We start from the raw sequence: 68,318 nt of genomic DNA, 5'->3' as shown, positions 1-68,318 counted from the left end.
GTCTGCGTGGAAGGGGCAACAGAGAGCAGATTCCAGGTGAGGTGTCCAATGCCCACCTTCCCCCTCGCCAGGATGAGAGCCAGCACCCCTGGATTTCAAACAGTGATTCTGTCTACTTCAAATAGCTCTCTATCCTCGGCGCCACTCAAAGACTCCACTTGTCACTGCTGGAAATCGGCTTGCCTCTTCAATTTTCTCCAGTTGCCATCTTTGCATCCGAGAAACACAAGCTAGAAGCTGATCATCTGCCTGCCTGGCCCTGCAGTCCCTTGGATCTGGCTGCCTTCTTACAGTCTGGTCCAGATTCATTCCACCTGGAGAGTGGGACACCCCCTATCTCCGGGTCCCAGTCCATACCACGCTGTTCCCTAGCTATTTCTGCTGACTCGGACCTGCTGAATTCAGAGACCCTTCTGGCCCCTTCTGCCCCCTCATTCCTGGGCTCTCCGGATTTCCCTTTGGCTTCCTCCTCCCCTCTCTGATCGTCTGACCAGGCAAGGACCCTTCTACCCGCACCACTGCCCTCTCCACCCCACTCACCCAGAACGGCCTTAAGCTTGAACTTCACCCGTGCGTTCAAGGTACAATGAACTCTCTTCCTATACGCCCTGAGTCTAAAAGCTTCACTTTCTCCACAGCAAAACGCACAGATTCACATCTTTACCACGGATGCCATGGAGACCACCAATAGGTCTGCAAGGACTGCCGTGGGTACCATCACAGACGGACCTGTGTGGTGCGCAGGGTCCCCGGTAGGCGTCAGCAACTTCAACAGGGAGCCCATAGCCATGTGACTGAGGGCGCAATTTTTTTAAATTAATTAATTAATTTTGCTACAGCTAGGCAAAGAGAAATTCTTGCTCTGGCACTACCCTGGAAGACACAGCTATGGGGAACTTAAGACCTGAACTGAGGGAGAAGCCCAGGCATTGCTATTGGGGATGGTCGGGGCACAGCCTGGGCTTGTGAGGAGACCTAGGGTGGAGCTTCCTAGGAGTTGGTATTATCCCGCGTGCAGAAAAAGGGTGTGTGGTGGGGAGGAGGGTTGGGGAAGGAGGTGGAAAGGAACTGAGAAGATGAGCAAGGGACGTACCCTGTGTCACTTAATCCACTCACTTTCTACTCGGTCAGTCCGGACTTGTGCAAACTCTGTCTCCATTCTTTAGAAAATGAATCCGGTTTCCATTCACGCCAGGTCCTTGCGTATCTGCAGCGCGACGTGGGCTCTGCCCTCCCTCCCCCCACCCCCACCCCCACCCCCGCCTCTGCCTAGGGTGCGAATCCGAAACTCATCTCCTACCTCCTGCCCTCAAGAACTTCCCCAAGGTCTCCCCCACCTGAGCTCCCTCTGCAGGGATAGGTGGGAAATTCTTGGATTTCTTCCTGCAGTTCCTACGATGTTAGGGTCTAAATGGAGTTTTGGTTCCAGTGGTGTGGGGGTGTGCGGTGCGTCCTTGCGCGTGCGTCCGTTCGCGCGCTGGCGCGCAACCCTACCTGGGTCTCTCCGGGAAGCGGGAGGGGCTTTCATTGCATCCCGCCAGTCCGCCTGTCCCTCCCGCACCCCCAGCACTCCCCGCCGGCAGTGCGCCCGAGACCGGCCGCCAAATCTGATCTAATTGTCTCTGTGCTCCGAAGAGGCTGGCCTGGCCTGAGAGGGTTGGAGCGTTTGCTGTGTGGGACCAGGATCCGGTCAGGGAACCGGCTGGGGGAGACGCAGGGGCCAGCACGGCCACAAGGGGGCGGCAGAGGAAGCCGGAGGTGAGGCAAAGGAGCAGAGAGAAGGGGTCAGGGGCGCTCCCCCCCTGCTGGACTGGGGGTACCCGAGGAGGAGGCAAACTCGCAGTCCCTGCAGGAAACAGTGTTTACAAGGTAACCATGCACTTTATTAATTTTCAAATCATAAATCCCCCCGCAATGTCCAGGTAAGCCATTAGCACTTGAACAATTGGAGTCAGGTCCCTGCCTCAAAATAATAGTATCAACTGATAACAAAGTCGGTCAACTGAGTCCTATAAATAGGGCGTATTTGAAAATACCTTCCAAAAAGTCAGGCAATAATCCAGCGCTAGAACTGAACCCACATAAATCTGTGCCTAAGCCCATGACGATTAAAATCAAAACACTTTGTAGGGAACCTTTGTAAAATTCTCATGAAGAAAGAAACGATAGACTTAGATTGGATTTTAATTTTTTTTAATTATTTCATTTACTTGGTTTTACACACAGGGTGAGGGAGGGAGAAGGAGCCAGAGGGATACATCCTTGTACAAGAGAAACACGGGTGGGCTGCCTCCTGTACGCCCCCACGTGGCCCTCGACCCAGGCATGGGCCCTGACTGCGAATCAAACGGGCCACCCATCAGTTCCCAGGCAGGCTCTCAATCCACTGAGCAACAACCAGCAAGAGCTGAGTGTGATACTTAGACTGTAAATCTCAGCAGCGGACCTCTAACTCCCAAAGTTAGAGAAATACAAGTGGATTCACGCTGCACCAGAGTAACCCACCACCAAGCCCCGCCAGCCCTGCTTCCCGCACCCGCCTGGGCCCACGGTGCTGGAACAGACACCCTGGTCGCCTCTGGTCCCACGGGGTCTGGAGGACTTCGCTGGGACAGATGCCCCGTTAGACCCAGGGACATCCTGGGGTCAGAGTCCTTCCCATCCACAGAGTCCATTCCTTGGTTCCCAGATGGAGGAGGCGAGGAGGAGGGTCCCTCTAACGGGTCTCACAGGGACAGCAGATCCAGGAGATCAATGTCTGGCCAGAGATCCCCGTCGTTTGAGTCCTCAAGACTGACTGGGACCTCGGCTGGAGCTGGAACCGGAGCTGGAGATGCAGCTGGAGCGGCTGCGCCGGGGACCGGATTCTGGGCGTCCTGGGCAGGAGCCCCCCAGGCCTGCAGGGGGCTGGAGGCACTGGATTCCGCTGCTGCAATGCCTCCCAAGGGGTTGTGGAAACCTGAGCCCCCAGGAAGCATAGAGCTGCCGGAGGACTCGGGATCCTCGGGAAACAATAGGTCCCAAAGGGACTCCAAGTCCTCAGTGAACCCAGGACCCGAGGGCAATACCGGGTCCTCGGCGAACCCAGGACCCAAGGACAATACCGGGTCCTCGACGAAACCAGGACCCGAGGGCTGTACTGGGTCCTCAGTGAACCAAGGTGGCGAGGGCAGTACCAGCTCATCTAGCAACCCAGGTCCCACTGCAGCAGGTGCGGCCCTGTGTTCTCCTGGGCTCAGGGACGAGGCACGGGCTTTCGAGCCAGGCTGCCTGGTTCTGGTTCCTCCCTGCAGCCTAGTCTGTTTGGCCCGGCGGTTCTTGAACCACACCTGGGGTGAGAGGGGACGGGAGCAAGTGTAAGAGGACAGGAGCTTGCAGCACCCACTTTTGCCCAGGGGTGAGGCGGCCCAGGTGAGGAGGGCCACGTGGCCTCACACATCTCCCTCCCCCCACAACCCAGCTTTTGGCTCCTGGGTTCAGTGGCCACAGGCGGGGACACCCAGGGGCCAGGACGCGGTCTGCCCCAGAGCACCCCGGGTTCAGAGAGGCCCTGAGGCCCAGGCATGGGGAGACTCCGGGGCATCGCTTTGGGGATAATTGCGTTGGCCGGTTTGCACCACACAGGGTGAGGTGGGCTCGGGGCTGGGCCCTGGGTCCACACGGGTGATCCCTTGCTATCGGGGTGACCCCGGGCAGCACTGGGCTCTCTGGCCCCTCATCCGCCCCACCTGCGGCCCAGAGGGAGGGCAGGCGGCCTGTGGTCTCCAAGCCGTGGGATTGGGTTGGGAGGTACCTGCACTTGCTGTTCCTGGAGGTTCAGCCTGGCCGCCAGGGTCTCGCGCTCTTCGTAGGACGGGTAATGGTTGTTCTGGAAGAACCTCTCCAGCTCATCCCGCTGTACCACGCTGTACACCGAGCGCTGCCGTCGCTGCCGCTTTGGGGGCCTTAGGGGCAGCGAGAAGCCTGGAGGAAGAGGAAAATGGTGTCAAAAGAGCCTCACAGACAGTCCCCAGGTAACCCCACCTGGGCCAGGCCCTTGACAGCAGGTGAGGATGGGAGTGGGGGCCGAGGCCAAGGTCGGGGCCGCGCTGTGGGTGCAGCCTGGCATCCAGACCAGCCGCCCAGACCCTCCACCTTCCTGACCCGGCCCCTCACCCGTCTACGCCTCAGTCTCCACATCTTCAAAATGGGCACAAGAACAGCGCCCGCAGCCCGCACAAGCATGCGGGGACCCAGGCTCACGCAGCCTGGCGCCAGGTGGTTCCCGCCTCACCTGCTTCACCACCCTCCACTCGCTGCAGGGAGCCACCCGCACTTGCAGGAGGCTGCGGGTGCCAGGCCCTATTCTCATCACGCTGCTCCCAAATATCCTTCCAGCCCCAAACTCACTAGGCCCTCCCAGACAAGGGGTCCTCTTCTGCACGCCCAAGAGCCCGCTGGCACAGCCTCGGCCCTCCGCCTCTTCTCCCTTCCTGCCTCGGTGGGTCCAGACTCACCCTCCCAAGACCTGGGTTCTTGCATCCTGGATGCTGCTGAGTCTGCCGTGTTTGATGCTCTGTCTTCCAGGTCTGGGCTTTAAATACCCCCGAGTGGGACCTCAGGGTCCTCGGAAACCACCTTCACCCTTGGCCACGCCCCCTCAGGAGACGCATTCCTGGACTAATCCTTTTATTGAGGACCTACTGTGTGTGGGGCCTATCTTGGGGAATGGAACCTGAGAGGCCAGATAGCCTGGGGCTGTAGCTCGGGAAGGGGGTGGAGTAAGGTAGGGTGGGGTCACGTGGGGTGAGGAGTCGCGGGGACTTAACCATTCCTTGGTGGGGGGTAGGCATTGCTGGAAACGTCCCTCCCCGGGTCCAGCCAGTGCCGCGGGCCCACCCTCTCCCTGGCCAGTCCTGGGCGTCCCACCTGCCCCACCACCCAGCAGCCTCCTCCCAGGTGCCCAGAGCCCACGGGCATTTCTCCACGCTGTTGTCCGGTGGTCCCCAGGCCCGGGAGACGGGCAGGGTTCAGACACACTGGCCCTGACCGTGGCGTGAATTCGTAGGGGCTGGTTTTCCTCCCCGGTGGTGGTGCGAGGGGGCCAGGTGGACAGTGAGCCGATGTCGGCCGTGAACGAATGAACCGGGTCTGCTCTGTGTGTCCCTGGTCACTGCATCCAGCCCTTGCGAGCGGTGCAGACCCGCGTGGAAACGTCAGGCCGGGCTCCTCTCCTGTCCAGGGTCTGCTGGGGACTCGGGTCAGGAGACAGTTCAACTCACAGCGCTCACCCCCTGGGGACTTTTACTATCCTCGGTGCGAGTGGCGGCTCACTAGGGCTCAAGTACCGAGAGAGACGCGGCGGAGCGATCTGGTGGCTGGGGTCACCTCCCGCGCCCAACCGCGGCTTCCCGGCTCAGGGCGGCTTTCCTAGGTCCTCCCACGGTTCTCCCGCTTCTCGGGAGCGCGCTGGTCGCCAGACCCGAGGCGGGCCCTGATGGCAACGCGGGAAAACCGAGCAATTTCCGTGGTCTGCAACGTGTGACGAGAGGCCCCCTCTCGCTGCTGTCGAAAGGAGATTAAGTGTAACGTTGTGCTGATTCGATGGGCAAAGATGAGGAGAGGGGTCCACCCTGGGCTTGGCGGCTGAGGGGGTGGGGAGGCGCCAGTAAACCTCCCTCTGTCATATTTGGAGGGTGGGTTGTTTCTGCGAGGGACTCGGTGGTATCTGTCCGCGTCCCTCCGCCAACGACTATCAGGAAGACAGCGGAGATGAATCTGTTCTGGCCAGACCCCTAGGCGACCTCATCTTGTGGCAGGACCCTGGTGGGGCCTAGGGGTCCTTTGTCAGGCTAAAGCCTGGCTCACAAGGCTCACCGTCGGCGAGCTACAAATTTCTCGGGAGATCAAATTCAAACTGAATAAACCATACAGACATGTTCATTGAGATTTCGCTCCTAATTTTGGCCCGCTACCTCACGCTCTATGCTGGCAAATGCCGCAAGCCATGGCCAGTGCTCGTCAAACAGGTTGACACGCCTATGACCCTGTAACCAGGCTGGGGCGGGGGGAGGGGCGGGAAAGCCCTCGGGGATTCGGGAGTGCAGCCCTGTAATCGGCCAGGAAAGGTGTGGGTGGATGGACAAGTTGACAGTTCACAATCGCCAGAAAAGCAAAGACAAACCCAAACCACTATCAACTGGGGAAGGGAGAAACCAAGCCTCGTGTATTCGTGCAACGGAATATTATTCAGCCACGAAAAGGAACGAAATGCTGACCGATGCCGCAACGCGGGGGAGCCTTCCAACAGGCCACAAAAGGGCGTATAGTGTCGGCCTCATTTAGCAAAAAATCCCGGGACAACTCCCTAGTGGCGGGGGCGGCTGGGGGGGGAGGGGTAGTCGGGAGTAACTGGAGACAGGTGTGGTTGGGTTGGGTTTCTACCTGGGGTGATGGAAATGTCCTCCGGTTGCTGGTGGTGGTGGTGGATGGGAGACTCTGCGGGTGAACTGAAAAACTCTGAATTGCCTGCTTTAAACGGGTGGCTTTTGCGGCAGGGGCATGTAGCAATACCGAGGAAAAGCAGACGTCACGCTCGTTTTCTTGTCCACTGGGCTGATCCGGGCGAAAGCAATGGGTTGCCTGCAGACCCGGTGGGGTGCGGGAGGAGGGAGTGGCCTTCGCTTCCCATCCATGGAGTGTAGGCTGGTGGAGGAATTTTTTCAGGGATGTGGGAGCCTGCGTCGGTAAGGTGGGTTGAGGGATCAGCCCTGGATAGTATCTTTGCCCCAACAGATTTATCGTCAAAAGAAAAAATTGCTCTGGGAGAATTCCTGTCCACTGGGAACAGGCACAAATATACATTTTTCGACATATCAGTGAACTGCGTTCATTGAATTAATTCATGTCCGGGAGCAAGAGAAAAATTAAATCATGCTTGGCAACGCCAGACTAATGAACGGTTAAAAGGCGTGAGAGGAGGGACTTTTAGCAACAACTGAAGATTTTCCGCGTGCTGTTCGGGCTGTGCGCCTGGCGGAGGAGGTCTGACTTCCTGTTTCCAGCGGGTTCTGGGTCCTTGGGAGACTTTTGCTCCCTAACTCCGTTGTTTAGAATGAGAAAAGCTCCAGGTGACCGCTAATGATGAGTTGTTGCCAGCGAGTAATGTCTCATTTCTGAGAAGGGACACATTTAATTAGCACATGCAAAAACAAAAAGAAAAGCAAAAACGCATGTATGCAGACACACCTAAGGTATTTGTGCGCACTCCTGGATTCTGCCCCACCCCCATGGTTGACCCACCTCTTGCCCCCAAGATGCAAACCTCCAGGAAAAGAGCTAAGGGCAACGGAGATAAGCAATCTATCAGATGCAGAGTTTGAAACGCTGTTTATAAAGATTCTCCAGGAACTCAGTGAGGACCCCAGCAGCATAAAAAAGACCTAGTCAGAACCCAAGGATACACTAATTGAACTAAAGGACCATTTACAGGGAAACAACAGTAGAGTGGATGAAGCCAAGTATCAAATCAATGATTTGGAACATAAGGAAGAAAAAAAATCAACCAATCAGAACAACAAGAAGAAAAAAAGAATCCAAAAAAAAAAAAATGAGGACAGTGTAAGCAGCCCCTGGGACACCTTTAAGAGGTCCAACATTTGCCTCATAGGAGTGCCAGAAAAGGAAGAGAAAGGGCAAGAAATTAGAAATCTCTCTGAAAAAAACAGTGAAAGAAAGCTTCCCTAAGTTGGTGAAGGGAATAGACATACAAGTCCAGGAAGCACAGAGAGTGCCAATTATGATGGATGCAAAGAGGCCCACTCCAAGACACATCATAGTTACAAAACCAAAGGTTAAAGAGAAAGAGGAACTCTTAAAAGCAGCAAGAGAAAAGAAGTTAGTTACTGGAAGGTTGCCAGCTGTGAGGTGAGAGGGGCAGAATGGGGGAAGAGGTGAGGAGATTAAGAACAGATAGGCAGTTACAGAAGAGCCAGTGGGAGTGTAAAGTGCAGTAGGAAATGGAGAAGCCAAAGAACTTCGATGCACGACCCAGGGACGTGAACAATGGTGGGGGGATTGCCTGAGGGAGTGGGAGGCACTGGGTAGAGGGAGGCAAGGAGGACAAGTCAGGACAACTTTAATGACATTATCAATAAAATATGAGATCTTTTAAAAAAGATCTCACAAACCTCCATTGGTATTCAAATGTTCCTTATGACGAACCATGTTCCTTGATGGGACATTCAGCATTTGAAATCAACCCTTTACGTCTTTGTCAAGTCCTCCCTAAACCTCCCCTCGCTTAACCCACCTCGTACTTGTCCAGACGACGTTCTAAAAGTCTCGTAAGAAAACCTACGCCGCCCTATATTTTACTGGCAAGGTGTCCCGAATTCAGTTACACTGGGAAATTCATGTGGACTCGGCCTTTTACATAGTTGTTCTCTTTCTGTTTCCCTTCTTCCCTTTCTCCCTCCTGGTCACGTCCAACTCCACACTTCTGTGCTCTCCCTCTCCTCCTCTCCCTCCTTCTGCTCCTCCTCCTGCCATTTCTCCTTCCCGTCTCCTTTCCTTCGCCCTTTCCCTTCCCTACCCTCTCTTTGGCATTTTCTTCTTCCAGGACACAAGAAGCACTCTACAGAACATCTGCCGATGCCTGGGCAAGACATTAGAACCAGAAGAAGTTAACTTAGTCCTCAAGAATAGCCCCTTCCTGGTCATGAAGGGAAAACAAGATATCCAGTTACTTTCTCCCGCCCAATTGGCTTTTAGATGGGAAGAAGGGATCACTTACTCGAAAGGGCCAATGAAAACGGCCCTCCTTCAGAAGGCAGCGGAGTACGCACAGGGCATTCTTGTGCTCAGAGTAGGGCACTAACAGTCGGGACCAGGGAGTGTTTGAACTTGTCAACTTTAACTGCTCATCCCCCCAGAGAATTCACGTGATTGTTTTAAAGATTGTATTATTCATTTATTTTTAGACAGAGAGGAAGGGGAGGGAGAGAAACATCAATGTGTGGTTGCCTCTCTCGTGAGCTCCCTGGAGACCCGGCCTGCAACCCATTTGCCCTGACTGGGGATCGAACCAGAAATTCTTTCCTTCTCAGGCCGGTGCTCAATCCACTGAGCTACGCCAGCCAGGGCTCTTCATATACTCTTATCAGGGGGTCTCTTTTCCAAGGACTGGTGTGACCTGCAGACACTTGGAGGGGGTTGATTAGACCTGGAGTGGTCACCTGACTTTGCAGGCCATTCAGATTCTGTCTCCTGTGATTCTGGCGTGGGGGTGTCCGCTGTACACAGTGTCCGGGTGAACTTGCCACACCTGCCGACTTGCCAGCTGGGATTGACCAGGGAGGCGAGGACAGGAGTGGGGATGGTCGTGTTGGTGCTGCCGCGTTGCTGAGTTAGCACAAAGTCCCAGCCTGCACAGGGACGTGTGTAAACAATGACTCAGCTGGACAAAGGAGAGAGGAGAGACCTTGCACGCAGCTGAGAGCCGGTGTTGCTGTCAGACACTGTGGTGAGCGATTACTCACATCCATGCCTCTGGGCTAAAGGTGAATGAAGAGTGTCCCCTGCACCGGATAGGAGGAGCCTGAAATTCCCAGAGCCCTGAAATTCAAGACCGTCCAGGATGACCCATGGAAGGAAGAATGTAAATGATTCAAGAGACCACAAATGGTGGGGGCTGCCCCTCAGGGCAGATGGGATGCGGGCCACCACCCCAGTGGGCCAGAAGGTCAGAGCAGCGGGACAAAAAGGCGAATTCCCGATCCTTAAAATCTAGAGGGAGCCCCAGCTGGTGTGGCTCGGTGGATTGAGTGCGGCCTGCAAACTGAAAGGTCGTCGGTTCGATTCCCAGTCAGGGCACACGCCTGGGTTGCAGGCCAGGTCAGGCCCCAGCTGGGGGCGTGTGAGAGGCAACTGCGGTATATCCAGTCCATCGACGTTTCTTTCCCTCTCCTCCCCCCTCCCTTCCCCTCCCTCCAAAAATACACAAACAACACCTTTAAGAGAAATCTAGAGGGTTACGGGACTTACCATGATCACTCCATAAGATATATAAATGTCTCACACCTGAAACAAATATAATATTACATGCTAACTACACTTTAATTTAAAAAATTTTTAATTTAATGGGCTATGACCTGCTAGATTGGATTGGCTTGGGACCCACGATGCCTTTCTTCTTTCTGATTTCTCCCTTTTGCAGTGGGACTGTCTACCCTGTGCCTTTCATACCATCGCATTTTGGAAGCAGACAACTTGTTGGATTTCTCAGGTTCGCCTGCCCAGAATCGTTCTCTCGGCTGATGTTTCCTCCGGGGCAGCCATACTGAATTTTCCGAGATTCTGGTACCTCAAGAGCTGCTTGTGGCTTACGACAAGTCGGGCGTGTTATGGAGGACACGTGAGCATAGGAAATCGATTCTAATAAGAATTGTTCCAGTAATGATGTTGATGAGCCCGAGAGTGGCAGCACATGCGTATAGGACAGCAATTATTTATCAGAGATTCTGCTCAATTATTTCTATGCACATAAGTGTATAATTTATATTCCTAATTTATATATAAGTATCTATCATTCTGTTGTATGTTAATTTAACTAACGTGTTAAATTAGTTACCATATTAATATAATGCCCAAGTATTCACTTATAGGACCTGCAAAATAATAATATGATCATAAATTAAGAGTACGGCTTCTGGTGTCAAATCTTTGGCTTCAAATCCACATCTCTATCGCTTTCTACCTGTGCAGCCTCTCACGGCCTCCGTCTCCTCACCTGTGTGTGCAACGGGGTAATAATAGAACATCCCCGATTCTGCCGTCACCCTGCCAACAAACATTGGAGTACACGCCGTGCGTCCGTGCCTCGGAACAGTAAGCCTTTGGCGATTCAGAAAGCAAAGTGTATGACTTCCTAAAACACACAGTGGAGATACGCGCCACCCACTGAGAAAACCGCAATGGAGCGAAGACTTGGAAGAAGCCAACGGGCACCACAGGGCTATTCCCGGACGAGCCGCACCCCAGGAAGAAGGATGGGAACTGCAAACCGTCTGAGAAGGGAGCGGTGCCTAGCAGGTTGGGGGCCAAATCAGAAGACTCAGCGTGAGGGAGTGGCGTGAGCAAGTGGACTGTCATAAGAGGCGGAGTCAGAGAAATGAGAGGGACCGAGTCACCTTAAGCCACCTGGAAGCCGTGGCACTTTCTCCGACTGACCCCAGAAGTCCTCGGAGAACCTGAGCAGGAAGTGACTTGTTGCTCTGGAGGAATCAGATGGCCACCATGCTGAGAACGACTTAGAAAGGAGAAAGATCCTAAACGGAGAGACTCATTACAAGTCTAACACCCTCCTAGTCCAGGTGAGAAATGGTGCTGGCGTGGGCCATGGTGGTGGTGGAAAGAGAGGTGGTGAGAAATGGCCAGATTCTAGATGCGTCTGAATGAGAGCTGCATTACTGTCGGTGAGTGGTGCGTGTGCAGGGTAGGCTGGGAGAGAGGAGAATGGAGGAGATCGTTTCCAGATGGAGGGAAGTGGGAATGCACCGCACAGGTGTGGCTGCAGGCAGGAAGAGGCCCACCAGTGGCCCACTGGTCATTCTGCGACATTAACTACCGAGCAGATGCGTTGGGGACTTGAGACCTGCCCCTATTCTGATCTGAGTCTTGTTTTACATTTTTCAGGCACTGCTGGGGACTGGAAAAGTCACTTCACGGTGACCCAAGCTGAAGTCTTTGAGAAAAGATTCCAGGAGAAGACGGCAGGTCTTCCTCGAGAGCTGTTCCCATGGGAATAATGTTGAAGGACTTCTACGTCTCATAAAAATAAATATTTGTTCTCCTGCTGTGAAAGGCTGGCCAAATCTGCGGGAAACCAATTATTTCATCCCGGAGGCTTCAATGATGAAATCTCTGGACTTTGACAACTTGATTGTTAAAAATTAACAGGCCACCTCTAGTTCACTGTGTGACATCCAAGCTCTTAAAAAACATGTAATACATTTAGAAGGATACAAAATAATATAAATATTACCAAAGCTATTCCCAAAATTATTTTATAAAAATGAGAAATAAAATTACAAAAGCAGCTAAGGCTCCTTTTCTCTCCATCGCCTGTATCTCCCCAGTTGTTCATTCCTGTGACCTTGCGGTCTGTAAGTCCCAGCCTCACATGATTGGACCGGAACCGATATATAGTATCAGTGGAAGCCTTGGAAACTTACATAAATGGCGTACCGTATGGTGCTGTCACCAACCGGCATTTTTACCCCGTATTTTATACGTGCTTTGCACCATGTTGACTACGTAACTAGTTCAGTATTTACTATGGAGACGCGTTTCAGTGACCCATGCTCCCGTGGGTGAATCTGGGCTCCTTCCCCACCAGCTTTTCCCTGTTTAAAACACGGCTTTGGCCAAAACGTGGGCTGTCCCGGAAAATGTTCGAGAGACGGGTGGATAAAGGCCATGCAATGTACACACAAATGGAGGATTAAGGAGCCTCAAAGGAGGAAATTGTGCCATTTGCGGCAACATGGATGAAACTGGTGGACGGTAGGCTAAGTGCCAGGAGCCAGAGAGAAGGACACGTAGTGCACAGCTTCCCCTGGGTGAGGAATCTAAAATAGGCCAGCTGCTGGACAGAGGGGACAGTGGGGGCTGCCCAGGGCTGCGGGTACCAAGTTCCGGTTACACCAGGTGCGTAAGGTCCAGAGACCGGCTATAGAGTTGTACCCACAGGTAACGATACCGTATTGTCCATCTACGATTCGTTAAGGTGGCGGATCTCACGTTAAGTGCTTGTGCTCACAAACAGTATGTTACGGAGCGACTGGAGCAAAATTTACTTCATTCGTTAGATGGTTGATGGGCGATTGGGAAGTTTCCAATTTGGACTATAATCCCTCACGCGCCTCGGAATGTGTGTCTCCGTGTGTCCCTCGGCGGACACCCCCATTGGGCAGACGCCCAGGGCTGGGACTGTGGATTCCAAAGGCGTGCGTGCAACAGGTGGTTCCAATTCAAATTCCCGGGTGACAGGGTTCCCAATCCTTGCCAAATTAGCATCCTCTGGCTCTTTTCGTTTTAGCTTCACATTAGACTCACAGAAACAAATAGAATCTTATCTGCGTGTCTTTTCTCCCACTTGAATGTGGAGCGTCTCTCCCATCCCACCCAAGGTCCCCGGCTCCGGAGCAGTGGTGTGGCGATGCCCCCTAGTGGTCCAGAAGCATTACCACAGGTATGGGGACACCCGGTATCTCCCGGCCCTGTGGGTTCCCCTGAATGAACCACATCTTCATCTGACCCAGCTGTATCTCTCGCAATGTGTTCACGGCAACAACAATTTTGAAATTCCACTACTTCAGGGTTATTTTCTATTAGGCATTTTATTTAGCAGAATTTCCAGTACAGAGTCAAACAACGGTTTAAATTTCTTTTTACAAGCAAAATTATGGGCACATAGTGTACTCATTTACTACAAAAACAACGATGGCCATTTTTAAACATTTTATTTATTTATTTTTAGAGAGAGGGGACGTGAGGGAGAAAGAGAGGGAAAGAAACCAATGCGTGGTTGCTTCTCCAAAATCCCCTACTGGGGACCAGGCCCACAACCCAGGCATGTGCCCTGATTAGGAATCGAAGGAGCAACACTTTGGTTTGCAGGCCGGGAGTCAACCCACTGAGCCACACCAGCTGGGACCCATTTTTTAAAATCTTTCTTTTTTGGCATTTAATTTGTGTGTGTGCCTCTCTCTCCCTTTTTTTAAATTTTTTTGTGGGGTGTGTGTGTGTGTGTGTGTGTGTGTGTGTGTGTGTGTGAATTCTGCACAAGGATAACCAGATACAGCAATTTTGAATTTTCTATTCACAAACTCCACTCTTGGTGTGGTCTTCATGCTGACAGCTCTGTGTCTACTGAGTCCATCTGCTCCTCAGCAGAGCAGTGACTGAGGTTTGCATGTAGGAATGAATCCCTTCATTCTCACTCCCAGAGACCCTGCTGCATAAAAATGTTAAAACGGCAGGAGACAAAGTTGAGGCCCACGGCATCTGAGACGAAGCAAATGGCTAAACGTGAAGGTCCCCCTGTGGGGTGCGCGTCCTCTAGGGAAGGGCCTGGCAGACTGGAGTTGGAGGTGCCAGGTAATACGTCTGCGTGGAAGGGGCAACAGAGAGCAGATTCCAGGTGAGGTGTCCAATGCCCACCTTCCCCCTCGCCAGGATGAGAGCCAGCACCCCTGGATTTCAAACAGTGATTCTGTCTACTTCAAATAGCTCTCTATCCTCGGCGCCACTCAAAGACTCCACTTGTCACTGCTGGAAATCGGCTTGCCTCTTCAATTTTCTCCAGTTGCCATCTTTGCATCCGAGAAACACAAGCTAGAAGCTGATCATCTGCCTGCCTGGCCCTGCAGTCCCTCGGATCTGGCTGCCTTCTTACAGTCTGGTCCAGATTCATTCCACCTGGAGAGTGGGACACCCCCTATCTCCGGGTCCCAGTCCATACCACGCTGTTCCCTAGCTATTTCTGCTGACTCGGACCTGCTGAATTCAGAGACCCTTCTGGCCCCTTCTGCCCCCTCATTCCTGGGCTCTCCGGATTTCCCTTTGGCTTCCTCCTCCCCTCTCTGATCGTCTGACCAGGCAAGGACCCTTCTACCCGCACCACTGCCCTCTCCACCCCACTCACCCAGAACGGCCTTAAGCTTGAACTTCACCCGTGCGTTCAAGGTACAATGAACTCTCTTCCTATACGCCCTGAGTCTAAAAGCTTCACTTTCTCCACAGCAAAACGCACAGATTCACATCTTTACCACGGATGCCATGGAGACCACCAATAGGTCTGCAAGGACTGCCGTGGGTACCATCACAGACGGACCTGTGTGGTGCGCAGGGTCCCCGGTAGGCGTCAGCAACTTCAACAGGGAGCCCATAGCCATGTGACTGAGGGCGCAATTTTTTTAAATTAATTAATTAATTTTGCAACAGCTAGGCAAAGAGAAATTCTTGCTCTGGCACTACCCTGGAAGACACAGCTATGGGGAACTTAAGACCTGAACTGAGGGAGAAGCCCAGGCATTGCTATTGGGGATGGTCGGGGCACAGCCTGGGCTTGTGAGGAGACCTAGGGTGGAGCTTCCTAGGAGTTGGTATTATCCCGCGTGCAGAAAAAGGGTGTGTGGTGGGGAGGAGGGTTGGGGAAGGAGGTGGAAAGGAACTGAGAAGATGAGCAAGGGACGTACCCTGTGTCACTTAATCCACTCACTTTCTACTCGGTCAGTCCGGACTTGTGCAAACTCTGTCTGCATTCTTTAGAAAATGAATCCGGTTTCCATTCACGCCAGGTCCTTGCGTATCTGCAGCGCGACGTGGGCTCTGCCCTCCCTCCCCCCACCCCCACCCCCACCCCCGCCTCTGCCTAGGGTGCGAATCCGAAACTCATCTCCTACCTCCTGCCCTCAAGAACTTCCCCAAGGTCTCCCCCACCTGAGCTCCCTCTGCAGGGATAGGTGGGAAATTCTTGGATTTCTTCCTGCAGTTCCTACGATGTTAGGGTCTAAATGGAGTTTTGGTTCCAGTGGTGTGGGGGTGTGCGGGTGCGTCCTTGCGCGTGCGTCCGTTCACGCGCTCGCGCGCAACCCTACCTGGGTCTCTCCGGGAAGCGGGAGGGGCTTTCATTGCATCCCGCCAGTCCGCCTGTCCCTCCCGCACCCCCAGCACTCCCCGCCGGCAGTGCGCCCGAGACCGGCCGCCAAATCTGATCTAATTGTCTCTGTGCTCCGACGAGGCTGGCCTGGCCTGAGAGGGTTGGAGCCTTTGCTGTGTGGGACCAGGATCCGGTCAGGGAACCGGCTGGGGGAGACGGAGGGGCCAGCACGGCCACAAGAGGCCGGCAGAGGAAGCGGGAGGTGGAGACAAAGGAGCAGAGAGAAGGGGTCAGGGGCGCTCCCCCCCTGCTGGACTGGGGGTACCCGAGGAGGAGGCAAACTCGCAGTCCCTGCAGGAAACAGTGTTTACAAGGTAACCATGCACTTTATTAATTTTCAAATCATAAATCCCCCCGCAATGTCCAGGTAAGCCATTAGCACTTGAACAATTGGAGTCAGGTCCCTGCCTCAAAATAATAGTATCAACTGATAACAAAGTCGGTCAACTGAGTCCTATAAATAGGGCGTATTTGAAAATACCTTCCAAAAAGTCAGGCAATAATCCAGCGCTAGAACTGAACCCACATAAATCTGTGCCTAAGCCCATGACGATTAAAATCAAAACACTTTGTAGGGAACCTTTGTAAAATTCTCATGAAGAAAGAAACGATAGACTTAGATTGGATTTTAATTTTTTTTAATTATTTCATTTACTTGGTTTTACACACAGGGTGAGGGAGGGAGAAGGAGCCAGAGGGATACATCCTTGTACAAGAGAAACACGGGTGGGCTGCCTCCTGTACGCCCCCACGTGGCCCTCGACCCAGGCATGGGCCCTGACTGCGAATCAAACGGGCCACCCATCAGTTCCCAGGCAGGCTCTCAATCCACTGAGCAACAACCAGCAAGAGCTGAGTGTGATACTTAGACTGTAAATCTCAGCAGCGGACCTCTAACTCCCAAAGTTAGAGAAATACAAGTGGATTCACGCTGCACCAGAGTAACCCACCACCAAGCCCCGCCAGCCCTGCTTCCCGCACCCGCCTGGGCCCACGGTGCTGGAACAGACACCCTGGTCGCCTCTGGTCCCACGGGGTCTGGAGGACTTCGCTGGGACAGATGCCCCGTTAGACCCAGGGACATCCTGGGGTCAGAGTCCTTCCCATCCACAGAGTCCATTCCTTGGTTCCCAGATGGAGGAGGCGAGGAGGAGGGTCCCTCTAACGGGTCTCACAGGGACAGCAGATCCAGGAGATCAATGTCTGGCCAGAGATCCCCGTCGTTTGAGTCCTCAAGACTGACTGGGACCTCGGCTGGAGCTGGAACTGGAGCTGGAGATGCAGCTGGAGCGGCTGCGCCGGGGACCGGATTCTGGGCGTCCTGGGCAGGAGCCCCCCAGGCCTGCAGGGGGCTGGAGGCACTGGATTCCGCTGCTGCAATGCCTCCCAAGGGGTTGTGGAAACCTGAGCCCCCAGGAAGCATAGAGCTGCCGGAGGACTCGGGATCCTCGGGAAACAATAGGTCCCAAAGGGACTCCAAGTCCTCAGTGAACCCAGGACCCGAGGGCAATACCGGGTCCTCGGCGAACCCAGGACCCAAGGACAATACCGGGTCCTCGACGAAACCAGGACCCGAGGGCTGTACTGGGTCCTCAGTGAACCAAGGTGGCGAGGGCAGTACCAGCTCATCTAGCAACCCAGGTCCCACTGCAGCAGGTGCGGCCCTGTGTTCTCCTGGGCTCAGGGACGAGGCACGGGCTTTCGAGCCAGGCTGCCTGGTTCTGGTTCCTCCCTGCAGCCTAGTCTGTTTGGCCCGGCGGTTCTTGAACCACACCTGGGGTGAGAGGGGACGGGAGCAAGTGTAAGAGGACAGGAGCTTGCAGCACCCACTTTTGCCCAGGGGTGAGGCGGCCCAGGTGAGGAGGGCCACGTGGCCTCACACATCTCCCTCCCCCCACAACCCAGCTTTTGGCTCCTGGGTTCAGTGGCCACAGGCGGGGACACCCAGGGGCCAGGACGCGGTCTGCCCCAGAGCACCCCGGGTTCAGAGAGGCCCTGAGGCCCAGGCATGGGGAGACTCCGGGGCATCGCTTTGGGGATAATTGCGTTGGCCGGTTTGCACCACACAGGGTGAGGTGGGCTCGGGGCTGGGCCCTGGGTCCACACGGGTGATCCCTTGCTATCGGGGTGACCCCGGGCAGCACTGGGCTCTCTGGCCCCTCATCCGCCCCACCTGCGGCCCAGAGGGAGGGCAGGCGGCCTGTGGTCTCCAAGCCGTGGGATTGGGTTGGGAGGTACCTGCACTTGCTGTTCCTGGAGGTTCAGCCTGGCCGCCAGGGTCTCGCGCTCTTCGTAGGACGGGTAATGGTTGTTCTGGAAGAACCTCTCCAGCTCATCCCGCTGTACCACGCTGTACACCGAGCGCTGCCGTCGCTGCCGCTTTGGGGGCCTTAGGGGCAGCGAGAAGCCTGGAGGAAGAGGAAAATGGTGTCAAAAGAGCCTCACAGACAGTCCCCAGGTAACCCCACCTGGGCCAGGCCCTTGACAGCAGGTGAGGATGGGAGTGGGGGCCGAGGCCAAGGTCGGGGCCGCGCTGTGGGTGCAGCCTGGCATCCAGACCAGCCGCCCAGACCCTCCACCTTCCTGACCCGGCCCCTCACCCGTCTACGCCTCAGTCTCCACATCTTCAAAATGGGCACAAGAACAGCGCCCGCAGCCCGCACAAGCATGCGGGGACCCAGGCTCACGCAGCCTGGCGCCAGGTGGTTCCCGCCTCACCTGCTTCACCACCCTCCACTCGCTGCAGGGAGCCACCCGCACTTGCAGGAGGCTGCGGGTGCCAGGCCCTATTCTCATCACGCTGCTCCCAAATATCCTTCCAGCCCCAAACTCACTAGGCCCTCCCAGACAAGGGGTCCTCTTCTGCACGCCCAAGAGCCCGCTGGCACAGCCTCGGCCCTCCGCCTCTTCTCCCTTCCTGCCTCGGTGGGTCCAGACTCACCCTCCCAAGACCTGGGTTCTTGCATCCTGGATGCTGCTGAGTCTGCCGTGTTTGATGCTCTGTCTTCCAGGTCTGGGCTTTAAATACCCCCGAGTGGGACCTCAGGGTCCTCGGAAACCACCTTCACCCTTGGCCACGCCCCCTCAGGAGACGCATTCCTGGACTAATCCTTTTATTGAGGACCTACTGTGTGTGGGGCCTATCTTGGGGAATGGAACCTGAGAGGCCAGAGAGCCTGGGGCTGTAGCTCGGGAAGGGGGTGGAGTAAGGTAGGGTGGGGTCACGTGGGGTGAGGAGTCGCGGGGACTTAACCATTCCTTGGTGGGGGGTAGGCATTGCTGGACACGTCCCTCCCCGGGTCCAGCCAGCGCCGCGGGCCCACCCTCTCCCTGGCCAGTCCTGGGCGTCCCACCTGCCCCACCACCCAGCAGCCTCCTCCCAGGTGCCCAGAGCCCACGGGCATTTCTCCACGCTGTTGTCCGGTGGTCCCCAGGCCCGGGAGACGGGCAGGGTTCAGACACACTGGCCCTGACCGTGGCGTGAATTCGTAGGGGCTGGTTTTCCTCCCCGGTGGTGGTGCGAGGGGGCCAGGTGGACAGTGAGCCGATGTCGGCCGTGAACGAATGAACCGGGTCTGCTCTGTGTGTCCCTGGTCACTGCGTCCAGCCCTTGCGAGCGGTGCAGACCCGCGTGGAAACGTCAGGCCGGGCTCCTCTCCTGTCCAGGGTCTGCTGGGGACTCGGGTCAGGAGACAGTTCAACTCACAGCGCTCACCCCCTGGGGACTTTTACTATCCTCGGTGCGAGTGGCGGCTCACTAGGGCTCAAGTACCGAGAGAGACGCGGCGGAGCGATCTGGTGGTTGGGGTCACCTCCCGCGCCCAACCGCGGCTTCCCGGCTCAGGGCGGCTTTCCTAGGTCCTCCCACGGTTCTCCCGCTTCTCGGGAGCGCGCTGGTCGCCAGACCCGAGGCGGGCCCTGATGGCAACGCGGGAAAACCGAGCAATTTCCGTGGTCTGCAACGTGTGACGAGAGGCCCCCTCTCGCTGCTGTCGAAAGGAGATTAAGTGTAACGTTGTGCTGATTCGATGGGCAAAGATGAGGAGAGGGGTCCACCCTGGGCTTGGCGGCTGAGGGGGTGGGGAGGCGCCAGTAAACCTCCCTCTGTCATATTTGGAGGGTGGGTTGTTTCTGCGAGGGACTCGGTGGTATCTGTCCGCGTCCCTCCGCCAACGACTATCAGGAAGACAGCGGAGATGAATCTGTTCTGGCCAGACCCCTAGGCGACCTCATCTTGTGGCAGGACCCTGGTGGGGCCTAGGGGTCCTTTGTCAGGCTAAAGCCTGGCTCACAAGGCTCACCGTCGGCGAGCTACAAATTTCTCGGGAGATCAAATTCAAACTGAATAAACCATACAGACATGTTCATTGAGATTTCGCTCCTAATTTTGGCCCGCTACCTCACGCTCTATGCTGGCAAATGCCGCAAGCCATGGCCAGTGCTCGTCAAACAGGTTGACACGCCTATGACCCTGTAACCAGGCTGGGGCGGGGGGAGGGGCGGGAAAGCCCTCGGGGATTCGGGAGTGCAGCCCTGTAATCGGCCAGGAAAGGTGTGGGTGGATGGACAAGTTGACAGTTCACAATCGCCAGAAAAGCAAAGACAAACCCAAACCACTATCAACTGGGGAAGGGAGAAACCAAGCCTCGTGTATTCGTGCAACGGAATATTATTCAGCCACGAAAAGGAACGAAATGCTGACCGATGCCGCAACGCGGGGGAGCCTTCCAACAGGCCACAAAAGGGCGTATAGTGTCGGCCTCATTTAGCAAAAAATCCCGGGACAACTCCCTAGTGGCTGGAGCGGCTGGGGGGGGAGGGGTAGTCGGGAGTAACTGGAGACAGGTGTGGTTGGGTTGGGTTTCTACCTGGGGTGATGGAAATGTCCTCCGGTTGCTGGTGGTGGTGGTGGATGGGAGACTCTGCGGGTGAACTGAAAAACTCTGAATTGCCTGCTTTAAACGGGTGGCTTTTGCGGCAGGGGCATGTAGCAATACCGAGGAAAAGCAGACGTCACGCTCGTTTTCTTGTCCACTGGGCTGATCCGGGCGAAAGCAATGGGTTGCCTGCAGACCCGGTGGGGTGCGGGAGGAGGGAGTGGCCTTCGCTTCCCATCCATGGAGTGTAGGCTGGTGGAGGAATTTTTTCAGGGATGTGGGAGCCTGCGTCGGTAAGGTGGGTTGAGGGATCAGCCCTGGATAGTATCTTTGCCCCAACAGATTTATCGTCAAAAGAAAAAATTGCTCTGGGAGAATTCCTGTCCACTGGGAACAGGCACAAATATACATTTTTCGACATATCAGTGAACTGCGTTCATTGAATTAATTCATGTCCGGGAGCAAGAGAAAAATTAAATCATGCTTGGCAACGCCAGACTAATGAACGGTTAAAAGGCGTGAGAGGAGGGACTTTTAGCAACAACTGAAGATTTTCCGCGTGCTGTTTGGGCTGTGCGCCTGGCGGAGGAGGTCTGACTTCCTGTTTCCAGCGGGTTCTGGGTCCTTGGGAGACTTTTGCTCCCTAACTCCGTTGTTTAGAATGAGAAAAGCTCCAGGTGACGACTAATGATGAGTTGTTGCCAGCGAGTAATGTCTCATTTCTGAGAAGGGACACATTTAATTAGCACATGCAAAAACAAAAAGAAAAGCAAAAACGCATGTATGCAGACACACCTAAGGTATTTGTGCGCACTCCTGGATTCTGCCCCACCCCCATGGTTGACCCACCTCTTGCCCCCAAGATGCAAACCTCCAGGAAAAGAGCTAAGGGCAACGGAGATAAGCAATCTATCAGATGCAGAGTTTGAAACGCTGTTTATAAAGATTCTCCAGGAACTCAGTGAGGACCCCAGCAGCATAAAAAAGACCTAGTCAGAACCCAAGGATACACTAATTGAACTAAAGGACCATTTACAGGGAAACAACAGTAGAGTGGATGAAGCCAAGTATCAAATCAATGATTTGGAACATAAGGAAGAAAAAAAATCAACCAATCAGAACAACAAGAAGAAAAAAAGAATCCAAAAAAAAAAAAAAAAATGAGGACAGTGTAAGCAGCCCCTGGGACACCTTTAAGAGGTCCAACATTTGCCTCATAGGAGTGCCAGAAAAGGAAGAGAAAGGGCAAGAAATTAGAAATCTCTCTGAAAAAAACAGTGAAAGAAAGCTTCCCTAAGTTGGTGAAGGGAATAGACATACAAGTCCAGGAAGCACAGAGAGTGCCAATTATGATGGATGCAAAGAGGCCCACTCCAAGACACATCATAGTTACAAAACCAAAGGTTAAAGAGAAAGAGGAACTCTTAAAAGCAGCAAGAGAAAAGAAGTTAGTTACTGGAAGGTTGCCAGCTGTGAGGGGGAAGGGGCAGAATGGGGGAAGAGGTGAGGAGATTAAGAACAGATAGGCAGTTACAGAAGAGCCAGTGGGAGTGTAAAGTGCAGTAGGAAATGGAGAAGCCAAAGAACTTCGATGCACGACCCAGGGACGTGAACAATGGTGGGGGGATTGCCTGAGGGAGTGGGAGGCACTGGGTAGAGGGAGGCAAGGAGGACAAGTCAGGACAACTTTAATGACATTATCAATAAAATATACTTTTAAAAAAGATCTCATAAACCTCCATTGGTATTCCAATGTTCCTTATGACGAACCATGTTCCTTGATGGGACATTCAGCATTTGAAATCAACCCTTTACGTCTTTGTCAAGTCCTCCCTAAACCTCCCCTCGCTTAACCCACCTCGTACTTGTCCAGACGACGTTCTAAAAGTCTCGTAAGAAAACCTACGCCGCCCTATATTTTACTGGCAAGGTGTCCCGAATTCAGTTACACTGGGAAATTCATGTGGACTCGGCCTTTTCCATAGTTGTTCTCTTTCTGTTTCCCTTCTTCCCTTTCTCCCCCCTGGTCACGTCCAACTCCACACTTCTGTGCTCTCCCTCTCCTCCTCTCCCTCCTTCTGCTCCTCCTCCTGCCATTTCTCCTTCCCGTCTCCTTTCCTTCGCCCTTTCCCTTCCCTACCCTCTCTTTGGCATTTTCTTCTTCCAGGACACAAGAAGCACTCTACAGAACATCTGCCGATGCCTGGGCAAGACATTAGAACCAGAAGAAGTTAACTTAGTCCTCAAGAATAGCCCCTTCCTGGTCATGAAGGGAAAACAAGATATCCAGTTACTTTCTCCCGCCCAATTGGCTTTTAGATGGGAAGAAGGGATCACTTACTCGAAAAGGCCAATGAAAACGGCCCTCCTTCAGAAGGCAGCGGAGTACGCACAGGGCATTCTTGTGCTCAGAGTAGGGCACTAACAGTCGGGACCAGGGAGTGTTTGAACTTGTCAACTTTAACTGCTCATCCCCCCAGAGAATTCACGTGATTGTTTTAAAGATTGTATTATTCATTTATTTTTAGACAGAGAGGAAGGGGAGGGAGAGAAACATCAATGTGTGGTTGCCTCTCTCGTGAGCTCCCTGGAGACCCGGCCTGCAACCCATTTGCCCTGACTGGGGATCGAACCAGAAATTCTTTCCTTCTCAGGCCGGTGCTCAATCCACTGAGCTACGCCAGCCAGGGCTCTTCATATACTCTTATCAGGGGGTCTCTTTTCCAAGGACTGGTGTGACCTGCAGACACTTGGAGGGGGTTGATTAGACCTGGAGTGGTCACCTGACTTTGCAGGCCATTCAGATTCTGTCTCCTGTGATTCTGGCGTGGGGGTGTCCGCTGTACACAGTGTCCGGGTGAACTTGCCACACCTGCCGACTTGCCAGCTGGGATTGACCAGGGAGGCGAGGACAGGAGTGGGGATGGTCGTGTTGGTGCTGCCGTGTTGCTGAGTTAGCACAAAGTCCCAGCCTGCACAGGGACGTGTGTAAACAATGACTCAGCTGGACAAAGGAGAGAGGAGAGACCTTGCACGCAGCTGAGAGCCGGTGTTGCTGTCAGACACTGTGGTGAGCGATTACTCACATCCATGCCTCTGGGCTAAAGGTGAATGAAGAGTGTCCCCTGCACCGGATAGGAGGAGCCTGAAATTCCCAGAGCCCTGAAATTCAAGACCGTCCAGGATGACCCATGGAAGGAAGAATGTAAATGATTCAAGAGACCACAAATGGTGGGGGCTGCCCCTCAGGGCAGATGGGATGCGGGCCACCACCCCAGTGGGCCAGAAGGTCAGAGCAGCGGGACAAAAAGGCGAATTCCCGATCCTTAAAATCTAGAGGGAGCCCCAGCTGGTGTGGCTCGGTGGATTGAGTGCGGCCTGCAAACTGAAAGGTGGTCGGTTCGATTCCCAGTCAGGGCACACGCCTGGGTTGCAGGCCAGGTCAGGCCCCAGCTGGGGGCGTGTGAGAGGCAACTGCGGTATATCCAGTCCATCGACGTTTCTTTCCCTCTCCTCCCCCCTCCCTTCCCCTCCCTCCAAAAATACACAAACAACACCTTTAAGAGAAATCTAGAGGGTTACGGGACTTGCCATGATCACTCCATAAGATATATAAATGTCTCACACCTGAAACAAATATAATATTACATGCTAACTACACTTTAATTTAAAAAATTTTTAATTTAATGGGCTATGACCTGCTAGATTGGATTGGCTTGGGACCCACGATGCCTTTCTTCTTTCTGATTTCTCCCTTTTGCAGTGGGACTGTCTACCCTGTGCCTTTCATACCATCGCATTTTGGAAGCAGACAACTTGTTGGATTTCTCAGGTTCGCCTGCCCAGAATCGTTCTCTCGGCTGATGTTTCCTCCGGGGCAGCCATACTGAATTTTCCGAGATTCTGGTACCTCAAGAGCTGCTTGTGGCTTACGACAAGTCGGGCGTGTTATGGAGGACACGTGAGCATAGGAAATCGATTCTAATAAGAATTGTTCCAGTAATGATGTTGATGAGCCCGAGAGTGGCAGCACATGCGTATAGGACAGCAATTATTTATCAGAGATTCTGCTCAATTATTTCTATGCACATAAGTGTATAATTTATATTCCTAATTTATATATAAGTATCTATCATTCTGTTGTATGTTAATTTAACTAACGTGTTAAATTAGTTACCATATTAATATAATGCCCAAGTATTCACTTATAGGACCTGCAAAATAATAATATGATCATAAATTAAGAGTACGGCTTCTGGTGTCAAATCTTTGGCTTCAAATCCACATCTCTATCGCTTTCTACCTGTGCAGCCTCTCACGGCCTCCGTCTCCTCACCTGTGTGTGCAACGGGGTAATAATAGAACATCCCCGATTCTGCCGTCACCCTGCCAACAAACATTGGAGTACACGCCGTGCGTCCGTGCCTCGGAACAGTAAGCCTTTGGCGATTCAGAAAGCAAAGTGTATGACTTCCTAAAACACACAGTGGAGATACGCGCCACCCACTGAGAAAACCGCAATGGAGCGAAGACTTGGAAGAAGCCAACGGGCACCACAGGGCTATTCCCGGACGAGCCGCACCCCAGGAAGAAGGATGGGAACTGCAAACCGTCTGAGAAGGGAGCGGTGCCTAGCAGGTTGGGGGCCAAATCAGAAGACTCAGCGTGAGGGAGTGGCGTGAGCAAGTGGACTGTCATAAGAGGCGGAGTCAGAGAAATGAGAGGGACCGAGTCACCTTAAGCCACCTGGAAGCCGTGGCACTTTCTCCGACTGACCCCAGAAGTCCTCGGAGAACCTGAGCAGGAAGTGACTTGTTGCTCTGGAGGAATCAGATGGCCACCATGCTGAGAACGACTTAGAAAGGAGAAAGATCCTAAACGGAGAGACTCATTACAAGTCTAACACCCTCCTAGTCCAGGTGAGAAATGGTGCTGGCGTGGGCCATGGTGGTGGTGGAAAGAGAGGTGGTGAGAAATGGCCAGATTCTAGATGCGTCTGAATGAGAGCTGCATTACTGTCGGTGAGTGGTGCGTGTGCAGGGTAGGCTGGGAGAGAGGAGAATGGAGGAGATCGTTTCCAGATGGAGGGAAGTGGGAATGCACCGCACAGGTGTGGCTGCAGGCAGGAAGAGGCCCACCAGTGGCCCACTGGTCATTCTGCGACATTAACTACCGAGCAGATGCGTTGGGGACTTGAGACCTGCCCCTATTCTGATCTGAGTCTTGTTTTACATTTTTCAGGCACTGCTGGGGACTGGAAAAGTCACTTCACGGTGACCCAAGCTGAAGTCTTTGAGAAAAGATTCCAGGAGAAGACGGCAGGTCTTCCTCGAGAGCTGTTCCCATGGGAATAATGTTGAAGGACTTCTACGTCTCATAAAAATAAATATTTGTTCTCCTGCTGTGAAAGGCTGGCCAAATCTGCGGGAAACCAATTATTTCATCCCGGAGGCTTCAATGATGAAATCTCTGGACTTTGACAACTTGATTGTTAAAAATTAACAGGCCACCTCTAGTTCACTGTGTGACATCCAAGCTCTTAAAAAACATGTAATACATTTAGAAGGATACAAAATAATATACATATTACCAAAGCTATTCCCAAAATTATTTTATAAAAATGAGAAATAAAATTACAAAAGCAGCTAAGGCTCCTTTTCTCTCCATCGCCTGTATCTCCCCAGTTGTTCATTCCTGTGACCTTGCGGTCTGTAAGTTCCAGCCTCACATGATTGGACCGGAACCGATATATAGTATCAGTGGAAGCCTTGGAAACTTACATAAATGGCGTACCGTATGGTGCTGTCACCAACCGGCATTTTTACCCCGTATTTTATACGTGCTTTGCACCATGTTGACTACGTAACTAGTTCAGTATTTACTATGGAGACGCGTTTCAGTGACCCATGCTCCCGTGGGTGAATCTGGGCTCCTTCCCCACCAGCTTTTCCCTGTTTAAAACACGGCTTTGGCCAAAACGTGGGCTGTCCCGGAAAATGTTCGAGAGACGGGTGGATAAAGGCCATGCAATGTACACACAAATGGAGGATTAAGGAGCCTCAAAGGAGGAAATTGTGCCATTTGCGGCAACATGGATGAAACTGGTGGACGGTAGGCTAAGTGCCAGGAGCCAGAGAGAAGGACACGTAGTGCACAGCTTCCCCTGGGTGAGGAATCTAAAATAGGCCAGCTGCTGGACAGAGGGGACAGTGGGGGCTGCCCAGGGCTGCGGGTACCAAGTTCCGGTTACACCAGGTGCGTAAGGTCCAGAGACCGGCTATAGAGTTGTACCCACAGGTAACGATACCGTATTGTCCATCTACGATTCGTTAAGGTGGCGGATCTCACGTTAAGTGCTTGTGCTCACAAACAGTATGTTACGGAGCGACTGGAGCAAAATTTACTTCATTCGTTAGATGGTTGATGGGCGATTGGGAAGTTTCCAATTTGGACTATAATCCCTCACGCGCCTCGGAATGTGTGTCTCCGTGTGTCCCTCGGCGGACACCCCCATTGGGCAGACGCCCAGGGCTGGGACTGTGGATTCCAAAGGCGTGCGTGCAACAGGTGGTTCCAATTCAAATTCCCGGGTGACAGGGTTCCCAATCCTTGCCAAATTAGCATCCTCTGGCTCTTTTCGTTTTAGCTTCACATTAGACTCACAGAAACAAATAGAATCTTATCTGCGTGTCTTTTCTCCCACTTGAATGTGGAGCGTCTCTCCCATCCCACCCAAGGTCCCCGGCTCCGGAGCAGTGGTGTGGCGATGCCCCCTAGTGGTCCAGAAGCATTACCACAGGTATGGGGACACCCGGTATCTCCCGGCCCTGTGGGTTCCCCTGAATGAACCACATCTTCATCTGACCCAGCTGTATCTCTCGCAATGTGTTCACGGCAACAACAATTTTGAAATTCCACTACTTCAGGGTTATTTTCTATTAGGCATTTTATTTAGCAGAATTTCCAGTACAGAGTCAAACAACGGTTTAAATTTCTTTTTACAAGCAAAATTATGGGCACATAGTGTACTCATTTACTACAAAAACAACGATGGCCATTTTTAAACATTTTATTTATTTATTTTTAGAGAGAGGGGACGTGAGGGAGAAAGAGAGGGAAAGAAACCAATGCGTGGTTGCTTCTCCAAAATCCCCTACTGGGGACCAGGCCCACAACCCAGGCATGTGCCCTGATTAGGAATCGAAGGAGCAACACTTTGGTTTGCAGGCCGGGAGTCAACCCACTGAGCCACACCAGCTGGGACCCATTTTTTAAAATCTTTCTTTTTTGGCATTTAATTTGTGTGTGTGCCTCTCTCTCCCTTTTTTTAAATTTTTTTGTGGGGTGTGTGTGTGTGTGTGTGTGTGTGTGTGTGTGTGTGAATTCTGCACAAGGATAACCAGATACAGCAATTTTGAATTTTCTATTCACAAACTCCACTCTTGGTGTGGTCTTCATGCTGACAGCTCTGTGTCTACTGAGTCCATCTGCTCCTCAGCAGAGCAGTGACTGAGGTTTGCATGTAGGAATGAATCCCTTCATTCTCACTCCCAGAGACCCTGCTGCATAAAAATGTTAAAACGGCAGGAGACAAAGTTGAGGCCCACGGCATCTGAGACGAAGCAAATGGCTAAACGTGAAGGTCCCCCTGTGGGGTGCGCGTCCTCTAGGGAAGGGCCTGGCAGACTGGAGTTGGAGGTGCCAGGTAATACGTCTGCGTGGAAGGGGCAACAGAGAGCAGATTCCAGGTGAGGTGTCCAATGCCCACCTTCCCCCTCGCCAGGATGAGAGCCAGCACCCCTGGATTTCAAACAGTGATTCTGTCTACTTCAAATAGCTCTCTATCCTCGGCGCCACTCAAAGACTCCACTTGTCACTGCTGGAAATCGGCTTGCCTCTTCAATTTTCTCCAGTTGCCATCTTTGCATCCGAGAAACACAAGCTAGAAGCTGATCATCTGCCTGCCTGGCCCTGCAGTCCCTCGGATCTGGCTGCCTTCTTACAGTCTGGTCCAGATTCATTCCACCTGGAGAGTGGGACACCCCCTATCTCCGGGTCCCAGTCCATACCACGCTGTTCCCTAGCTATTTCTGCTGACTCGGACCTGCTGAATTCAGAGACCCTTCTGGCCCCTTCTGCCCCCTCATTCCTGGGCTCTCCGGATTTCCCTTTGGCTTCCTCCTCCCCTCTCTGATCGTCTGACCAGGCAAGGACCCTTCTACCCGCACCACTGCCCTCTCCACCCCACTCACCCAGAACGGCCTTAAGCTTGAACTTCACCCGTGCGTTCAAGGTACAATGAACTCTCTTCCTATACGCCCTGAGTCTAAAAGCTTCACTTTCTCCACAGCAAAACGCACAGATTCACATCTTTACCACGGATGCCATGGAGACCACCAATAGGTCTGCAAGGACTGCGGTGGGTACCATCACAGACGGACCTGTGTGGTGCGCAGGGTCCCCGGTAGGCGTCAGCAACTTCAACAGGGAGCCCATAGCCATGTGACTGAGGGCGCAATTTTTTTAAATTAATTAATTAATTTTGCTACAGCTAGGCAAAGAGAAATTCTTGCTCTGGCACTACCCTGGAAGACACAGCTATGGGGAACTTAAGACCTGAACTGAGGGAGAAGCCCAGGCATTGCTATTGGGGATGGTCGGGGCACAGCCTGGGCTTGTGAGGAGACCTAGGGTGGAGCTTCCTAGGAGTTGGTATTATCCCGCGTGCAGAAAAAGGGTGTGTGGTGGGGAGGAGGGTTGGGGAAGGAGGTGGAAAGGAACTGAGAAGATGAGCAAGGGACGTACCCTGTGTCACTTAATCCACTCACTTTCTACTCGGTCAGTCCGGACTTGTGCAAACTCTGTCTGCATTCTTTAGAAAATGAATCCGGTTTCCATTCACGCCAGGTCCTTGCGTATCTGCAGCGCGACGTGGGCTCTGCCCTCCCTCCCCCCACCCCCACCCCCACCCCCGCCTCTGCCTAGGGTGCGAATCCGAAACTCATCTCCTACCTCCTGCCCTCAAGAACTTCCCCAAGGTCTCCCCCACCTGAGCTCCCTCTGCAGGGATAGGTGGGAAATTCTTGGATTTCTTCCTGCAGTTCCTACGATGTTAGGGTCTAAATGGAGTTTTGGTTCCAGTGGTGTGGGGGTGTGCGGGTGCGTCCTTGCGCGTGCGTCCGTTCGCGCGCTCGCGCGCAACCCTACCTGGGTCTCTCCGGGAAGCGGGAGGGGCTTTCATTGTATCCCGCCAGTCCGCCTGTCCCTCCCGCACCCCCAGCACTCCCCGCCGGCAGTGCGCCCGAGACCGGCCGCCAAATCTGATCTAATTGTCTCTGTGCTCCGACGAGGCTGGCCTGGCCTGAGAGGGTTGGAGCGTTTGCTGTGTGGGACCAGGATCCGGTCAGGGAACCGGCTGGGGGAGACGCAGGGGCCAGCACGGCCACAAGGAGGCGGCAGAGGAAGCGGGAGGTGGAGACAAAGGAGCAGAGAGAAGGGGTCAGGGGCGCTCCCACCCTGCTGGACTGGGGGTCCCCGAGGAGGAGGCAAACTCGCAGTCCCTGCAGGAAACAGTGTTTACAAGGTAACCATGCACTTTATTAATTTTCAAATCATAAATCCCCCCGCAATGTCCAGGTAAGCCATTAGCACTTGAACAATTGGAGTCAGGTCCCTGCCTCAAAATAATAGTATCAACTGATAACAAAGTCGGTCAACTGAGTCCTATAAATAGGGCGTATTTGAAAATACCTTCCAAAAAGTCAGGCAATAATCCAGCGCTAGAACTGAACCCACATAAATCTGTGCCTAAGCCCATGACGATTAAAATCAAAACACTTTGTAGGGAACCTTTGTAAAATTCTCATGAAGAAAGAAACGATAGACTTAGATTGGATTTTAATTTTTTTTAATTATTTCATTTACTTGGTTTTACACACAGGGTGAGGGAGGGAGAAGGAGCCAGAGGGATACATCCTTGTACAAGAGAAACACGGGTGGGCTGCCTCCTGTACGCCCCCACGTGGCCCTCGACCCAGGCATGGGCCCTGACTGCGAATCAAACGGGCCACCCATCAGTTCCCAGGCAGGCTCTCAATCCACTGAGCCACACCAGCAAGAGCTGAGTGTGATACTTAGACTGTAAATCTCAGCAGCGGACCTCTAACTCCCAAAGTTAGAGAAATACAAGTGGATTCACGCTGCACCAGAGTAACCCACCACCAAGCCCCGCCAGCCCTGCTTCCCGCACCCGCCTGGGCCCACGGTGCTGGAACAGACACCCTGGTCGCCTCTGGTCCCACGGGGTCTGGAGGACTTCGCTGGGACAGATGCCCCGTTAGACCCAGGGACATCCTGGGGTCAGAGTCCTTCCCATCCACAGAGTCCATTCCTTGGTTCCCAGATGGAGGAGGCGAGGAGGAGGGTCCCTCTAACGGGTCTCACAGGGACAGCAGATCCAGGAGATCAATGTCTGGCCAGAGATCCCCGTCGTTTGAGTCCTCAAGACTGACTGGGACCTCGGCTGGAGCTGGAACCGGAGCTGGAGATGCAGCTGGAGCGGCTGCGCCGGGGACCGGATTCTGGGCGTCCTGGGCAGGAGCCCCCCAGGCCTGCAGGGGGCTGGAGGCACTGGATTCCGCTGCTGCAATGCCTCCCAAGGGGTTGTGGAAACCTGAGCCCCCAGGAAGCATAGAGCTGCCGGAGGACTCGGGATCCTCGGGAAACAATAGGTCCCAAAGGGACTCCAAGTCCTCAGTGAACCCAGGACCCGAGGGCAATACCGGGTCCTCGGCGAACCCAGGACCCAAGGACAATACCGGGTCCTCGACGAAACCAGGACCCGAGGGCTGTACTGGGTCCTCAGTGAACCAAGGAGGCGAGGGCAGTACCAGCTCGTCTAGCAACCCAGGTCCCACTGCAGCAGGTGCGGCCCTGTGGACTCCTGGGCCCAGGGACGAGGCACGGGCTTTCGAGCCAGGCTGCCTGGTTCTGGTTCCTCCCTGCAGCCTAGTCTGTTTGGCCCGGCGGTTCTTGAACCACACCTGGGGTGAGAGGGGACGGGAGCAAGTGTAAGAGGACAGGAGCTTGCAGCACCCACTTTTGCCCAGGGGTGAGGCGGCCCAGGTGAGGAGGGCCACGTGGCCTCACACATCTCCCTCCCCCCACAACCCAGCTTTTGGCTCCTGGGTTCAGTGGCCACAGGCGGGGACACCCAGGGGCCAGGACGCGGTCTGCCCCAGAGCACCCCGGGTTCAGAGAGGCCCTGAGGCCCAGGCATGGGGAGACTCCGGGGCATCGCTTTGGGGATAATTGCGTTGGCCGGTTTGCACCACACAGGGTGAGGTGGGCTCGGGGCTGGGCCCTGGGTCCACACGGGTGATCCCTTGCTATCGGGGTGACCCCGGGCAGCACTGGGCTCTCTGGCCCCTCATCCGCCCCACCTGCGGCCCAGAGGGAGGGCAGGCGGCCTGTGGTCTCCAAGCCGTGGGATTGGGTTGGGAGGTACCTGCACTTGCTGTTCCTGGAGGTTCAGCCTGGCCGCCAGGGTCTCGCGCTCTTCGTAGGACGGGTAATGGTTGTTCTGGAAGAACCTCTCCAGCTCATCCCGCTGTACCACGCTGTACACCGAGCGCTGCCGTCGCCGCCGCTTTGGGGGCCTTAGGGGCAGCGAGAAGCCTGGAAGAAGAGGAAAACGGGGTCAAAGGAGCCTCACAGACAGTCCCCAGGTAACCCCACCTGGGCCAGGCCCTTGACAGCAGGTGAGGATGGGAGTGGGGGCCGAGGCCAAGGTCGGGGCCGCGCTGTGGGTGCAGCCAGGCATCCAGACCAGCCGCCCAGACCCTCCACCTTCCTGACCCGGCCCCTCACCCGTCTACGCCTCAGTCTCCACATCTTCAAAATGGGCACAAGAACAGCGCCCACAGCCCGCACAAGCATGCGGGGACCCAGGCTCACGCAGCCTGGCGCCAGGTGGTTCCCGCCTCACCTGCTTCACCACCCTCCACTCGCTGCAGGGAGCCACCCGCACTTGCAGGAGGCTGCGGGTGCCAGGCCCTATTCTCATCACGCTGCTCCCAAATATCCTTCCAGCCCCAAACTCACTAGGCCCTCCCAGACAAGGGGTCCTCTTCTGCACGCCCAAGAGCCCGCTGGCACAGCCTCGGCCCTCCGCCTCTTCTCCCTTCCTGCCTCGGTGGGTCCAGACTCACCCTCCCAAGACCTGGGTTCTTGCATCCTGGATGCTGCTGAGTCTGCCGTGTTTGATGCTCTGTCTTCCAGGTCTGGGCTTTAAATACCCCCGAGTGGGACCTCAGGGTCCTCGGAAACCACCTTCACCCTTGGCCACGCCCCCTCAGGAGACGCATTCCTGGACTAATCCTTTTATTGAGGACCTACTGTGTGTGGGGCCTATCTTGGGGAATGGAACCTGAGAGGCCAGATAGCCTGGGGCTGTAGCTCGGGAAGGGGGTGGAGTAAGGTAGGGTGGGGTCACGTGGGGTGAGGAGTCGCGGGGACTTAACCATTCCTTGGTGGGGGGTAGGCATTGCTGGAAACGTCCCTCCCCGGGTCCAGCCAGTGCCGCGGGCCCACCCTCTCCCTGGCCAGTCCTGGGCGTCCCACCTGCCCCACCACCCAGCAGCCTCCTCCCAGGTGCCCAGAGCCCACGGGCATTTCTCCACGCTGTTGTCCGGTGGTCCCCAGGCCCGGGAGACGGGCAGGGTTCAGACACACTGGCCCTGACCGTGGCGTGAATTCGTAGGGGCTGGTTTTCCTCCCCGGTGGTGGTGCGAGGGGGCCAGGTGGACAGTGAGCCGATGTCGGCCGTGAACGAATGAACCGGGTCTGCTCTGTGTGTCCCTGGTCACTGCGTCCAGCCCTTGCGAGCGGTGCAGACCCGCGTGGAAACGTCAGGCCGGGCTCCTCTCCTGTCCAGGGTCTGCTGGGGACTCGGGTCAGGAGACAGTTCAACTCACAGCGCTCACCCCCTGGGGACTTTTACTATCCTCGGTGCGAGTGGCAGCTCACTAGGGCTCAAGTACCGAGAGAGACGCGGCGGAGCGATCTGGTGGCTGGGGTCACCTCCCGCGCCCAACCGCGGCTTCCCGGCTCAGGGCGGCTTTCCTAGGTCCTCCCACGGTTCTCCCGCTTCTCGGGAGCGCGCTGGTCGCCAGACCCGAGGCGGGCCCTGATGGCAACGCGGGAAAACCGAGCAATTTCCGTGGTCTGCAACGTGTGACGAGAGGCCCCCTCTCGCTGCTGTCGAAAGGAGATTAAGTGTAACGTTGTGCTGATTCGATGGGCAAAGATGAGGAGAGGGGTCCACCCTGGGCTTGGCGGCTGAGGGGGTGGGGAGGCGCCAGTAAACCTCCCTCTGTCATATTTGGAGGGTGGGTTGTTTCTGCGAGGGACTCGGTGGTATCTGTCCGCGTCCCTCCGCCAACGACTATCAGGAAGACAGCGGAGATGAATCTGTTCTGGCCAGACCCCTAGGCGACCTCATCTTGTGGCAGGACCCTGGTGGGGCCTAGGGGTCCATTGTCAGGCTAAGCCTGGCTCACAAGGCTCACCGTCGGCGAGCTACAAATTTCTCGGGAGATCAAATTCAAACTGAATATAACATACAGACATGTTCATTGAGATTTCGCTCCTAATTTTGGCCCGCTACCTCACGCTCTATGCTGGCAAATGCCGCAAGCCATGGCCAGTGCTCGTCAAACAGGTTGACACGCCTATGACCCTGTAACCAGGCTGGGGCGGGGGGAGGGGCGGGAAAGCCCTCGGGGATTCGGGAGTGCAGCCCTGTAATCGGCCAGGAAAGGTGTGGGTGGATGGACAAGTTGACAGTTCACAATCGCCAGAAAAGCAAAGACAAACCCAAACCACTATCAACTGGGGAAGGGAGAAACCAAGCCTCGTGTATTCGTGCAACGGAATATTATTCAGCCATGAAAAGGAACGAAATGCTGACCGATGCCGCAACGCGGGGGAGCCTTCCAACAGGCCACAAAAGGGCGTATAGTGTCGGCCTCATTTAGCAAAAAATCCCGGGACAACTCCCTAGTGGCGGGGGCGGCTGGGGGGGGAGGGGTAGTCGGGAGTAACTGGAGACAGGTGTGGTTGGGTTGGGTTTCTACCTGGGGTGATGGAAATGTCCTCCGGTTGCTGGTGGTGGTGGTGGATGGGAGACTCTGCGGGTGAACTGAAAAACTCTGAATTGCCTGCTTTAAACGGGTGGCTTTTGCGGCAGGGGCATGTAGCAATACCGAGGAAAAGCAGACGTCACGCTCGTTTTCTTGTCCACTGGGCTGATCCGGGCGAAAGCAATGGGTTGCCTGCAGACCCGGTGGGGTGCGGGAGGAGGGAGTGGCCTTCGCTTCCCATCCATGGAGTGTAGGCTGGTGGAGGAATTTTTTCAGGGATGTGGGAGCCTGCGTCGGTAAGGTGGGTTGAGGGATCAGCCCTGGATAGTATCTTTGCCCCAACAGATTTATCGTCAAAAGAAAAAATTGCTCTGGGAGAATTCCTGTCCACTGGGAACAGGCACAAATATACATTTTTCGACATATCAGTGAACTGCGTTCATTGAATTAATTCATGTCCGGGAGCAAGAGAAAAATTAAATCATGCTTGGCAACGCCAGACTAATGAACGGTTAAAAGGCGTGAGAGGAGGGACTTTTAGCAACAACTGAAGATTTTCCGCGTGCTGTTTGGGCTGTGCGCCTGGCGGAGGAGGTCTGACTTCCTGTTTCCAGCGGGTTCTGGGTCCTTGGGAGACTTTTGCTCCCTAACTCCGTTGTTTAGAATGAGGAAAGCTCCAGGTGACCGCTAATGATGAGTTGTTGCCAGCGAGTAATGTCTCATTTCTGAGAAGGGACACATTTAATTAGCACATGCAAAAACAAAAAGAAAAGCAAAAACGCATGTATGCAGACACACCTAAGGTATTTGTGCGCACTCCTGGATTCTGCCCCACCCCCATGGTTGACCCACCTCTTGCCCCCAAGATGCAAACCTCCAGGAAAAGAGCTAAGGGCAACGGAGATAAGCAATCTATCAGATGCAGAGTTTGAAACGCTGTTTATAAAGATTCTCCAGGAACTCAGTGAGGACCCCAGCAGCATAAAAAAGACCTAGTCAGAACCCAAGGATACACTAATTGAACTAAAGGACCATTTACAGGGAAACAACAGTAGAGTGGATGAAGCCAAGTATCAAATCAATGATTTGGAACATAAGGAAGAAAAAAAATCAACCAATCAGAACAACAAGAAGAAAAAAAGAATCCAAAAAAAAAAAAATGAGGACAGTGTAAGCAGCCCCTGGGACACCTTTAAGAGGTCCAACATTTGCCTCATAGGAGTGCCAGAAAAGGAAGAGAAAGGGCAAGAAATTAGAAATCTCTCTGAAAAAAACAGTGAAAGAAAGCTTCCCTAAGTTGGTGAAGGGAATAGACATACAAGTCCAGGAAGCACAGAGAGTGCCAATTATGATGGATGCAAAGAGGCCCACTCCAAGACACATCATAGTTACAAAACCAAAGGTTAAAGAGAAAGAGGAACTCTTAAAAGCAGCAAGAGAAAAGAAGTTAGTTACTGGAAGGTTGCCAGCTGCGAGGGGGAAGGGGCAGAATGGGGGAAGAGGTGAGGAGATTAAGAACAGATAGGCAGTTACAGAAGAGCCAGTGGGAGTGTAAAGTGCAGTAGGAAATGGAGAAGCCAAAGAACTTCGATGCACGACCCAGGGACGTGAACAATGGTGGGGGGATTGCCTGAGGGAGTGGGAGGCACGGGGTAGAGGGAGGCAAGGAGGACAAGTCAGGACAACTTTAATGACATTATCAATAAAATATACTTTTAAAAAAGATCTCATAAACCTCCATTGGTATTCAAATGTTCCTTATGACGAACCATGTTCCTTGATGGGACATTCAGCATTTGAAATCAACCCTTTACGTCTTTGTCAAGTCCTCCCTAAACCTCCCCTCGCTTAACCCACCTCGTACTTGTCCAGACGACGTTCTAAAAGTCTCGTAAGAAATCCTACGCCGCCCTATATTTTACTGGCAAGGTGTCCCGAATTCAGTTACACTGGGAAATTCATGTGGACTCGGCCTTTTCCATAGTTGTTCTCTTTCTGTTTCCCTTCTTCCCTTTCTCCCTCCTGGTCACGTCCAACTCCACACTTCTGTGCTCTCCCTCTCCTCCTCTCCCTCCTTCTGCTCCTCCTCCTGCCATTTCTCCTTCCCGTCTCCTTTCCTTCGCCCTTTCCCTTCCCTACCCTCTCTTTGGCATTTTCTTCTTCCAGGACACAAGAAGCACTCTACAGAACATCTGCCGATGCCTGGGCAAGACATTAGAACCAGAAGAAGTTAACTTAGTCCTCAAGAATAGCCCCTTCCTGGTCATGAAGGAAAAACAAGATATCCAGTTACTTTCTCCCGCCCAATTGGCTTTTAGATGGGAAGAAGGGATCACTTACTCGAAAGGGCCAATGAAAACGGCCCTCCTTCAGAAGGCAGCGGAGTACGCACAGGGCATTCTTGTGCTCAGAGTAGGGCACTAACAGTCGGGACCAGGGAGTGTTTGAACTTGTCAACTTTAACTGCTCATCCCCCCAGAGAATTCACGTGATTGTTTTAAAGATTGTATTATTCATTTATTTTTAGACAGAGAGGAAGGGGAGGGAGAGAAACATCAATGTGTGGTTGCCTCTCTCGTGAGCTCCCTGGAGACCCGGCCTGCAACCCATTTGCCCTGACTGGGGATCGAACCAGAAATTCTTTCCTTCTCAGGCCGGTGCTCAATCCACTGAGCTACGCCAGCCAGGGCTCTTCATATACTCTTATCAGGGGGTCTCTTTTCCAAGGACTGGTGTGACCTGCAGACATTTGGAGGGGGTTGATTAGACCTGGAGTGGTCACCTGACTTTCCAGGCCATTCAGATTCTGTCTCCTGTGATTCTGGCGTGGGGGTGTCCGCTGTACACAGTGTCCAGGTGAACTTGCCACACCTGCCGACTTGCCAGCTGGGATTGACCAGGGAGGCGAGGACAGGAGTGGGGATGGTCGTGTTGGTGCTGCCGCGTTGCTGAGTTAGCACAAAGTCCCAGCCTGCACAGGGACGTGTGTAAACAATGACTCAGCTGGACAAAGGAGAGAGGAGAGACCTTGCACGCAGCTGAGAGCCGGTGTTGCTGTCAGACACTGTGGTGAGCGATTACTCACATCCATGCCTCTGGGCTAAAGGTGAATGAAGAGTGTCCCCTGCACCGGATAGGAGGAGCCTGAAATTCCCAGAGCCCTGAAATTCAAGACTGTCCAGGATGACCCATGGAAGGAAGAATGTAAATGATTCAAGAGACCACAAATGGTGGGGGCTGCCCCTCAGGGCAGATGGGATGCGGGCCACCACCCCAGTGGGCCAGAAGGTCAGAGCAGCGGGACAAAAAGGCGAATTCCCGATCCTTAAAATCTAGAGGGAGCCCCAGCTGGTGTGGCTCGGTGGATTGAGTGCGGCCTGCAAACTGAAAGGTGGTCGGTTCGATTCCCAGTCAGAGCACACGCCTGGGTTGCAGGCCAGGTCAGGCCCCAGCTGGGGGCGTGTGAGAGGCAACTGCGGTATATCCAGTCCATCGACGTTTCTTTCCCTCTCCTCCCCCCTCCCTTCCCCTCCCTCCAAAAATACACAAACAACACCTTTAAGAGAAATCTAGAGGGTTACGGGACTTACCATGATCACTCCATAAGATATATAAATGTCTCACACCTGAAACAAATATAATATTACATGCTAACTACACTTTAATTTAAAAAAATTTTAATTTAATGGACGATGACCTGCTAGATTGGATTGGCTTGGGACCCACGATGCCTTTCTTCTTTCTGATTTCTCCCTTTTGCAGTGGGACTGTCTACCCTGTGCCTTTCATACCATCGCATTTTGGAAGCAGACAACTTGTTGGATTTCTCAGGTTCGCCTGCCGAGAATCGTTCTCTCGGCTGATGTTTCCTCCGGGGCAGCCATACTGAATTTTCCGAGATTCTGGTACCTCAAGAGCCGCTTGTGGCTTACGACAAGTCGGGCGTGTTATGGAGGACACGTGAGCATAGGAAATCGATTCTAATAAGAATTGTTCCAGTAACGATGTTGATGAGCCCGAGAGTGACAGCACATGTGTATAGGACAGCAATTATTTACTAGACATTCTGCTCAATTATTTCTATGCACATAAGTGTATAATTTATATTCCTAATTTATATATAAGTATATATTATTCTGTTGTATGTTAATTTAACTAACGTGTTAAATTAGTTACCATATTAATATAATGCCCAAGTATTCATTTATAGGACCTGCAAAGTAATAATATGATCATAAATTAAGAGTACGGCTTCTGGTGTCAAAATCTTTTGCTTCAAATCCACATCTCTATCGCTTTCTACCTGTGCAGCCTCTCACGGCCTCCGTCTCCTCACCTGTGCAACGGGGTAATAATAGAACATCCCCGATTCTGCCGTCACCCTGCCAACAAACACTTGAGTACTCGCCGTGCGTCCGTGCCTCGGAACAGTAAGCCTTTGGCGATTCAGAAAGCAAAGTGTATGACTTCCTAAAACACACAGTGGAGATACGCGCCACCCACTGAGAAAACCGCAATGGAGCGAAGACTTGAAAGAAGCCAACGGGCACCACAGGACTATTCCCGGACGAGCCGCACCCCAGGAAGAAGGATGGGAACTGCAAACCGTCTGAGAAGGGAGCGGTGCCTAGCAGGTTGGGGGCCAAATCAGAAGACTCAGCGTGAGGGAGTGGCGTGAGCAAGTGGACTGTCATAAGAGGCGGAGTCAGAGAAATGAGAGGGACCGAGTCACCTTAAGCCACCTGGAAGCCGTGGCACTTTCTCCGACTGACCCCAGAAGTCCTCGGAGAACCTGAGCAGGAAGTGACTTGTTGCTCTGGAGGAATCAGATGGCCACCATGCTGAGAACGACTTAGAAAGGAGAAAGATCCTAAACGGAGAGACTCATTACAAGTCTAACACCCTCCTAGTCCAGGTGAGAAATGGTGCTGGCGTGGGCCATGGTGGTGGTGGAAAGAGAGGTGGTGAGAAATGGCCAGATTCTAGATGCGTCTGAATGAGAGCTGCATTACTGTCGGTGAGTGGTGCGTGTGCAGGGTAGGCTGGGAGAGAGGAGAATGGAGGAGATCGTTTCCAGATGGAGGGAAGTGGGAATGCACCGCACAGGTGTGGCTGCAGGCAGGAAGAGGCCCACCAGTGGCCCACTGGTCATTCTGCGACATTAACTACCGAGCAGATGCGTTGGGGACTTGAGACCTGCCCCTATTCTGATCTGAGTCTTGTTTTACATTTTTCAGGCACTGCTGGGGACTGGAAAAGTCACTTCACGGTGACCCAAGCTGAAGTCTTTGAGAAAAGATTCCAGGAGAAGACGGCAGGTCTTCCTCGAGAGCTGTTCCCATGGGAATAATGTTGAAGGACTTCTACGTCTCATAAAAATAAATATTTGTTCTCCTGCTGTGAAAGGCTGGCCAAATCTGCGGGAAACCAATTATTTCATCCCGGAGGCTTCAATGATGAAATCTCTGGACTTTGACAACTTGATTGTTAAAAATTAACAGGCCACCTCTAGTTCACTGTGTGACATCCAAGCTCTTAAAAAACATGTAATACATTTAGAAGGATACAAAATAATATACATATTACCAAAGCTATTCCCAAAATTATTTTATAAAAATGAGAAATAAAATTACAAAAGCAGCTAAGGCTCCTTTTCTCTCCATCGCCTGTATCTCCCCAGTTGTTCATTCCTGTGACCTTGCGGTCTGTAAGTTCCAGCCTCACATGATTGGACCGGAACCGATATATAGTATCAGTGGAAGCCTTGGAAACTTACATAAATGGCGTACCGTATGGTGCTGTCACCAACCGGCATTTTTACCCCGTATTTTATACGTGCTTTGCACCATGTTGACTACGTAACTAGTTCAGTATTTACTATGGAGACGCGTTTCAGTGACCCATGCTCCCGTGGGTGAATCTGGGCTCCTTCCCCACCAGCTTTTCCCTGTTTAAAACACGGCTTTGGCCAAAACGTGGGCTGTCCCGGAAAATGTTCGAGAGACGGGTGGATAAAGGCCATGCAATGTACACACAAATGGAGGATTAAGGAGCCTCAAAGGAGGAAATTGTGCCATTTGCGGCAACATGGATGAAACTGGTGGACGGTAGGCTAAGTGCCAGGAGCCAGAGAGAAGGACACGTAGTGCACAGCTTCCCCTGGGTGAGGAATCTAAAATAGGCCAGCTGCTGGACAGAGGGGACAGTGGGGGCTGCCCAGGGCTGCGGGTACCAAGTTCCGGTTACACCAGGTGCGTAAGGTCCAGAGACCGGCTATAGAGTTGTACCCACAGGTAACGATACCGTATTGTCCATCTACGATTCGTTAAGGTGGCGGATCTCACGTTAAGTGCTTGTGCTCACAAACAGTATGTTACGGAGCGACTGGAGCAAAATTTACTTCATTCGTTAGATGGTTGATGGGCGATTGGGAAGTTTCCAATTTGGACTATAATCCCTCACGCGCCTCGGAATGTGTGTCTCCGTGTGTCCCTCGGCGGACACCCCCATTGGGCAGACGCCCAGGGCTGGGACTGTGGATTCCAAAGGCGTGCGTGCAACAGGTGGTTCCAATTCAAATTCCCGGGTGACAGGGTTCCCAATCCTTGCCAAATTAGCATCCTCTGGCTCTTTTCGTTTTAGCTTCACATTAGACTCACAGAAACAAATAGAATCTTATCTGCGTGTCTTTTCTCCCACTTGAATGTGGAGCGTCTCTCCCATCCCACCCAAGGTCCCCGGCTCCGGAGCAGTGGTGTGGCGATGCCCCCTAGTGGTCCAGAAGCATTACCACAGGTATGGGGACACCCGGTATCTCCTGGCCCTGTGGGTTCCCCTGAATGAACCACATCTTCATCTGACCCAGCTGTATCTCTCGCAATGTGTTCACGGCAACAACAATTTTGAAATTCCACTACTTCAGGGTTATTTTCTATTAGGCATTTTATTTAGCAGAATTTCCAGTACAGAGTCAAACAACGGTTTAAATTTCTTTTTACAAGCAAAATTATGGGCACATAGTGTACTCATTTACTACAAAAACAACGATGGCCATTTTTAAACATTTTATTTATTTATTTTTAGAGAGAGGGGACGTGAGGGAGAAAGAGAGGGAAAGAAACCAATGCGTGGTTGCTTCTCCAAAATCCCCTACTGGGGACCAGGCCCACAACCCAGGCATGTGCCCTGATTAGGAATCGAAGGAGCAACACTTTGGTTTGCAGGCCGGGAGTCAACCCACTGAGCCACACCAGCTGGGACCCATTTTTTAAAATCTTTCTTTTTTGGCATTTAATTTGTGTGTGTGCCTCTCTCTCCCTTTTTTTAAATTTTTTTGTGGGGTGTGTGTGTGTGTGTGTGTGTGTGTGTGTGTGTGTGAATTCTGCACAAGGATAACCAGATACAGCAATTTTGAATTTTCTATTCACAAACTCCACTCTTGGTGTGGTCTTCATGCTGACAGCTCTGTGTCTACTGAGTCCATCTGCTCCTCAGCAGAGCAGTGACTGAGGTTTGCATGTAGGAATGAATCCCTTCATTCTCACTCCCAGAGACCCTGCTGCATAAAAATGTTAAAACGGCAGGAGACAAAGTTGAGGCCCACGGCATCTGAGACGAAGCAAATGGCTAAACGTGAAGGTCCCCCTGTGGGGTGCGCGTCCTCTAGGGAAGGGCCTGGCAGACTGGAGTTGGAGGTGCCAGGTAATACGTCTGCGTGGAAGGGGCAACAGAGAGCAGATTCCAGGTGAGGTGTCCAATGCCCACCTTCCCCCTCGCCAGGATGAGAGCCAGCACCCCTGGATTTCAAACAGTGATTCTGTCTACTTCAAATAGCTCTCTATCCTCGGCGCCACTCAAAGACTCCACTTGTCACTGCTGGAAATCGGCTTGCCTCTTCAATTTTCTCCAGTTGCCATCTTTGCATCCGAGAAACACAAGCTAGAAGCTGATCATCTGCCTGCCTGGCCCTGCAGTCCCTCGGATCTGGCTGCCTTCTTACAGTCTGGTCCAGATTCATTCCACCTGGAGAGTGGGACACCCCCTATCTCCGGGTCCCAGTCCATACCACGCTGTTCCCTAGCTATTTCTGCTGACTCGGACCTGCTGAATTCAGAGACCCTTCTGGCCCCTTCTGCCCCCTCATTCCTGGGCTCTCCGGATTTCCCTTTGGCTTCCTCCTCCCCTCTCTGATCGTCTGACCAGGCAAGGACCCTTCTACCCGCACCACTGCCCTCTCCACCCCACTCACCCAGAACGGCCTTAAGCTTGAACTTCACCCGTGCGTTCAAGGTACAATGAACTCTCTTCCTATACGCCCTGAGTCTAAAAGCTTCACTTTCTCCACAGCAAAACGCACAGATTCACATCTTTACCACGGATGCCATGGAGACCACCAATAGGTCTGCAAGGACTGCGGTGGGTACCATCACAGACGGACCTGTGTGGTGCGCAGGGTCCCCGGTAGGCGTCAGCAACTTCAACAGGGAGCCCATAGCCATGTGACTGAGGGCGCAATTTTTTTAAATTAATTAATTAATTTTGCTACAGCTAGGCAAAGAGAAATTCTTGCTCTGGCACTACCCTGGAAGACACAGCTATGGGGAACTTAAGACCTGAACTGAGGGAGAAGCCCAGGCATTGCTATTGGGGATGGTCGGGGCACAGCCTGGGCTTGTGAGGAGACCTAGGGTGGAGCTTCCTAGGAGTTGGTATTATCCCGCGTGCAGAAAAAGGGTGTGTGGTGGGGAGGAGGGTTGGGGAAGGAGGTGGAAAGGAACTGAGAAGATGAGCAAGGGACGTACCCTGTGTCACTTAATCCACTCACTTTCTACTCGGTCAGTCCGGACTTGTGCAAACTCTGTCTGCATTCTTTAGAAAATGAATCCGGTTTCCATTCACGCCAGGTCCTTGCGTATCTGCAGCGCGACGTGGGCTCTGCCCTCCCTCCCCCCACCCCCACCCCCACCCCCGCCTCTGCCTAGGGTGCGAATCCGAAACTCATCTCCTACCTCCTGCCCTCAAGAACTTCCCCAAGGTCTCCCCCACCTGAGCTCCCTCTGCAGGGATAGGTGGGAAATTCTTGGATTTCTTCCTGCAGTTCCTACGATGTTAGGGTCTAAATGGAGTTTTGGTTCCAGTGGTGTGGGGGTGTGCGGGTGCGTCCTTGCGCGTGCGTCCGTTCGCGCGCTCGCGCGCAACCCTACCTGGGTCTCTCCGGGAAGCGGGAGGGGCTTTCATTGTATCCCGCCAGTCCGCCTGTCCCTCCCGCACCCCCAGCACTCCCCGCCGGCAGTGCGCCCGAGACCGGCCGCCAAATCTGATCTAATTGTCTCTGTGCTCCGACGAGGCTGGCCTGGCCTGAGAGGGTTGGAGCGTTTGCTGTGTGGGACCAGGATCCGGTCAGGGAACCGGCTGGGGGAGACGCAGGGGCCAGCACGGCCACAAGGAGGCGGCAGAGGAAGCGGGAGGTGGAGACAAAGGAGCAGAGAGAAGGGGTCAGGGGCGCTCCCACCCTGCTGGACTGGGGGTCCCCGAGGAGGAGGCAAACTCGCAGTCCCTGCAGGAAACAGTGTTTACAAGGTAACCATGCACTTTATTAATTTTCAAATCATAAATCCCCCCGCAATGTCCAGGTAAGCCATTAGCACTTGAACAATTGGAGTCAGGTCCCTGCCTCAAAATAATAGTATCAACTGATAACAAAGTCGGTCAACTGAGTCCTATAAATAGGGCGTATTTGAAAATACCTTCCAAAAAGTCAGGCAATAATCCAGCGCTAGAACTGAACCCACATAAATCTGTGCCTAAGCCCATGACGATTAAAATCAAAACACTTTGTAGGGAACCTTTGTAAAATTCTAATGAAGAAAGAAACGATAGACTTAGATTGGATTTTAATTTTTTTTAATTATTTCATTTACTTGGTTTTACACACAGGGTGAGGGAGGGAGAAGGAGCCAGAGGGATACATCCTTGTACAAGAGAAACACGGGTGGGCTGCCTCCTGTACGCCCCCACGTGGCCCTCGACCCAGGCATGGGCCCTGACTGCGAATCAAACGGGCCACCCATCAGTTCCCAGGCAGGCTCTCAATCCACTGAGCCACACCAGCAAGAGCTGAGTGTGATACTTAGACTGTAAATCTCAGCAGCGGACCTCTAACTCCCAAAGTTAGAGAAATACAAGTGGATTCACGCTGCACCAGAGTAACCCACCACCAAGCCCCGCCAGCCCTGCTTCCCGCACCCGCCTGGGCCCACGGTGCTGGAACAGACACCCTGGTCGCCTCTGGTCCCACGGGGTCTGGAGGACTTCGCTGGGACAGATGCCCCGTTAGACCCAGGGACATCCTGGGGTCAGAGTCCTTCCCATCCACAGAGTCCATTCCTTGGTTCCCAGATGGAGGAGGCGAGGAGGAGGGTCCCTCTAACGGGTCTCACAGGGACAGCAGATCCAGGAGATCAATGTCTGGCCAGAGATCCCCGTCGTTTGAGTCCTCAAGACTGACTGGGACCTCGGCTGGAGCTGGAACCGGAGCTGGAGATGCAGCTGGAGCGGCTGCGCCGGGGACCGGATTCTGGGCGTCCTGGGCAGGAGCCCCCCAGGCCTGCAGGGGGCTGGAGGCACTGGATTCCGCTGCTGCAATGCCTCCCAAGGGGTTGTGGAAACCTGAGCCCCCAGGAAGCATAGAGCTGCCGGAGGACTCGGGATCCTCGGGAAACAATAGGTCCCAAAGGGACTCCAAGTCCTCAGTGAACCCAGGACCCGAGGGCAATACCGGGTCCTCGGCGAACCCAGGACCCAAGGACAATACCGGGTCCTCGACGAAACCAGGACCCGAGGGCTGTACTGGGTCCTCAGTGAACCAAGGAGGCGAGGGCAGTACCAGCTCGTCTAGCAACCCAGGTCCCACTGCAGCAGGTGCGGCCCTGTGGACTCCTGGGCCCAGGGACGAGGCACGGGCTTTCGAGCCAGGCTGCCTGGTTCTGGTTCCTCCCTGCAGCCTAGTCTGTTTGGCCCGGCGGTTCTTGAACCACACCTGGGGTGAGAGGGGACGGGAGCAAGTGTAAGAGGACAGGAGCTTGCAGCACCCACTTTTGCCCAGGGGTGAGGCGGCCCAGGTGAGGAGGGCCACGTGGCCTCACACATCTCCCTCCCCCCACAACCCAGCTTTTGGCTCCTGGGTTCAGTGGCCACAGGCGGGGACACCCAGGGGCCAGGACGCGGTCTGCCCCAGAGCACCCCGGGTTCAGAGAGGCCCTGAGGCCCAGGCATGGGGAGACTCCGGGGCATCGCTTTGGGGATAATTGCGTTGGCCGGTTTGCACCACACAGGGTGAGGTGGGCTCGGGGCTGGGCCCTGGGTCCACACGGGTGATCCCTTGCTATCGGGGTGACCCCGGGCAGCACTGGGCTCTCTGGCCCCTCATCCGCCCCACCTGCGGCCCAGAGGGAGGGCAGGCGGCCTGTGGTCTCCAAGCCGTGGGATTGGGTTGGGAGGTACCTGCACTTGCTGTTCCTGGAGGTTCAGCCTGGCCGCCAGGGTCTCGCGCTCTTCGTAGGACGGGTAATGGTTGTTCTGGAAGAACCTCTCCAGCTCATCCCGCTGTACCACGCTGTACACCGAGCGCTGCTGTCGCCGCCGCTTTGGGGGCTTTAGGGGCAGCGAGAAGCCTGGAAGAAGAGGAAAACGGGGTCAAAGGAGCCTCACAGACAGTCCCCAGGTAACCCCACCTGGGCCAGGCCCTTGACAGCAGGTGAGGATGGGAGTGGGGGCCGAGGCCAAGGTCGGGGCCGCGCTGTGGGTGCAGCCAGGCATCCAGACCAGCCGCCCAGACCCTCCACCTTCCTGACCCGGCCCCTCACCCGTCTACGCCTCAGTCTCCACATCTTCAAAATGGGCACAAGAACAGCGCCCACAGCCCGCACAAGCATGCGGGGACCCAGGCTCACGCAGCCTGGCGCCAGGTGGTTCCCGCCTCACCTGCTTCACCACCCTCCACTCGCTGCAGGGAGCCACCCGCACTTGCAGGAGGCTGCGGGTGCCAGGCCCTATTCTCATCACGCTGCTCCCAAATATCCTTCCAGCCCCAAACTCACTAGGCCCTCCCAGACAAGGGGTCCTCTTCTGCACGCCCAAGAGCCCGCTGGCACAGCCTCGGCCCTCCGCCTCTTCTCCCTTCCTGCCTCGGTGGGTCCAGACTCACCCTCCCAAGACCTGGGTTCTTGCATCCTGGATGCTGCTGAGTCTGCCGTGTTTGATGCTCTGTCTTCCAGGTCTGGGCTTTAAATACCCCCGAGTGGGACCTCAGGGTCCTCGGAAACCACCTTCACCCTTGGCCACGCCCCCTCAGGAGACGCATTCCTGGACTAATCCTTTTATTGAGGACCTACTGTGTGTGGGGCCTATCTTGGGGAATGGAACCTGAGAGGCCAGATAGCCTGGGGCTGTAGCTCGGGAAGGGGGTGGAGTAAGGTAGGGTGGGGTCACGTGGGGTGAGGAGTCGCGGGGACTTAACCATTCCTTGGTGGGGGGTAGGCATTGCTGGAAACGTCCCTCCCCGGGTCCAGCCAGTGCCGCGGGCCCACCCTCTCCCTGGCCAGTCCTGGGCGTCCCACCTGCCCCACCACCCAGCAGCCTCCTCCCAGGTGCCCAGAGCCCACGGGCATTTCTCCACGCTGTTGTCCGGTGGTCCCCAGGCCCGGGAGACGGGCAGGGTTCAGACACACTGGCCCTGACCGTGGCGTGAATTCGTAGGGGCTGGTTTTCCTCCCCGGTGGTGGTGCGAGGGGGCCAGGTGGACAGTGAGCCGATGTCGGCCGTGAACGAATGAACCGGGTCTGCTCTGTGTGTCCCTGGTCACTGCGTCCAGCCCTTGCGAGCGGTGCAGACCCGCGTGGAAACGTCAGGCCGGGCTCCTCTCCTGTCCAGGGTCTGCTGGGGACTCGGGTCAGGAGACAGTTCAACTCACAGCGCTCACCCCCTGGGGACTTTTACTATCCTCGGTGCGAGTGGCAGCTCACTAGGGCTCAAGTACCGAGAGAGACGCGGCGGAGCGATCTGGTGGCTGGGGTCACCTCCCGCGCCCAACCGCGGCTTCCCGGCTCAGGGCGGCTTTCCTAGGTCCTCCCACGGTTCTCCCGCTTCTCGGGAGCGCGCTGGTCGCCAGACCCGAGGCGGGCCCTGATGGCAACGCGGGAAAACCGAGCAATTTCCGTGGTCTGCAACGTGTGACGAGAGGCCCCCTCTCGCTGCTGTCGAAAGGAGATTAAGTGTAACGTTGTGCTGATTCGATGGGCAAAGATGAGGAGAGGGGTCCACCCTGGGCTTGGCGGCTGAGGGGGTGGGGAGGCGCCAGTAAACCTCCCTCTGTCATATTTGGAGGGTGGGTTGTTTCTGCGAGGGACTCGGTGGTATCTGTCCGCGTCCCTCCGCCAACGACTATCAGGAAGACAGCGGAGATGAATCTGTTCTGGCCAGACCCCTAGGCGACCTCATCTTGTGGCAGGACCCTGGTGGGGCCTAGGGGTCCATTGTCAGGCTAAGCCTGGCTCACAAGGCTCACCGTCGGCGAGCTACAAATTTCTCGGGAGATCAAATTCAAACTGAATATAACATACAGACATGTTCATTGAGATTTCGCTCCTAATTTTGGCCCGCTACCTCACGCTCTATGCTGGCAAATGCCGCAAGCCATGGCCAGTGCTCGTCAAACAGGTTGACACGCCTATGACCCTGTAACCAGGCTGGGGCGGGGGGAGGGGCGGGAAAGCCCTCGGGGATTCGGGAGTGCAGCCCTGTAATCGGCCAGGAAAGGTGTGGGTGGATGGACAAGTTGACAGTTCACAATCGCCAGAAAAGCAAAGACAAACCCAAACCACTATCAACTGGGGAAGGGAGAAACCAAGCCTCGTGTATTCGTGCAACGGAATATTATTCAGCCATGAAAAGGAACGAAATGCTGACCGATGCCGCAACGCGGGGGAGCCTTCCAACAGGCCACAAAAGGGCGTATAGTGTCGGCCTCATTTAGCAAAAAATCCCGGGACAACTCCCTAGTGGCGGGGGCGGCTGGGGGGGGAGGGGTAGTCGGGAGTAACTGGAGACAGGTGTGGTTGGGTTGGGTTTCTACCTGGGGTGATGGAAATGTCCTCCGGTTGCTGGTGGTGGTGGTGGATGGGAGACTCTGCGGGTGAACTGAAAAACTCTGAATTGCCTGCTTTAAACGGGTGGCTTTTGCGGCAGGGGCATGTAGCAATACCGAGGAAAAGCAGACGTCACGCTCGTTTTCTTGTCCACTGGGCTGATCCGGGCGAAAGCAATGGGTTGCCTGCAGACCCGGTGGGGTGCGGGAGGAGGGAGTGGCCTTCGCTTCCCATCCATGGAGTGTAGGCTGGTGGAGGAATTTTTTCAGGGATGTGGGAGCCTGCGTCGGTAAGGTGGGTTGAGGGATCAGCCCTGGATAGTATCTTTGCCCCAACAGATTTATCGTCAAAAGAAAAAATTGCTCTGGGAGAATTCCTGTCCACTGGGAACAGGCACAAATATACATTTTTCGACATATCAGTGAACTGCGTTCATTGAATTAATTCATGTCCGGGAGCAAGAGAAAAATTAAATCATGCTTGGCAACGCCAGACTAATGAACGGTTAAAAGGCGTGAGAGGAGGGACTTTTAGCAACAACTGAAGATTTTCCGCGTGCTGTTTGGGCTGTGCGCCTGGCGGAGGAGGTCTGACTTCCTGTTTCCAGCGGGTTCTGGGTCCTTGGGAGACTTTTGCTCCCTAACTCCGTTGTTTAGAATGAGGAAAGCTCCAGGTGACCGCTAATGATGAGTTGTTGCCAGCGAGTAATGTCTCATTTCTGAGAAGGGACACATTTAATTAGCACATGCAAAAACAAAAAGAAAAGCAAAAACGCATGTATGCAGACACACCTAAGGTATTTGTGCGCACTCCTGGATTCTGCCCCACCCCCATGGTTGACCCACCTCTTGCCCCCAAGATGCAAACCTCCAGGAAAAGAGCTAAGGGCAACGGAGATAAGCAATCTATCAGATGCAGAGTTTGAAACGCTGTTTATAAAGATTCTCCAGGAACTCAGTGAGGACCCCAGCAGCATAAAAAAGACCTAGTCAGAACCCAAGGATACACTAATTGAACTAAAGGACCATTTACAGGGAAACAACAGTAGAGTGGATGAAGCCAAGTATCAAATCAATGATTTGGAACATAAGGAAGAAAAAAAATCAACCAATCAGAACAACAAGAAGAAAAAAAGAATCCAAAAAAAAAAAAATGAGGACAGTGTAAGCAGCCCCTGGGACACCTTTAAGAGGTCCAACATTTGCCTCATAGGAGTGCCAGAAAAGGAAGAGAAAGGGCAAGAAATTAGAAATCTCTCTGAAAAAAACAGTGAAAGAAAGCTTCCCTAAGTTGGTGAAGGGAATAGACATACAAGTCCAGGAAGCACAGAGAGTGCCAATTATGATGGATGCAAAGAGGCCCACTCCAAGACACATCATAGTTACAAAACCAAAGGTTAAAGAGAAAGAGGAACTCTTAAAAGCAGCAAGAGAAAAGAAGTTAGTTACTGGAAGGTTGCCAGCTGCGAGGGGGAAGGGGCAGAATGGGGGAAGAGGTGAGGAGATTAAGAACAGATAGGCAGTTACAGAAGAGCCAGTGGGAGTGTAAAGTGCAGTAGGAAATGGAGAAGCCAAAGAACTTCGATGCACGACCCAGGGACGTGAACAATGGTGGGGGGATTGCCTGAGGGAGTGGGAGGCACGGGGTAGAGGGAGGCAAGGAGGACAAGTCAGGACAACTTTAATGACATTATCAATAAAATATACTTTTAAAAAAGATCTCATAAACCTCCATTGGTATTCAAATGTTCCTTATGACGAACCATGTTCCTTGATGGGACATTCAGCATTTGAAATCAACCCTTTACGTCTTTGTCAAGTCCTCCCTAAACCTCCCCTCGCTTAACCCACCTCGTACTTGTCCAGACGACGTTCTAAAAGTCTCGTAAGAAATCCTACGCCGCCCTATATTTTACTGGCAAGGTGTCCCGAATTCAGTTACACTGGGAAATTCATGTGGACTCGGCCTTTTCCATAGTTGTTCTCTTTCTGTTTCCCTTCTTCCCTTTCTCCCTCCTGGTCACGTCCAACTCCACACTTCTGTGCTCTCCCTCTCCTCCTCTCCCTCCTTCTGCTCCTCCTCCTGCCATTTCTCCTTCCCGTCTCCTTTCCTTCGCCCTTTCCCTTCCCTACCCTCTCTTTGGCATTTTCTTCTTCCAGGACACAAGAAGCACTCTACAGAACATCTGCCGATGCCTGGGCAAGACATTAGAACCAGAAGAAGTTAACTTAGTCCTCAAGAATAGCCCCTTCCTGGTCATGAAGGAAAAACAAGATATCCAGTTACTTTCTCCCGCCCAATTGGCTTTTAGATGGGAAGAAGGGATCACTTACTCGAAAGGGCCAATGAAAACGGCCCTCCTTCAGAAGGCAGCGGAGTACGCACAGGGCATTCTTGTGCTCAGAGTAGGGCACTAACAGTCGGGACCAGGGAGTGTTTGAACTTGTCAACTTTAACTGCTCATCCCCCCAGAGAATTCACGTGATTGTTTTAAAGATTGTATTATTCATTTATTTTTAGACAGAGAGGAAGGGGAGGGAGAGAAACATCAATGTGTGGTTGCCTCTCTCGTGAGCTCCCTGGAGACCCGGCCTGCAACCCATTTGCCCTGACTGGGGATCGAACCAGAAATTCTTTCCTTCTCAGGCCGGTGCTCAATCCACTGAGCTACGCCAGCCAGGGCTCTTCATATACTCTTATCAGGGGGTCTCTTTTCCAAGGACTGGTGTGACCTGCAGACATTTGGAGGGGGTTGATTAGACCTGGAGTGGTCACCTGACTTTCCAGGCCATTCAGATTCTGTCTCCTGTGATTCTGGCGTGGGGGTGTCCGCTGTACACAGTGTCCAGGTGAACTTGCCACACCTGCCGACTTGCCAGCTGGGATTGACCAGGGAGGCGAGGACAGGAGTGGGGATGGTCGTGTTGGTGCTGCCGCGTTGCTGAGTTAGCACAAAGTCCCAGCCTGCACAGGGACGTGTGTAAACAATGACTCAGCTGGACAAAGGAGAGAGGAGAGACCTTGCACGCAGCTGAGAGCCGGTGTTGCTGTCAGACACTGTGGTGAGCGATTACTCACATCCATGCCTCTGGGCTAAAGGTGAATGAAGAGTGTCCCCTGCACCGGATAGGAGGAGCCTGAAATTCCCAGAGCCCTGAAATTCAAGACTGTCCAGGATGACCCATGGAAGGAAGAATGTAAATGATTCAAGAGACCACAAATGGTGGGGGCTGCCCCTCAGGGCAGATGGGATGCGGGCCACCACCCCAGTGGGCCAGAAGGTCAGAGCAGCGGGACAAAAAGGCGAATTCCCGATCCTTAAAATCTAGAGGGAGCCCCAGCTGGTGTGGCTCGGTGGATTGAGTGCGGCCTGCAAACTGAAAGGTGGTCGGTTCGATTCCCAGTCAGAGCACACGCCTGGGTTGCAGGCCAGGTCAGGCCCCAGCTGGGGGCGTGTGAGAGGCAACTGCGGTATATCCAGTCCATCGACGTTTCTTTCCCTCTCCTCCCCCCTCCCTTCCCCTCCCTCCAAAAATACACAAACAACACCTTTAAGAGAAATCTAGAGGGTTACGGGACTTACCATGATCACTCCATAAGATATATAAATGTCTCACACCTGAAACAAATATAATATTACATGCTAACTACACTTTAATTTAAAAAAATTTTAATTTAATGGACGATGACCTGCTAGATTGGATTGGCTTGGGACCCACGATGCCTTTCTTCTTTCTGATTTCTCCCTTTTGCAGTGGGACTGTCTACCCTGTGCCTTTCATACCATCGCATTTTGGAAGCAGACAACTTGTTGGATTTCTCAGGTTCGCCTGCCGAGAATCGTTCTCTCGGCTGATGTTTCCTCCGGGGCAGCCATACTGAATTTTCCGAGATTCTGGTACCTCAAGAGCCGCTTGTGGCTTACGACAAGTCGGGCGTGTTATGGAGGACACGTGAGCATAGGAAATCGATTCTAATAAGAATTGTTCCAGTAACGATGTTGATGAGCCCGAGAGTGACAGCACATGTGTATAGGACAGCAATTATTTACTAGACATTCTGCTCAATTATTTCTATGCACATAAGTGTATAATTTATATTCCTAATTTATATATAAGTATATATTATTCTGTTGTATGTTAATTTAACTAACGTGTTAAATTAGTTACCATATTAATATAATGCCCAAGTATTCATTTATAGGACCTGCAAAGTAATAATATGATCATAAATTAAGAGTACGGCTTCTGGTGTCAAAATCTTTTGCTTCAAATCCACATCTCTATCGCTTTCTACCTGTGCAGCCTCTCACGGCCTCCGTCTCCTCACCTGTGCAACGGGGTAATAATAGAACATCCCCGATTCTGCCGTCACCCTGCCAACAAACACTTGAGTACTCGCCGTGCGTCCGTGCCTCGGAACAGTAAGCCTTTGGCGATTCAGAAAGCAAAGTGTATGACTTCCTAAAACACACAGTGGAGATACGCGCCACCCACTGAGAAAACCGCAATGGAGCGAAGACTTGAAAGAAGCCAACGGGCACCACAGGACTATTCCCGGACGAGCCGCACCCCAGGAAGAAGGATGGGAACTGCAAACCGTCTGAGAAGGGAGCGGTGCCTAGCAGGTTGGGGGCCAAATCAGAAGACTCAGCGTGAGGGAGTGGCGTGAGCAAGTGGACTGTCATAAGAGGCGGAGTCAGAGAAATGAGAGGGACCGAGTCACCTTAAGCCACCTGGAAGCCGTGGCACTTTCTCCGACTGACCCCAGAAGTCCTCGGAGAACCTGAGCAGGAAGTGACTTGTTGCTCTGGAGGAATCAGATGGCCACCATGCTGAGAACGACTTAGAAAGGAGAAAGATCCTAAACGGAGAGACTCATTACAAGTCTAACACCCTCCTAGTCCAGGTGAGAAATGGTGCTGGCGTGGGCCATGGTGGTGGTGGAAAGAGAGGTGGTGAGAAATGGCCAGATTCTAGATGCGTCTGAATGAGAGCTGCATTACTGTCGGTGAGTGGTGCGTGTGCAGGGTAGGCTGGGAGAGAGGAGAATGGAGGAGATCGTTTCCAGATGGAGGGAAGTGGGAATGCACCGCACAGGTGTGGCTGCAGGCAGGAAGAGGCCCACCAGTGGCCCACTGGTCATTCTGCGACATTAACTACCGAGCAGATGCGTTGGGGACTTGAGACCTGCCCCTATTCTGATCTGAGTCTTGTTTTACATTTTTCAGGCACTGCTGGGGACTGGAAAAGTCACTTCACGGTGACCCAAGCTGAAGTCTTTGAGAAAAGATTCCAGGAGAAGACGGCAGGTCTTCCTCGAGAGCTGTTCCCATGGGAATAATGTTGAAGGACTTCTACGTCTCATAAAAATAAATATTTGTTCTCCTGCTGTGAAAGGCTGGCCAAATCTGCGGGAAACCAATTATTTCATCCCGGAGGCTTCAATGATGAAATCTCTGGACTTTGACAACTTGATTGTTAAAAATTAACAGGCCACCTCTAGTTCACTGTGTGACATCCAAGCTCTTAAAAAACATGTAATACATTTAGAAGGATACAAAATAATATACATATTACCAAAGCTATTCCCAAAATTATTTTATAAAAATGAGAAATAAAATTACAAAAGCAGCTAAGGCTCCTTTTCTCTCCATCGCCTGTATCTCCCCAGTTGTTCATTCCTGTGACCTTGCGGTCTGTAAGTTCCAGCCTCACATGATTGGACCGGAACCGATATATAGTATCAGTGGAAGCCTTGGAAACTTACATAAATGGCGTACCGTATGGTGCTGTCACCAACCGGCATTTTTACCCCGTATTTTATACGTGCTTTGCACCATGTTGACTACGTAACTAGTTCAGTATTTACTATGGAGACGCGTTTCAGTGACCCATGCTCCCGTGGGTGAATCTGGGCTCCTTCCCCACCAGCTTTTCCCTGTTTAAAACACGGCTTTGGCCAAAACGTGGGCTGTCCCGGAAAATGTTCGAGAGACGGGTGGATAAAGGCCATGCAATGTACACACAAATGGAGGATTAAGGAGCCTCAAAGGAGGAAATTGTGCCATTTGCGGCAACATGGATGAAACTGGTGGACGGTAGGCTAAGTGCCAGGAGCCAGAGAGAAGGACACGTAGTGCACAGCTTCCCCTGGGTGAGGAATCTAAAATAGGCCAGCTGCTGGACAGAGGGGACAGTGGGGGCTGCCCAGGGCTGCGGGTACCAAGTTCCGGTTACACCAGGTGCGTAAGGTCCAGAGACCGGCTATAGAGTTGTACCCACAGGTAACGATACCGTATTGTCCATCTACGATTCGTTAAGGTGGCGGATCTCACGTTAAGTGCTTGTGCTCACAAACAGTATGTTACGGAGCGACTGGAGCAAAATTTACTTCATTCGTTAGATGGTTGATGGGCGATTGGGAAGTTTCCAATTTGGACTATAATCCCTCACGCGCCTCGGAATGTGTGTCTCCGTGTGTCCCTCGGCGGACACCCCCATTGGGCAGACGCCCAGGGCTGGGACTGTGGATTCCAAAGGCGTGCGTGCAACAGGTGGTTCCAATTCAAATTCCCGGGTGACAGGGTTCCCAATCCTTGCCAAATTAGCATCCTCTGGCTCTTTTCGTTTTAGCTTCACATTAGACTCACAGAAACAAATAGAATCTTATCTGCGTGTCTTTTCTCCCACTTGAATGTGGAGCGTCTCTCCCATCCCACCCAAGGTCCCCGGCTCCGGAGCAGTGGTGTGGCGATGCCCCCTAGTGGTCCAGAAGCATTACCACAGGTATGGGGACACCCGGTATCTCCCGGCCCTGTGGGTTCCCCTGAATGAACCACATCTTCATCTGACCCAGCTGTATCTCTCGCAATGTGTTCACGGCAACAACAATTTTGAAATTCCACTACTTCAGGGTTATTTTCTATTAGGCATTTTATTTAGCAGAATTTCCAGTACAGAGTCAAACAACGGTTTAAATTTCTTTTTACAAGCAAAATTATGGGCACATAGTGTACTCATTTACTACAAAAACAACGATGGCCATTTTTAAACATTTTATTTATTTATTTTTAGAGAGAGGGGACGTGAGGGAGAAAGAGAGGGAAAGAAACCAATGCGTGGTTGCTTCTCCAAAATCCCCTACTGGGGACCAGGCCCACAACCCAGGCATGTGCCCTGATTAGGAATCGAAGGAGCAACACTTTGGTTTGCAGGCCGAGAGTCAACCCACTTAGCCACACCAGCTGGGACCCATTTTTTAAAATCTTTCTTTTTTGGCATTTAATTTGTGTGTGTGCCTCTCTCTCCCTTTTTTTAAATTTTTTTGTGGGGTGTGTGTGTGTGTGTGTGTGTGTGTGTGTGTGTGTGTGAATTCTGCACAAGGATAACCAGATACAGCAATTTTGAATTTTCTATTCACAAACTCCACTCTTGGTGTGGTCTTCATGCTGACAGCTCTGTGTCTACTGAGTCCATCTGCTCCTCAGCAGAGCAGTGACTGAGGTTTGCATGTAGGAATGAATCCCTTCATTCTCACTCCCAGAGACCCTGCTGCATAAAAATGTTAAAACGGCAGGAGACAAAGTTGAGGCCCACGGCATCTGAGACGAAGCAAATGGCTAAACGTGAAGGTCCCCCTGTGGGGTGCGCGTCCTCTAGGGAAGGGCCTGGCAGACTGGAGTTGGAGGTGCCAGGTAATACGTCTGCGTGGAAGGGGCAACAGAGAGCAGATTCCAGGTGAGGTGTCCAATGCCCACCTTCCCCCTCGCCAGGATGAGAGCCAGCACCCCTGGATTTCAAACAGTGATTCTGTCTACTTCAAATAGCTCTCTATCCTCGGCGCCACTCAAAGACTCCACTTGTCACTGCTGGAAATCGGCTTGCCTCTTCAATTTTCTCCAGTTGCCATCTTTGCATCCGAGAAACACAAGCTAGAAGCTGATCATCTGCCTGCCTGGCCCTGCAGTCCCTCGGATCTGGCTGCCTTCTTACAGTCTGGTCCAGATTCATTCCACCTGGAGAGTGGGACACCCCCTATCTCCGGGTCCCAGTCCATACCACGCTGTTCCCTAGCTATTTCTGCTGACTCGGACCTGCTGAATTCAGAGACCCTTCTGGCCCCTTCTGCCCCCTCATTCCTGGGCTCTCCGGATTTCCCTTTGGCTTCCTCCTCCCCTCTCTGATCGTCTGACCAGGCAAGGACCCTTCTACCCGCACCACTGCCCTCTCCACCCCACTCACCCAGAACGGCCTTAAGCTTGAACTTCACCCGTGCGTTCAAGGTACAATGAACTCTCTTCCTATACGCCCTGAGTCTAAAAGCTTCACTTTCTCCACAGCAAAACGCACAGATTCACATCTTTACCACGGATGCCATGGAGACCACCAATAGGTCTGCAAGGACTGCGGTGGGTACCATCACAGACGGACCTGTGTGGTGCGCAGGGTCCCCGGTAGGCGTCAGCAACTTCAACAGGGAGCCCATAGCCATGTGACTGAGGGCGCAATTTTTTTAAATTAATTAATTAATTTTGCTACAGCTAGGCAAAGAGAAATTCTTGCTCTGGCACTACCCTGGAAGACACAGCTATGGGGAACTTAAGACCTGAACTGAGGGAGAAGCCCAGGCATTGCTATTGGGGATGGTCGGGGCACAGCCTGGGCTTGTGAGGAGACCTAGGGTGGAGCTTCCTAGGAGTTGGTATTATCCCGCGTGCAGAAAAAGGGTGTGTGGTGGGGAGGAGGGTTGGGGAAGGAGGTGGAAAGGAACTGAGAAGATGAGCAAGGGACGTACCCTGTGTCACTTAATCCACTCACTTTCTACTCGGTCAGTCCGGACTTGTGCAAACTCTGTCTGCATTCTTTAGAAAATGAATCCGGTTTCCATTCACGCCAGGTCCTTGCGTATCTGCAGCGCGACGTGGGCTCTGCCCTCCCTCCCCCCACCCCCACCCCCACCCCCGCCTCTGCCTAGGGTGCGAATCCGAAACTCATCTCCTACCTCCTGCCCTCAAGAACTTCCCCAAGGTCTCCCCCACCTGAGCTCCCTCTGCAGGGATAGGTGGGAAATTCTTGGATTTCTTCCTGCAGTTCCTACGATGTTAGGGTCTAAATGGAGTTTTGGTTCCAGTGGTGTGGGGGTGTGCGGGTGCGTCCTTGCGCGTGCGTCCGTTCGCGCGCTCGCGCGCAACCCTACCTGGGTCTCTCCGGGAAGCGGGAGGGGCTTTCATTGTATCCCGCCAGTCCGCCTGTCCCTCCCGCACCCCCAGCACTCCCCGCCGGCAGTGCGCCCGAGACCGGCCGCCAAATCTGATCTAATTGTCTCTGTGCTCCGACGAGGCTGGCCTGGCCTGAGAGGGTTGGAGCGTTTGCTGTGTGGGACCAGGATCCGGTCAGGGAACCGGCTGGGGGAGACGCAGGGGCCAGCACGGCCACAAGGAGGCGGCAGAGGAAGCGGGAGGTGGAGACAAAGGAGCAGAGAGAAGGGGTCAGGGGCGCTCCCACCCTGCCTGACTGGGGGTCCCCGAGGAGGAGGCAAACTCGCAGTCCCTGCAGGAAACAGTGTTTACAAGGTAACCATGCACTTTATTAATTTTCAAATCATAAATCCCCCCGCAATGTCCAGGTAAGCCATTAGCACTTGAACAATTGGAGTCAGGTCCCTGCCTCAAAATAATAGTATCAACTGATAACAAAGTCGGTCAACTGAGTCCTATAAATAGGGCGTATTTGAAAATACCTTCCAAAAAGTCAGGCAATAATCCAGCGCTAGAACTGAACCCACATAAATCTGTGCCTAAGCCCATGACGATTAAAATCAAAACACTTTGTAGGGAACCTTTGTAAAATTCTAATGAAGAAAGAAACGATAGACTTAGATTGGATTTTAATTTTTTTTAATTATTTCATTTACTTGGTTTTACACACAGGGTGAGGGAGGGAGAAGGAGCCAGAGGGATACATCCTTGTACAAGAGAAACACGGGTGGGCTGCCTCCTGTACGCCCCCACGTGGCCCTCGACCCAGGCATGGGCCCTGACTGCGAATCAAACGGGCCACCCATCAGTTCCCAGGCAGGCTCTCAATCCACTGAGCCACACCAGCAAGAGCTGAGTGTGATACTTAGACTGTAAATCTCAGCAGCGGACCTCTAACTCCCAAAGTTAGAGAAATACAAGTGGATTCACGCTGCACCAGAGTAACCCACCACCAAGCCCCGCCAGCCCTGCTTCCCGCACCCGCCTGGGCCCACGGTGCTGGAACAGACACCCTGGTCGCCTCTGGTCCCACGGGGTCTGGAGGACTTCGCTGGGACAGATGCCCCGTTAGACCCAGGGACATCCTGGGGTCAGAGTCCTTCCCATCCACAGAGTCCATTCCTTGGTTCCCAGATGGAGGAGGCGAGGAGGAGGGTCCCTCTAACGGGTCTCACAGGGACAGCAGATCCAGGAGATCAATGTCTGGCCAGAGATCCCCGTCGTTTGAGTCCTCAAGACTGACTGGGACCTCGGCTGGAGCTGGAACCGGAGCTGGAGATGCAGCTGGAGCGGCTGCGCCGGGGACCGGATTCTGGGCGTCCTGGGCAGGAGCCCCCCAGGCCTGCAGGGGGCTGGAGGCACTGGATTCCGCTGCTGCAATGCCTCCCAAGGGGTTGTGGAAACCTGAGCCCCCAGGAAGCATAGAGCTGCCGGAGGACTCGGGATCCTCGGGAAACAATAGGTCCCAAAGGGACTCCAAGTCCTCAGTGAACCCAGGACCCGAGGGCAATACCGGGTCCTCGGCGAACCCAGGACCCAAGGACAATACCGGGTCCTCGACGAAACCAGGACCCGAGGGCTGTACTGGGTCCTCAGTGAACCAAGGAGGCGAGGGCAGTACCAGCTCGTCTAGCAACCCAGGTCCCACTGCAGCAGGTGCGGCCCTGTGGACTCCTGGGCCCAGGGACGAGGCACGGGCTTTCGAGCCAGGCTGCCTGGTTCTGGTTCCTCCCTGCAGCCTAGTCTGTTTGGCCCGGCGGTTCTTGAACCACACCTGGGGTGAGAGGGGACGGGAGCAAGTGTAAGAGGACAGGAGCTTGCAGCACCCACTTTTGCCCAGGGGTGAGGCGGCCCAGGTGAGGAGGGCCACGTGGCCTCACACATCTCCCTCCCCCCACAACCCAGCTTTTGGCTCCTGGGTTCAGTGGCCACAGGCGGGGACACCCAGGGGCCAGGACGCGGTCTGCCCCAGAGCACCCCGGGTTCAGAGAGGCCCTGAGGCCCAGGCATGGGGAGACTCCGGGGCATCGCTTTGGGGATAATTGCGTTGGCCGGTTTGCACCACACAGGGTGAGGTGGGCTCGGGGCTGGGCCCTGGGTCCACACGGGTGATCCCTTGCTATCGGGGTGACCCCGGGCAGCACTGGGCTCTCTGGCCCCTCATCCGCCCCACCTGCGGCCCAGAGGGAGGGCAGGCGGCCTGTGGTCTCCAAGCCGTGGGATTGGGTTGGGAGGTACCTGCACTTGCTGTTCCTGGAGGTTCAGCCTGGCCGCCAGGGTCTCGCGCTCTTCGTAGGACGGGTAATGGTTGTTCTGGAAGAACCTCTCCAGCTCATCCCGCTGTACCACGCTGTACACCGAGCGCTGCTGTCGCCGCCGCTTTGGGGGCTTTAGGGGCAGCGAGAAGCCTGGAAGAAGAGGAAAACGGGGTCAAAGGAGCCTCACAGACAGTCCCCAGGTAACCCCACCTGGGCCAGGCCCTTGACAGCAGGTGAGGATGGGAGTGGGGGCCGAGGCCAAGGTCGGGGCCGCGCTGTGGGTGCAGCCAGGCATCCAGACCAGCCGCCCAGACCCTCCACCTTCCTGACCCGGCCCCTCACCCGTCTACGCCTCAGTCTCCACATCTTCAAAATGGGCACAAGAACAGCGCCCACAGCCCGCACAAGCATGCGGGGACCCAGGCTCACGCAGCCTGGCGCCAGGTGGTTCCCGCCTCACCTGCTTCACCACCCTCCACTCGCTGCAGGGAGCCACCCGCACTTGCAGGAGGCTGCGGGTGCCAGGCCCTATTCTCATCACGCTGCTCCCAAATATCCTTCCAGCCCCAAACTCACTAGGCCCTCCCAGACAAGGGGTCCTCTTCTGCACGCCCAAGAGCCCGCTGGCACAGCCTCGGCCCTCCGCCTCTTCTCCCTTCCTGCCTCGGTGGGTCCAGACTCACCCTCCCAAGACCTGGGTTCTTGCATCCTGGATGCTGCTGAGTCTGCCGTGTTTGATGCTCTGTCTTCCAGGTCTGGGCTTTAAATACCCCGGAGTGGGACCTCAGGGTCCTCGGAAACCACCTTCACCCTTGGCCACGCCCCCTCAGGAGACGCATTCCTGGACTAATCCTTTTATTGAGGACCTACTGTGTGTGGGGCCTATCTTGGGGAATGGAACCTGAGAGGCCAGATAGCCTGGGGCTGTAGCTCGGGAAGGGGGTGGAGTAAGGTAGGGTGGGGTCACGTGGGGTGAGGAGTCGCGGGGACTTAACCATTCCTTGGTGGGGGGTAGGCATTGCTGGAAACGTCCCTCCCCGGGTCCAGCCAGTGCCGCGGGCCCACCCTCTCCCTGGCCAGTCCTGGGCGTCCCACCTGCCCCACCACCCAGCAGCCTCCTCCCAGGTGCCCAGAGCCCACGGGCATTTCTCCACGCTGTTGTCCGGTGGTCCCCAGGCCCGGGAGACGGGCAGGGTTCAGACACACTGGCCCTGACCGTGGCGTGAATTCGTAGGGGCTGGTTTTCCTCCCCGGTGGTGGTGCGAGGGGGCCAGGTGGACAGTGAGCCGATGTCGGCCGTGAACGAATGAACCGGGTCTGCTCTGTGTGTCCCTGGTCACTGCGTCCAGCCCTTGCGAGCGGTGCAGACCCGCGTGGAAACGTCAGGCCGGGCTCCTCTCCTGTCCAGGGTCTGCTGGGGACTCGGGTCAGGAGACAGTTCAACTCACAGCGCTCACCCCCTGGGGACTTTTACTATCCTCGGTGCGAGTGGCAGCTCACTAGGGCTCAAGTACCGAGAGAGACGCGGCGGAGCGATCTGGTGGCTGGGGTCACCTCCCGCGCCCAACCGCGGCTTCCCGGCTCAGGGCGGCTTTCCTAAGTCCTCCCACGGTTCTCCCGCTTCTCGGGAGCGCGCTGGTCGCCAGACCCGAGGCGGGCCCTGATGGCAACGCGGGAAAACCGAGCAATTTCCGTGGTCTGCAACGTGTGACGAGAGGCCCCCTCTCGCTGCTGTCGAAAGGAGATTAAGTGTAACGTTGTGCTGATTCGATGGGCAAAGATGAGGAGAGGGGTCCACCCTGGGCTTGGCGGCTGAGGGGGTGGGGAGGCGCCAGTAAACCTCCCTCTGTCATATTTGGAGGGTGGGTTGTTTCTGCGAGGGACTCGGTGGTATCTGTCCGCGTCCCTCCGCCAACGACTATCAGGAAGACAGCGGAGATGAATCTGTTCTGGCCAGACCCCTAGGCGACCTCATCTTGTGGCAGGACCCTGGTGGGGCCTAGGGGTCCATTGTCAGGCTAAGCCTGGCTCACAAGGCTCACCGTCGGCGAGCTACAAATTTCTCGGGAGATCAAATTCAAACTGAATATAACATACAGACATGTTCATTGAGATTTCGCTCCTAATTTTGGCCCGCTACCTCACGCTCTATGCTGGCAAATGCCGCAAGCCATGGCCAGTGCTCGTCAAACAGGTTGACACGCCTATGACCCTGTAACCAGGCTGGGGCGGGGGGAGGGGCGGGAAAGCCCTCGGGGATTCGGGAGTGCAGCCCTGTAATGGGCCAGGAAAGGTGTGGGTGGATGGACAAGTTGACAGTTCACAATCGCCAGAAAAGCAAAGACAAACCCAAACCACTATCAACTGGGGAAGGGAGAAACCAAGCCTCGTGTATTCGTGCAACGGAATATTATTCAGCCATGAAAAGGAACGAAATGCTGACCGATGCCGCAACGCGGGGGAGCCTTCCAACAGGCCACAAAAGGGCGTATAGTGTCGGCCTCATTTAGCAAAAAATCCCGGGACAACTCCCTAGTGGCGGGGGCGGCTGGGGGGGGAGGGGTAGTCGGGAGTAACTGGAGACAGGTGTGGTTGGGTTGGGTTTCTACCTGGGGTGATGGAAATGTCCTCCGGTTGCTGGTGGTGGTGGTGGATGGGAGACTCTGCGGGTGAACTGAAAAACTCTGAATTGCCTGCTTTAAACGGGTGGCTTTTGCGGCAGGGGCATGTAGCAATACCGAGGAAAAGCAGACGTCACGCTCGTTTTCTTGTCCACTGGGCTGATCCGGGCGAAAGCAATGGGTTGCCTGCAGACCCGGTGGGGTGCGGGAGGAGGGAGTGGCCTTCGCTTCCCATCCATGGAGTGTAGGCTGGTGGAGGAATTTTTTCAGGGATGTGGGAGCCTGCGTCGGTAAGGTGGGTTGAGGGATCAGCCCTGGATAGTATCTTTGCCCCAACAGATTTATCGTCAAAAGAAAAAATTGCTCTGGGAGAATTCCTGTCCACTGGGAACAGGCACAAATATACATTTTTCGACATATCAGTGAACTGCGTTCATTGAATTAATTCATGTCCGGGAGCAAGAGAAAAATTAAATCATGCTTGGCAACGCCAGACTAATGAACGGTTAAAAGGCGTGAGAGGAGGGACTTTTAGCAACAACTGAAGATTTTCCGCGTGCTGTTTGGGCTGTGCGCCTGGCGGAGGAGGTCTGACTTCCTGTTTCCAGCGGGTTCTGGGTCCTTGGGAGACTTTTGCTCCCTAACTCCGTTGTTTAGAATGAGAAAAGCTCCAGGTGACGACTAATGATGAGTTGTTGCCAGCGAGTAATGTCTCATTTCTGAGAAGGGACACATTTAATTAGCACATGCAAAAACAAAAAGAAAAGCAAAAACGCATGTATGCAGACACACCTAAGGTATTTGTGCGCACTCCTGGATTCTGCCCCACCCCCATGGTTGACCCACCTCTTGCCCCCAAGATGCAAACCTCCAGGAAAAGAGCTAAGGGCAACGGAGATAAGCAATCTATCAGATGCAGAGTTTGAAACGCTGTTTATAAAGATTCTCCAGGAACTCAGTGAGGACCCCAGCAGCATAAAAAAGACCTAGTCAGAACCCAAGGATACACTAATTGAACTAAAGGACCATTTACAGGGAAACAACAGTAGAGTGGATGAAGCCAAGTATCAAATCAATGATTTGGAACATAAGGAAGAAAAAAAATCAACCAATCAGAACAACAAGAAGAAAAAAAGAATCCAAAAAAAAAAAAATGAGGACAGTGTAAGCAGCCCCTGGGACACCTTTAAGAGGTCCAACATTTGCCTCATAGGAGTGCCAGAAAAGGAAGAGAAAGGGCAAGAAATTAGAAATCTCTCTGAAAAAAACAGTGAAAGAAAGCTTCCCTAAGTTGGTGAAGGGAATAGACATACAAGTCCAGGAAGCACAGAGAGTGCCAATTATGATGGATGCAAAGAGGCCCACTCCAAGACACATCATAGTTACAAAACCAAAGGTTAAAGAGAAAGAGGAACTCTTAAAAGCAGCAAGAGAAAAGAAGTTAGTTACTGGAAGGTTGCCAGCTGCGAGGGGGAAGGGGCAGAATGGGGGAAGAGGTGAGGAGATTAAGAACAGATAGGCAGTTACAGAAGAGCCAGTGCAGTGTAAAGTGCAGTAGGAAATGGAGAAGCCAAAGAACTTCGATGCACGACCCAGGGACGTGAACAATGGTGGGGGGATTGCCTGAGGGAGTGGGAGGCACTGGGTAGAGGGAGGCAAGGAGGACAAGTCAGGACAACTTTAATGACATTATCAATAAAATATACTTTTAAAAAAGATCTCATAAACCTCCATTGGTATTCAAATGTTCCTTATGACGAACCATGTTCCTTGATGGGACATTCAGCATTTGAAATCAACCCTTTACGTCTTTGTCAAGTCCTCCCTAAACCTCCCCTCGCTTAACCCACCTCGTACTTGTCCAGACGACGTTCTAAAAGTCTCGTAAGAAAACCTACGCCGCCCTATATTTTACTGGCAAGGTGTCCCGAATTCAGTTACACTGGGAAATTCATGTGGACTCGGCCTTTTCCATAGTTGTTCTCTTTCTGTTTCCCTTCTTCCCTTTCTCCCTCCTGGTCACGTCCAACTCCACACTTCTGTGCTCTCCCTCTCCTCCTCTCCCTCCTTCTGCTCCTCCTCCTGCCATTTCTCCTTCCCGTCTCCTTTCCTTCGCCCTTTCCCTTCCCTACCCTCTCTTTGGCATTTTCTTCTTCCAGGACACAAGAAGCACTCTACAGAACATCTGCCGATGCCTGGGCAAGACATTAGAACCAGAAGAAGTTAACTTAGTCCTCAAGAATAGCCCCTTCCTGGTCATGAAGGAAAAACAAGATATCCAGTTACTTTCTCCCGCCCAATTGGCTTTTAGATGGGAAGAAGGGATCACTTACTCGAAAAGGCCAATGAAAACGGCCCTCCTTCAGAAGGCAGCGGAGTACGCACAGGGCATTCTTGTGCTCAGAGTAGGGCACTAACAGTCGGGACCAGGGAGTGTTTGAACTTGTCAACTTTAACTGCTCATCCCCCCAGAGAATTCACGTGATTGTTTTAAAGATTGTATTATTCATTTATTTTTAGACAGAGAGGAAGGGGAGGGAGAGAAACATCAATGTGTGGTTGCCTCTCTCGTGAGCTCCCTGGAGACCCGGCCTGCAACCCATTTGCCCTGACTGGGGATCGAACCAGAAATTCTTTCCTTCTCAGGCCGGTGCTCAATCCACTGAGCTACGCCAGCCAGGGCTCTTCATATACTCTTATCAGGGGGTCTCTTTTCCAAGGACTGGTGTGACCTGCAGACATTTGGAGGGGGTTGATTAGACCTGGAGTGGTCACCTGACTTTGCAGGCCATTCAGATTCTGTCTCCTGTGATTCTGGCGTGGGGGTGTCCGCTGTACACAGTGTCCGGGTGAACTTGCCACACCTGCCGACTTGCCAGCTGGGATTGACCAGGGAGGCGAGGACAGGAGTGGGGATGGTCGTGTTGGTGCTGCCGCGTTGCTGAGTTAGCACAAAGTCCCAGCCTGCACAGGGACGTGTGTAAACAATGACTCAGCTGGACAAAGGAGAGAGGAGAGACCTTGCACGCAGCTGAGAGCCGGTGTTGCTGTCAGACACTGTGGTGAGCGATTACTCACATCCATGCCTCTGGGCTAAAGGTGAATGAAGAGTGTCCCCTGCACCGGATAGGAGGAGCCTGAAATTCCCAGAGCCCTGAAATTCAAGACCGTCCAGGATGACCCATGGAAGGAAGAATGTAAATGATTCAAGAGACCACAAATGGTGGGGGCTGCCCCTCAGGGCAGATGGGATGCGGGCCACCACCCCAGTGGGCCAGAAGGTCAGAGCAGCGGGACAAAAAGGCGAATTCCCGATCCTTAAAATCTAGAGGGAGCCCCAGCTGGTGTGGCTCGGTGGATTGAGTGCGGCCTGCAAACTGAAAGGTGGTTGGTTCGATTCCCAGTCAGGGCACACGCCTGGGTTGCAGGCCAGGTCAGGCCCCAGCTGGGGGCGTGTGAGAGGCAACTGCGGTATATCCAGTCCATCGACGTTTCTTTCCCTCTCCTCCCCCCTCCCTTCCCCTCCCTCCAAAAATACACAAACAACACCTTTAAGAGAAATCTAGAGGGTTACGGGACTTACCATGATCACTCCATAAGATATATAAATGTCTCACACCTGAAACAAATATAATATTACATGCTAACTACACTTTAATTTTAAAAAATTTTAATTTAATGGACGATGACCTGCTAGATTGGATTGGCTTGGGACCCACGATGCCTTTCTTCTTTCTGATTTCTCCCTTTTGCAGTGGGACTGTCTACCCTGTGCCTTTCATACCATCGCATTTTGGAAGCAGACAACTTGTTGGATTTCTCAGGTTCGCCTGCCGAGAATCGTTCTCTCGGCTGATGTTTCCTCCGGGGCAGCCATACTGAATTTTCCGAGATTCTGGTACCTCAAGAGCCGCTTGTGGCTTACGACAAGTCGGGCGTGTTATGGAGGACACGTGAGCATAGGAAATCGATTCTAATAAGAATTGTTCCAGTAACGATGTTGATGAGCCCGAGAGTGACAGCACATGTGTATAGGACAGCAATTATTTACTAGACATTCTGCTCAATTATTTCTATGCACATAAGTGTATAATTTATATTCCTAATTTATATATAAGTATATATTATTCTGTTGTATGTTAATTTAACTAACGTGTTAAATTAGTTACCATATTAATATAATGCCCAAGTATTCATTTATAGGACCTGCAAAATAATAATATGATCATAAATTAAGAGTACGGCTTCTGGTGTCAAAATCTTTTGCTTCAAATCCACATCTCTATCGCTTTCTACCTGTGCAGCCTCTCACGGCCTCCGTCTCCTCACCTGTGTGTGCAACGGGGTAATAATAGAACATCCCCGATTCTGCCGTCACCCTGCCAACAAACACTTGAGTACTCGCCGTGCGTCCGTGCCTCGGAACAGTAAGCCTTTGGCGATTCAGAAAGCAAAGTGTATGACTTCCTAAAACACACAGTGGAGATACGCGCCACCCACTGAGAAAACCGCAATGGAGCGAAGACTTGAAAGAAGCCAACGGGCACCACAGGACTATTCCCGGACGAGCCGCACCCCAGGAAGAAGGATGGGAACTGCAAACCGTCTGAGAAGGGAGCGGTGCCTAGCAGGTTGGGGGCCAAATCAGAAGACTCAGCGTGAGGGAGTGGCGTGAGCAAGTGGACTGTCATAAGAGGCGGAGTCAGAGAAATGAGAGGGACCGAGTCACCTTAAGCCACCTGGAAGCCGTGGCACTTTCTCCGACTGACCCCAGAAGTCCTCGGAGAACCTGAGCAGGAAGTGACTTGTTGCTCTGGAGGAATCAGATGGCCACCATGCTGAGAACGACTTAGAAAGGAGAAAGATCCTAAACGGAGAGACTCATTACAAGTCTAACACCCTCCTAGTCCAGGTGAGAAATGGTGCTGGCGTGGGCCATGGTGGTGGTGGAAAGAGAGGTGGTGAGAAATGGCCAGATTCTAGATGCGTCTGAATGAGAGCTGCATTACTGTCGGTGAGTGGTGCGTGTGCAGGGTAGGCTGGGAGAGAGGAGAATGGAGGAGATCGTTTCCAGATGGAGGGAAGTGGGAATGCACCGCACAGGTGTGGCTGCAGGCAGGAAGAGGCCCACCAGTGGCCCACTGGTCATTCTGCGACATTAACTACCGAGCAGATGCGTTGGGGACTTGAGACCTGCCCCTATTCTGATCTGAGTCTTGTTTTACATTTTTCAGGCACTGCTGGGGACTGGAAAAGTCACTTCACGGTGACCCAAGCTGAAGTCTTTGAGAAAAGATTCCAGGAGAAGACGGCAG

The 68,318-nt window shown here is 53.5% G+C and overlaps 5 protein-coding genes across 5 annotated transcripts; all 5 read right to left on the bottom strand.

The window, feature by feature from the left end:
* Positions 1-2,726: 2,726 nt before the first annotated feature.
* On the bottom strand, positions 2,727-4,351 carry LOC139440650 (tetrapeptide repeat homeobox protein 2-like). Its single transcript, XM_071220507.1, has 3 exons — positions 4,243-4,351; positions 3,794-3,963; positions 2,727-3,329 (listed from the first exon to the last, which is right to left on the bottom strand). Exons 1-3 carry the CDS (start codon positions 4,349-4,351, stop codon positions 2,727-2,729), a joined length of 882 nt encoding a protein of 293 aa, XP_071076608.1.
* Positions 4,352-16,874: 12,523 nt separating this feature from the next.
* LOC139440649 (tetrapeptide repeat homeobox protein 2-like) lies at positions 16,875-18,499 on the bottom strand. Its single transcript, XM_071220506.1, has 3 exons — positions 18,391-18,499; positions 17,942-18,111; positions 16,875-17,477 (listed from the first exon to the last, which is right to left on the bottom strand). Exons 1-3 carry the CDS (start codon positions 18,497-18,499, stop codon positions 16,875-16,877), a joined length of 882 nt encoding a protein of 293 aa, XP_071076607.1.
* A 12,520-nt stretch (positions 18,500-31,019) lies between these two features.
* On the bottom strand, positions 31,020-32,644 carry LOC139440648 (tetrapeptide repeat homeobox protein 2-like). The gene is made up of 3 exons (XM_071220505.1): positions 32,536-32,644; positions 32,087-32,256; positions 31,020-31,622 (listed from the first exon to the last, which is right to left on the bottom strand). Exons 1-3 carry the CDS (start codon positions 32,642-32,644, stop codon positions 31,020-31,022), a joined length of 882 nt encoding a protein of 293 aa, XP_071076606.1.
* A 12,512-nt stretch (positions 32,645-45,156) lies between these two features.
* On the bottom strand, positions 45,157-46,781 carry LOC139440647 (tetrapeptide repeat homeobox protein 2-like). The gene is made up of 3 exons (XM_071220504.1): positions 46,673-46,781; positions 46,224-46,393; positions 45,157-45,759 (listed from the first exon to the last, which is right to left on the bottom strand). The coding sequence occupies exons 1-3, from the start codon at positions 46,779-46,781 to the stop codon at positions 45,157-45,159; spliced, it is 882 nt and encodes a 293-aa protein (XP_071076605.1).
* Positions 46,782-59,295: 12,514 nt separating this feature from the next.
* LOC139440646 (tetrapeptide repeat homeobox protein 2-like) lies at positions 59,296-60,920 on the bottom strand. The gene is made up of 3 exons (XM_071220503.1): positions 60,812-60,920; positions 60,363-60,532; positions 59,296-59,898 (listed from the first exon to the last, which is right to left on the bottom strand). Exons 1-3 carry the CDS (start codon positions 60,918-60,920, stop codon positions 59,296-59,298), a joined length of 882 nt encoding a protein of 293 aa, XP_071076604.1.
* Positions 60,921-68,318: the final 7,398 nt, after the last annotated feature.

Source organism: Desmodus rotundus, unplaced genomic scaffold (genome assembly GCF_022682495.2).
Source record: "Desmodus rotundus isolate HL8 unplaced genomic scaffold, HLdesRot8A.1 manual_scaffold_91, whole genome shotgun sequence".
Classification (NCBI taxonomy): domain Eukaryota; kingdom Metazoa; phylum Chordata; class Mammalia; order Chiroptera; family Phyllostomidae; genus Desmodus; species Desmodus rotundus.
This window is presented reverse-complemented; position numbering and strand designations above follow the sequence as displayed.

What these genes read in the sequence shown, in the direction of transcription:
- LOC139440649 (XM_071220506.1), bottom strand. Translation starts at nt 18,499, where the DNA reads ATGAGAATAGGGCCTGGCACCCGCAGCCTCCTGCAAGTGCGGGTGGCT. An exon ending in ACCACCTGGCGCCAGGCTGC is followed by an intron (nt 18,112 to 18,390) that starts GTGAGCCTGGGT and finishes CTCTTCCTCCAG; the next exon opens with GCTTCTCGCTGCCCCTAAGG. An exon ending in TCCAGGAACAGCAAGTGCAG is followed by an intron (nt 17,478 to 17,941) that starts GTACCTCCCAAC and finishes CTCTCACCCCAG; the next exon opens with GTGTGGTTCAAGAACCGCCG.
- LOC139440650 (XM_071220507.1), bottom strand. Translation starts at nt 4,351, where the DNA reads ATGAGAATAGGGCCTGGCACCCGCAGCCTCCTGCAAGTGCGGGTGGCT. An exon ending in ACCACCTGGCGCCAGGCTGC is followed by an intron (nt 3,964 to 4,242) that starts GTGAGCCTGGGT and finishes CTCTTCCTCCAG; the next exon opens with GCTTCTCGCTGCCCCTAAGG. An exon ending in TCCAGGAACAGCAAGTGCAG is followed by an intron (nt 3,330 to 3,793) that starts GTACCTCCCAAC and finishes CTCTCACCCCAG; the next exon opens with GTGTGGTTCAAGAACCGCCG.
- LOC139440647 (XM_071220504.1), bottom strand. Translation starts at nt 46,781, where the DNA reads ATGAGAATAGGGCCTGGCACCCGCAGCCTCCTGCAAGTGCGGGTGGCT. An exon ending in ACCACCTGGCGCCAGGCTGC is followed by an intron (nt 46,394 to 46,672) that starts GTGAGCCTGGGT and finishes CTCTTCTTCCAG; the next exon opens with GCTTCTCGCTGCCCCTAAAG. An exon ending in TCCAGGAACAGCAAGTGCAG is followed by an intron (nt 45,760 to 46,223) that starts GTACCTCCCAAC and finishes CTCTCACCCCAG; the next exon opens with GTGTGGTTCAAGAACCGCCG.
- LOC139440648 (XM_071220505.1), bottom strand. Translation starts at nt 32,644, where the DNA reads ATGAGAATAGGGCCTGGCACCCGCAGCCTCCTGCAAGTGCGGGTGGCT. An exon ending in ACCACCTGGCGCCAGGCTGC is followed by an intron (nt 32,257 to 32,535) that starts GTGAGCCTGGGT and finishes CTCTTCTTCCAG; the next exon opens with GCTTCTCGCTGCCCCTAAGG. An exon ending in TCCAGGAACAGCAAGTGCAG is followed by an intron (nt 31,623 to 32,086) that starts GTACCTCCCAAC and finishes CTCTCACCCCAG; the next exon opens with GTGTGGTTCAAGAACCGCCG.
- LOC139440646 (XM_071220503.1), bottom strand. Translation starts at nt 60,920, where the DNA reads ATGAGAATAGGGCCTGGCACCCGCAGCCTCCTGCAAGTGCGGGTGGCT. An exon ending in ACCACCTGGCGCCAGGCTGC is followed by an intron (nt 60,533 to 60,811) that starts GTGAGCCTGGGT and finishes CTCTTCTTCCAG; the next exon opens with GCTTCTCGCTGCCCCTAAAG. An exon ending in TCCAGGAACAGCAAGTGCAG is followed by an intron (nt 59,899 to 60,362) that starts GTACCTCCCAAC and finishes CTCTCACCCCAG; the next exon opens with GTGTGGTTCAAGAACCGCCG.